This window comes from Elaeis guineensis, chromosome 15 (genome assembly GCF_000442705.2).
Source record: "Elaeis guineensis isolate ETL-2024a chromosome 15, EG11, whole genome shotgun sequence".
Classification (NCBI taxonomy): domain Eukaryota; kingdom Viridiplantae; phylum Streptophyta; class Magnoliopsida; order Arecales; family Arecaceae; genus Elaeis; species Elaeis guineensis.
Window position 1 is genome coordinate 67103497 of NC_026007.2, and position 71791 is coordinate 67175287.

The 71791-nt window shown below is 37.5% G+C and overlaps 5 protein-coding genes and 1 pseudogene across 6 annotated transcripts; 4 read left to right on the forward strand and 2 right to left on the reverse strand.

Annotated features, from left to right (window-relative positions):
• Positions 1–12010: 12010 nt before the first annotated feature.
• Positions 12011–22593, forward strand: LOC105058451 (uncharacterized). 2 transcript variants are annotated; one of them, XR_012137216.1, is made up of 9 exons: positions 12011–12640; positions 15526–15732; positions 15950–16192; positions 17683–17749; positions 17830–18012; positions 18152–18243; positions 20413–20586; positions 20655–20802; positions 21918–22593. XR_012137216.1 is itself a non-coding variant. In XM_010941394.4 (9 exons), the coding sequence occupies exons 1-9, from the start codon at positions 12098–12100 to the stop codon at positions 22129–22131; spliced, it is 1860 nt and encodes a 619-aa protein (XP_010939696.2). In that variant the 5' UTR covers positions 12011–12097; the 3' UTR covers positions 22132–22593. The 2 variants fall into 2 exon arrangements, 1 of the variants encoding a protein (XP_010939696.2); XM_010941394.4 differs by having other exon boundaries at positions 20666–20802.
• Positions 22594–26599: 4006 nt separating this feature from the next.
• Positions 26600–29309, forward strand: LOC140854079 (histone H3.3). The gene is made up of 5 exons (XM_073249487.1): positions 26600–26738; positions 28234–28305; positions 28421–28497; positions 28624–28714; positions 28816–29309. The coding sequence occupies exons 2-5, from the start codon at positions 28234–28236 to the stop codon at positions 28984–28986; spliced, it is 411 nt and encodes a 136-aa protein (XP_073105588.1). The 5' UTR covers positions 26600–26738; the 3' UTR covers positions 28987–29309.
• Positions 29310–36532: 7223 nt separating this feature from the next.
• Positions 36533–41876, forward strand: LOC105058449 (pentatricopeptide repeat-containing protein At3g02330, mitochondrial). The gene is made up of 4 exons (XM_029268470.2): positions 36533–37588; positions 38576–41313; positions 41406–41546; positions 41647–41876. The coding sequence occupies exons 1-2, from the start codon at positions 36808–36810 to the stop codon at positions 39517–39519; spliced, it is 1725 nt and encodes a 574-aa protein (XP_029124303.2). The 5' UTR covers positions 36533–36807; the 3' UTR covers positions 39520–41313; positions 41406–41546; positions 41647–41876.
• Positions 41877–42583: 707 nt separating this feature from the next.
• Positions 42584–45038, reverse strand: LOC140854026 (uncharacterized). The gene is made up of 4 exons (XM_073249279.1): positions 44867–45038; positions 44663–44747; positions 44356–44524; positions 42584–44259 (listed from the first exon to the last, which is right to left on the reverse strand). The coding sequence occupies exons 2-4, from the start codon at positions 44680–44682 to the stop codon at positions 42802–42804; spliced, it is 1647 nt and encodes a 548-aa protein (XP_073105380.1). The 5' UTR covers positions 44683–44747; positions 44867–45038; the 3' UTR covers positions 42584–42801.
• A 9266-nt stretch (positions 45039–54304) lies between these two features.
• LOC105058447 (14-3-3 protein 6) lies at positions 54305–57820 on the reverse strand. The gene is made up of 4 exons (XM_010941390.4): positions 57222–57820; positions 56966–57088; positions 54797–54913; positions 54305–54693 (listed from the first exon to the last, which is right to left on the reverse strand). Exons 1-4 carry the CDS (start codon positions 57699–57701, stop codon positions 54640–54642), a joined length of 774 nt encoding a protein of 257 aa, XP_010939692.1. The 5' UTR covers positions 57702–57820; the 3' UTR covers positions 54305–54639.
• A 9699-nt stretch (positions 57821–67519) lies between these two features.
• Positions 67520–71720, forward strand: LOC140854066 (plant cysteine oxidase 3-like; annotated as a pseudogene).
• The last annotated feature ends 71 nt before the right edge of the window (positions 71721–71791 follow it).

Sequence of the window (71791 nt, forward strand, 5' to 3'; positions counted from 1 at the left end):
CCAAGTAATGGTTGGCCAGGGCCGACGCTCCCTCAAGGACCTGAACGTCGGAGGATGCGACGTGGCCCGCCGACCTCGAGTCATCTGCCGGCGCCATCGGAGCCTTCCTCCGATCCGTCGCCCAGGCCCGAAGATCGAAAAGGAATAGAAAACTTGAACTCGACTGAGTTCCTCCCGAGGGCGCGACGGGAGCCGCCGCAGGTCGTTTGGGCTCACGTGCTTCGGTCCGAACCTCTTCCATGGGCGGGGGAGCTGACACTCCTTCGGCTGCCCCCTCAGCTGCCCCTTCCTTGGACGGTGCCGGGTGGCACCGCCGGCGCCAACAGGGCAATGACCGGCTCGAAGCCCGACATTCGTTTGGTGTCGGGCTGCACTGCCACCGTCGCAACGCTGGCCGGGGATGATGTCTGAGGCCTCTTGGGGGGCCGCGAAGGTCCGACCCCGGACACCGATCTCTTCCTCATCGCATGTTGCCGAATGTCGGTATCTGTCAATCTCACTCTCGACGGCATGCCTGTAATTTCAGCAAAAGGTTAGCACAAGTCCGAAGACGGATAAAAAAGAAAAACCAAAAGATGACTGATAGACCGAACTGTACCTAAACGGAGAACCGAACTCAGGCCGGCGTCGTACAGAGCTTGCTCGGTGACGAGCTCCCTCTGCTTCGGCACCGACATATTCTTCAGTCGGTGAAAGTCCTCTCGGTCTCCAGCCTCCACTCGACTATTTTCATTCGACTGAGTCTGAGGGTCGCCCCAGCGAGAAAGAAACCCCCAAGATAGCGGAGAAGAAGCAAAGAAAAATTGGTTCTTCCACCCGTGGATCGACGATGGAAGACTGATGATGAACGAAAGACCCTTTCGGGGATTGAAGAACCACCACCCTCGGGCTTTCGGGTGGGGTCGGAGGATGAAGAACGCCCGGAAGAGAGAGATGCGGGGAAAGATCGGTAAAAGCCGACATAATAAAGCAAAACTGATTATCAACCGGACTGAGTTCGGTGCCAGTTGCGTCGGGCAAAGCCCGTAATAATCCAAGACGTTTCGGACGAACTCCGAAATAGGAAAGCGAAGACCTGCCCGAAGGTCCTCGACATAAAAAGCCACCTGGCCCGGAGGTGGGTTGTTAACCCGACTCTCAGCCCCAGGGGCAAAGAGTTCGAACTGCTCCGAGATACCATACTGCTCCCTAAGCCATTCGACGTTCGACCCCGAAAGCGAAAAAGCCTCCACCTTCAGGGTCGATCGGGAATCGTCGGTCGGGTTCCCCGACTGACTTCTTCGAGGAGAGGGTCTAGCCATGATGCTAGCCCCAAAAAAGAGAACAAAAAGAAAAATGCCAAAGGAGAAAGGATGCAAGGAGACAAGAATGGAAAAAACTTCAAGAAGAGCTTTTAAAGGAAGAGGACGGAAACAACTACCTGAAACTGGGAGACAACTCGACGGGGCCTCAGCGTCAGGAACAGATTTACAGCAAAAAGTGAAGTTTTGGATGTAAGTGGCCACATATATATAAGGCCCTTCGACGGTCGAGATGAAAGTGCGTCGAACGAGGGTTTTCCGAATGTCAACACGTGGCAGCGCCTGGGCCCTTCCTCGGTCCGACGGTTCGATACACCTGCCCCCAGATCAAGCCACGTCGCCTCCATCCGCATGAGCGGTTCTGGCCCAATAGGCCCCTGACACGTGACGGAAGAACCGTGTCTCGGAATTAATTAACCGACGGTGGTTCGCATTCCCAAGGAGATGGCGGTTTGCGTTCTCAATGGGACGTCTGACATCAGATCGTTCATTGGTACGATCGCCAGAGTCGGAGCAAGATGTGATGGAAAATCACTCCTTTCGTCCGAAGCCGTCGCCCACGAGGAAATGCTGGCCAACACGACATCAGACTCAGGAGTGGGGGGGCAACTGTTGGAATATACTGACTGACCTCTGTACGCCGACTTACCTTCAGACTGGTCCGACCGATGCTCAACTCTATCGACCGGACCGACAGACAACTCCGACAATGACTTCGACAACGACTGCCGACAATGACTGCTGACAATATCCGACCGAAGGTATGCCGGTCGAACAGACCCATACTGTTCTTGACTAGTCGAGCGGCCGAACCCCTATCACCGACTCACTGTCGGGGGTGGCAGCCAACATCCGACTGGCCGAGCGATCGAACCCATATCATCGACTCACTGTCGGGGGTGGCAGCCGACGTCCGACTTCCACAAGGCACCAGATCAGCCGACGGTGTCTCCGAGTCACCACCCGACGACCTGACAGCCGAATACCGACATACAGTCGGCCAGGCCATCCAAATGCCGTACAACCGCTATGGGCTGTTCTCCTGCCAAAGACATGTCATACGATCGCCGTGGGATGTTGTCCTGCGAAGGACATGGGTTAATGACCTGACAATCCACGCCGATTTGATAGCCTCCGACGATTTGACAACTCTCCAGTTGTCTGCACCATTAATGGCGGGACCATACCGCATTCTACCATAAAACGGGGTAAGGCAATAGTCTTGGCAAGCTTTCTCAAGCATGGGTAAGCGCCTCTAAGCTCTTGAGCTCTCTAGCTCTCTTCCTCTCGCTGAGTTCCACTGTTGCCTAGTCTCCTCTTTGATTTGACCGTTAGAGGGTTCCCGTCGGAGGCATCTCCGGTCAGTGAGGACTTTTTTTGCAGGTGCGCGACCCCGACGATCGGACGACGAGGGGATTGGCCGCAACCGTCACCAATAAAATTTATTTCAACAAAAAATTATCTATTGAGGTGTTCTTTTTATTATAATTTATAACATTGCTCCATTATATTTCAAGAATAGAAAATAAATTTAAAAATAAGAAAAAAATATATTGCATGCATCATATGACTTATATCCTCATTGCTTCCATTATCATGACTCTCCATGCTTATTATAAAAAGTCCACAGTGGTGCAAACTCCTTAGGTAAAAAACCATTAATAATTGATAACCTTTTCTAAGGGAAGCCGATGTTTAGGTACATTGGAATTATTAGAACCTCAACGCGCATGGACCCGAATTTGGCCGTTCCCTCGCTCGTGGCTATCTAAAACTCAGCACATCACAGGATGGATGATGTCTTTAATTGAGAGCACGGTTCCATGATTGGCTTCAACTCGCATTTCCTCCATTCTCATTGTGCCCTTCCCAATTATTTGAATGGGTTTGGCGCTGGTGGGGTGGCCCCGAGACCCTTTGATGAGCACCTAAACCAACTATACCCTGCTTTCTTGGCTTTGATGAGATCATGAGCAATATGAGCAATAATACCACTTGTCTTTCTGCTTTACCTTTTGGCAGCCCCACGCTTTTGACTTCGAGAAAGAACAATGGAAGATCAGAGGCTGCCAAAATGCCATGGAAGCTTTCTTAGGTAGCGATGTCCGCTTTTGTTTCTTTACAGACATTCCATGGCCTCTTTGTGATGTGTCCACTCACTCTATTATCATCCATTACCTTAACTGAGCCATCATTAATCCATTTACAAAGCAAAACTCATGTAAAAAGATACCAAAATTGCATGCATCACTTCATTTTGACATCCCATTGAACAACCAACTTCATACCTTGGGTATCGATTATGTGAGGTTCATTCTGAAAGCTGATCATATTCATATCAAAGGTGACTCGAGAATCGTTCTCAAGTAAATTTTAAGATTAGTGGACATGCCATCTTTTTTTTGCTAAAACAAATGAAAGTTGGAAGAGGACGATCTAACGCATCTATCTTTTCTGAATGTGACTATAGGCCCCAACCCCCATTAAAGATTATTCGATTCGAGATCGAGTTTGGATGAATAGGCATCTTCTTCCCACCATATGGACGAACCCAACGGATGAATATGTCACCGAGGGCCAATAGAACAGATACCGTTTCCAGACACCATGCCCTCTTTGCTAGTGAATATCTTAAGGATAGCTACAGGTCACAGTGCATTCCAAGATATTCATATCTGTTGAAAGATGAATAATGTTGCTACAAGGCTTCAAGAGAAAAAGAATGAGGTCAGTATTGAACCAAGCTAGAGAGCTGCTGAGAGTCAAACCGATGTAGACTTCGAATGGATCTGCAAAAAAAATCCCAAAATCGATGGGGTACCCTCCGATTTAGAACTCTCCGATGCTTAAGTCAGTTGGAGCCTTGAGAACAGACAGTGGAAAATAGAGAATTGAAAGGCAAGAAGAGAAGTTTTGAGTGAAAAAAGTAAGAACTCGATTATATTCAGTGGAGAAAAGAGTTCAGCAGAGTCTCTGCTCTATGAGTTCTGACTTATCTTTCGGAGAGTATATTGTCTCTCTTTATATAGAGGGGATTCATTTAGGCTGTTAGATCATCAGAAGAGTTTGTTAGGCTATTAGAAATTTATTAGGCCGTTAGTTTGTTATAACAGAACAGCCAACCATGCAGAGATTGTGGGCTATTTGGCTACGTGGTGATTAATTATGGTATAGTTGGAAGATAGTTATCATAGAATTGGATGATAGCTGTAATAAAGCTATAGAGTAACTGTCTTTTTTCTAGATCAAATCGATTTTAGAATGATGTCACTGACGAAAGATCGGATAAAAGCTAAGCTAATCACAATACTCTGTTGAGACTCAATCCAAATCAATTCAGATCAGCACAAAATCGATCCAAGAGTTAAATCAGATTGGTATTCTACCGATTTGACTCGGAAGCCGATGTGATTTTCAGATGATTCTTTCTGCTTCTGCCACGTGGTTAGAAGTCGGTTAACTATACCAACAAATGATACCGTAGATTGGGTGACTTCTATATCACCGAGTATTCCGATAAGACTTTATAGATTGATTTTGTATCTATTTTTTTTTAATTTTATGATATTTTATTTTTTGATTTTGTACTGTGCATTGAAATGATATAATATTTTCATTATATATATCTATAAAGTGTAACGTTTCATGTTTAGTTCTTCAAATAAACTAAGTGCTTTGGCAAATTTTGATCTTGATTACAAGATGATTTTGCTGGGAATAATAAACATTACAATATTTTGCTATCATTACACGAAGGTTTTTGATATTGGTACATAGATGGTCCGGCCTTATGACTATTGCAATAATGCACAAGAGACGACACCCAAGTCGTGACAAACTGCATAATTTCTTTTAAGCTCTCGACGCGTCATTGAATGGTGACTTACGTCACTCGTACTACTTGCAATAAAACGGCTATCATGAAATATTCAAGAATATTTTATGGCATGGCAAAACCGGCAAAGGTATGCCATGGAGTTGTTTGACGGCTGGATAGCTTAGAAAAGGGGAGGATTTTTTTTTTTTTTTTGATAAGGGCGGAAGTGCAATTTCGAGTGAGAAGTGAGGCTGCATTCTCTACTCTCTAGTGAGAAATTTTAGAGAGGCGATATAAGATAACCCGCCGATCATGACCAACACTTAATTTTCAGGGATACATAAATTATTTTCAAGTGTAGTGTATTGTTCCTTTAGATGGAGACCAGTAAAATAGTGTCACAATGCATGAAAAATATAAAAAAATAAATTTATTGTAAAATAAAGATAGAATTATTCATACACAAAAAAAAAATATTATTAAAAAAAAAAAGAAACGTAAACAACAAAAGTGTGATTATCGTGAGAATATTATTGCTATGAAAATTAAGCTGCTTTCTTGATTCTTAACTACTTTGTAAAATTTATAATATTTTATATTATTTATTAGATTTTGTTTTAATTAGCCAGGGACTTGTTTAAGAATTCAAAGTTTTTATAAAATTGCATAAAGTGTGTTTTTTGATATATTTTTAACTAACCTAGGATTTTAATATGGGCTTTCTTTCTAACTTAAATCTCACTTAAGGCAACATAATTAAACACATCTAATACAACTTCGTCGAATTATATTTTTGTTCAAAAATTTAGATCAACCATGGTGAACCTAAGTTGAATCGATCCCAAGTTTCATCAAAATAATTAAAATAAGAATAGGCTCAAGTTCAATAGGAGGAATAATATTTTTATCTTTTTTTTGATATTTTAGTAGATGATATTCAGAACAGATAGGAAGGGATCCAGGTTCAAATAAGATGAATCATATTTCCTTCATTTTGAAAGAGGTTGGTTTCTATCTTCTATTTGTTTAATATATGCAAATAGATTAGTCAATTTGTTATTTTTCTTCTTTTAAATATTATTTCTCTTTAATCCTTCCAAATTTCCGACGAACAAGCAAACAATCATGATAATGATGAAAAGCATCCAAATAGATGACTTATTGATAATTTTTCTAGAGTTGTCTTGATTTTACTCGTGATGCACATAAAAACTCTTTTTTTTTCTAGGGTTGGATTGGTGGGGGTCTGTGTTGGGGCAGTGTCCAGACTTATCACGCTATTTTTGATGACATTCGAGAAATAAAATGCTTCCGAGCCCAAACCTGACAGTGACAAAGCCGGTACCGATTACACCATGATGCACAAGTCATGAGAATTGAACCTTATGAATTGAACCTATCCCCTCCATTATCCCTCTTGTGGATGAAAAATTTTAGTTTTTAATACTTTTCCTTCTACACTCTTTTTAGCTTTTACTACACAGTATATGAGGTATTATTCGTCTTGCAGTTTTGTTCCTTAGGATTATAATTCAAAATATGCTATATAAATAAGAGTTTTTCGTAACTCACAATCAATATGGGACTAATAATACCCTTCATTCTATACTATAATATAGTCTCCTAATCAATGGGAGGTCAGTTGAGTCTGTGTAGAGATGATTCTAAGAGCTCATGATCCAGCATATGAGGTATTATCCATTTCAGCTATGATTTTCACAATGTTGTCTCTTTAAATTTTAATTCAAAAAAAAAATCTCACGTAGGAAGGATGGTCCCTTCCTATACAAGCAAGAGTCCTTTCTGACTCATTATCAATGTGGAACTAATAATACTCTTCTTTCTGCACCATAATAATTATCATAACAAAAAGGATTCATATAGCCAGATCTCTCTCCACACCGGTCTCTAGCCGTTCATATAGCCAGTTCCCCCTCTTCCTACCATTCCAATTTATGTCCATGGGGCATGACTTTTTGCATAAAAAGATTCTAGAATTAGACTAGAATAAACATAATATATAATTTAATTTTTAAATTATTCTTTAAGAAGTTGATTATATATCATAATCTAGATCCAGTGCCATGAGGCGTAGGATGATGGGGATGGCATCAGAAAGGAGAGAGAGAAAAGAAATGATGCTTGCAACCTTTAAATCAATGCAAACAAAAATATCAACAGTGAATAAGTTATTTTCATAATGCTCATTATAAATTATCAGTTAGGTACATTTGGTTCGTAATTAAAATTAAAATCAGAAGTAAAATTTGAATGGAATTTAGACATCAGGGAAAATTAAAGTTGGAGGATTGAGCTTTCAGAGTCCAACATGCAACAATTAATAACTATGATCACGTATCCTTTCATTGTTTTGGTGGTGGGGGATGATGATGCAGTTACATGTCATAGCTGGTGCCATAATCCTCCAAACAGAATTCCACGAGCATACCGTCATTGTTGGGACCAAACACAACAATGTCCAATCTATCACAGCCTGACACGTTGAGAGTAAAACGTAAGTTTGCACAACTTTAGCTCCAGACACCGATATGGAGACTCTACACAACCCACCGTGGTCCCGATTTGGTGACCTCGATGGATCCTCTCCACCCAAACTGCGGTGCAGTGCTCCTCGTATATGAACTCATGTGAGCGACGTGTTGGCCACAAGACAAACGCTACGACTTTAGGCACGGGATTAGGTAGATTAGCATTAAAGATGTCCGTTGTTTTATTCCCGTCGTCGGGGCCGTCTGACCCTGATCGGATGGTAGGGCCTTTACTCATCTTTATCAAAAGCTTTATTCCAGGAGATTCGATCCAGACTGTCCAAATGATGTTTCTTAGCTGCCAGCTCCTTCTGCAGCTCTGGCTTATTAACTGCGGGGTACGTGGCAAGTGACGTTGTGGGCCACCAGTGAGCTGTCAAATGTCTCGCGATGGGAAGCTACATGAGGTCAAACGCTTCACATTTTGTTGTCGAATCAATTAATGACACGTGCATGTTGCAGCGCCTGCTGGTTCCTCAATGCTAAACTTATTTTAATCATATATATTTTTTCGATATGGACGATGATCATGTTACTCGAGTACAGCCCATCAAATCAAAATATAAAAAATTTTACAAAATCAACGAGCATATCTCATCCTATTTTTAACCCTAATCGTTAGAATACCCTATCATATAAGATAAGATGTAATTTAATTTATCATACTGTTTATTTTTCAAAAATCATATCAAATATGCATCACGGTTGAAAAATAAAAAACAGTTCAGATGTCATAGAAAAATGGATAAATTTCTAACTACTTTATATCGTTCTGGATCCATATGATAATGATGACAGAGTTTGTCTCTATGAAGATTTTTTTTTCTGATGAAAATAATACTTATCCAAATGACATAAAGTTTCACTTCCGGAATGGATGCATCTTTCAGTTTCCTCCAAGTTAAAAAAAAAATAATATAATTATATCTATTTCTATATACAAATATATTCATAAGTTAAAAATAGAAATAAAATGGTCACATAAATGAAAAAAAAGGTTAACCGATGCTTGCTGTTACATGCAATAAATCCTCTCATAAAGTAACTATCTTTAATAGTGAATCCAAAAATTTTACTTTATGAGATTAATATAATAAAAAAGAAAAAAAAATCATAAAGAAAAAATAATAATAATAATAAAATATTATTTTTTAAAAAATAATAAAATATATAAAAATGATAATATGTAAATCTTAAATATCTTTTATAATAAAATATAAATTGATGTAATTTTTTTAAGATATAAAAAATAAATTGATATGAGATTTAAATATAAGAGATGAATGGATGAGATTGGGATGGATATTAAAAGATAAATAAAAAATAGTTAATAAAGAGAGAGAGAGATGTCAAAGTGATGTGAGAAAAACAGAGAACGAAAGAAAGAAGATATGTGAGTCATTAAAGAGAAAAAATATAGATCATAATTATTTTTTTGATATAGTTTTTTTATTTTTTATTTTTTTCAAAATTTTATATGAAATATGGAGTCAATTCATAAAATTAGGAGGATTAATTTTGGCTTTTCCTTATGTTATGGGGTCAATTTTGATTTTTCTTATGTATTGTGCCAATTTTAGCTTTTTCTTGTGGCTTTTTTTATTAGTAATTTAGTGTATAAATATATGGATCAAATTTTTTTATAGGATGAATTGACCTTCACCGCCTTATCCCAGTTCTTAGGCTATTTGCAGGAAGCAAGGATGGGCATTATTTATCAAAGAAGATAGTATAGTTGCTGCTGCAGACCAACAGATTGACTAGCCTGCTGTGCGGTATGCAGCTTGTCACCATGTCGGATAAGTTTTGATTGAATCCAGTTAATAATCTGAAGATTGTGGTTTTGGCTTCAAACTATTGTTGTTTTGTAGTGGGATGTTAATTAGTGTCGATCGAATTTAGTATGCAACTCTGGGTTGTATTCTAATTTAACCAAGCCCTTTGTAATATGGAGAATCTTTGTGCTTGGTTGACTTACTTATCTATTTAAATGCTCAGTCAGGAGTAGAGAGCGAACTCCCTGTGTGCTCTGTTTCGTTGTTACCGTTTTGTGAAATGAAAACTGCGGATTCCAGTTCTTAATATATATATATATATATATATATATATTAAAAAAAGGGCAAAGAAATTAAGATGTTTATTTATTTGACGGTCTCCGTTCAGGATGTTCCTGTGGTTCTTTTGTGCATCCTACGTGGATGCTGGACAGCCGGAAGAGTTGTGGAATTCCCGAAGTCAAAACAGTAGGATCCACGTCGGAACATTCCACCTCTCCCGAGGCAGTCGAATCACGTCATTTTCTTGGGAAAATAAACAAAAAGAAAGAAGAAAAGCGCGAGGGACCAAAGTCAAAATAAAAGCCAAGCTTAGATCCAACGAAAAAAACAGGCCAACCAAGACCCGCTCCGATTGCCGATAACTTCCCGCACCTCACGAATTCAAATGACCACGTTTCGCGCGGCGAGCATCCTCACCGTCCATTCGCTGCATCCCGGCACCCCTCCTGGAATTCGCTTCCCTCCACCCCGCGGTGAAATAACCTCGGTCGTGTAATATGGAATAAAGTTGGAGTGCAGTTGGTTAGTGGTTGTTAATTAATCGATTAGTTTCTGGTGGGCTACCCAGATAAAGCGAGGAAGTTGCACTACCTGGACATTTTTAAAAGGAACTCCGTTTCATTACCACCTAACTGCCAAGGATCGTTCATTGGCTTCTGAAATTTCCCATCTTGGTGACATCATTGTAGACTTTTGATAAAGAATGGTGGGCGGTGGAAGATTAGCACCGGAGAGAGGTTTTCATTTTCTTCGTCTAACACCCCCAACAACCGGAGGACCTTTTGCTTTCAATTTTCTAACAATGGACCAGTTCAATATATGGGTAGCAGCTTCATGTGCTTGACCATTCCTATCAAATCTTTTATTTGTTTGTGTTAGGTGCTACTTTTATTTGGTTTGACCATTGACAACAAAGATGATGACCATGACCTTAAGTTCCAAAGATTTATACTTCTCAAGGAAAGATAATGATCTTGATGAAAATAGATAATATAGTGTTGTAATTTCTATCTTTGGAGTGCCATGTATTTAAAATGCTTGGTTGAACTATCTCATGATCTTAACTATCTTCTATCAAAATTATCTAATTTATCATAGTAAATTATTTGAATTCGATTAGCCTATCAAGATTTAAAATTTTATAAAATTTATGTAATTAAATTTAATGATCCATAAATTTTTTTTTTATAAAATTTAGATTGATCTATTTAGAGATATACAGATTTTTATCTAAATATATTTAATTTAAATTAATTTTTTTAAATTATATTGACCAATAAAATTTTCTACGCAGACGGTCAAATATACGTTAACTATAACATGTTGTCTAAGTAGCAGATATGCAATGATTAAATCATAAAAAGAAAAAGTAAAAAAAGAAAAAATAAGGCAGAAAATTGACTTGCACGGGTCCATTCTGACAATTTGGACGTCAAGTCAAGCTGTTTGAAAGTTCCAACAGGAAGTGATTTTTTTTTTTTTTTCCTCTTACCAGTTACGAAGATGATTCTCGTGAAAAAAACGGACAAAAGAATCACGTGTAGTTGGCGATGTTTCCGATGCTTATAACATTAATAATAATATATATTTTTAACTAAGTATACCGTACTTTATTCTAAAATCAAAAAATAATGGAACGCATGGATCTAGTACTTGATCTCAAACATCCTCACTGTCTCATTTCTTCTCAGGAGGTTCCCTTACCACAAGCATGTCTTACAACTGCATTGTATGATGTGGAGTTAAAACAAGGAGACAGTAAAGTAGCGGTACAATTAAATATCACAATGGGATGTAAAATATCAAAACATATATTAATTTAAGAGATGACATAATTTATTGTATTCCAGTCGCCAGAGTCAGGCAGTTAGATGTAACGCACACCGTCTAACATTCATTAACAATAAATATTAATCTTCCAATAGATACCTTGGAGTTGGTAACTCAGTACATAAAACAGCTATTAAATCAGCTCATTGTAATATAAAACTCTGGAAAAAAATATAGATTATACCCTGAGTTGGTACTATCAAAGGTGGCAATTGGGTCCCATGAGTCCAAACCCACCATCCACCATTCATCAGCAATCAGCAGCCTTTATAGAAACAATTATTGTTTATAGGAGTTGGTAATTACTCAAGTGCATGAATAAATTTAGCAAAAAAACGGAACATGAATAAATAAATATGAAGTGACAAGACCAAAAGGACTTTTCTATAAAAATAGAAATGCATGAGGGCCTTAAAAAAAGAAGCCAAGCCAAAGACTCGCCGCGGGACACCAGAACGCTCCCTTCTTCAAAAGGCCAGAGGACCAATCCACCCTCCTTCCTCCCGCGTGCGGAGAAAGCGCCCTGCCTTCCCCTCCGCTGCCATGGCCGCCGTCGCCTCTCCCTCCGACGACTCCGCGGGCTCCTTCCGCATCTTCCGATCGTTGGTGGAGAGGGCGGACCGGAAGTTCGCCCGCGTCCGCGACCTCCCCCCTTACGGCCGCGGACCGCAACTCCTGCAATATTACCGCAAGGTCTTCAAAGCCTACACCCGTCTTTGGAGGTTCCAGCAGGAGCACCGCCGGGAGCTCGTTGGTGCCGGCCTTCGCCGGTGGGAGATAGGAGAGATTGCTTCCCGCATCGGCCAGCTCTACTACACCCAATACCAGAGGACCAGCGAGGTACGGTACCTCCTCGAGGCTTACGTCTTCTACGAAGCGATTCTGAGCCGAGGGTACTTCGAGGCCGAGAAGGGGTCGTCGGCCTCGTCGTCGTTGGCTAGGCCCGATCTGGGGCTGAGGTACAAGGAACTCAGGTTCCATGCGAGGTTCTTGATCGTAGCCATGCTACTGAACCGGACGGATGCAGTGAAGCACCTTGCCGAAAGATTCAGGGCTCTGGTGGAGGAGTCGAAGGCCGCTTACCCGGTATGCCAAAATTGGCTCTTTTATTTTCGTTTCCGTTTATGTTTTTTTGACATATTGGGTATAGTTTTCTTTTAATTGCCTGTATACTTAATTTCCTGCAAAAGGTCCACTTGTTCATTCAGTAAAAAGAGTTTTTGTTCATAGATTATGTAATGACTGAGGACCTAACCCAAAAAAAATAGCTGGAAGGGATTATTTGGATTTATTAGCTCTGTATGAATAACCAAGATCTACCCGGTGCATAACATGGGACTAAATAAACGCCTGTGTTCTCACATATTCTCCCTTAAAACCTGTTTTCTTTGTGAGGTCCAACTCCAATCAAATCCAATCACAAACACTATGATCAGCTTGTGGTCATTAAGGAGTAGATGCTCCGATGACTACTTGGGACAAGGATTGATTCTTATCGTTAAATGTGAGAAGAAAAATCCGACCAAAGTTCTTATTTTCCTTTTGTAAAGAAACTAGTAAGATATTACACCTGTTGGTTAGTGATGGCATGCTGTTGGGAGGACTGAGTTGGTCATCTAATCATTTGCAGGCATTATCGTATTTTATCTTATTTTACTTTGATTTTTATTTTTTTAAATTTTTTTTATTCCAGTGCGGAAAAAAAATATGGATATCTTCTGTGTTGAGCACTTCGAAATTCTTAGATTTCTTTTTTTATAAAAAAAATGGATTTTATGGTTGGTGATTTCTGTAGCATGCTTCAGAGTTAGTTTACCTTATCAAAGATTTCTGCTTGATGAAACTGCTGCTCTCATGCCTTCAGTGATAATGACAACCCATTAGCAGAACAGAATGTCGCTTTTCATACACCAGATTTATGTTTTGTATTAGTTATTTCTTGAAAGATAATCCTGTCCTGGTCATGGAGGTTCTTTGCCCAGATGGAGGGCCTTTACATGCATAATCCATTCCATTGGAGCTTATGTAATATGCTTATATGTTGGTGGATGTTGATGACCAATTTACTACACTTCCTTTTAGAGGACTCTGACCGCCAATGAGCAGCTACTCAGCATGCTTGTGCCCTTCTCAGTTATACTAATGATAGTGTAGTTACGAGAGAGAATGCAATTGATGATTGAGTTCTCAAGCTTCTCATCTTGCAGTACTTTGTCTTATATGGTGATTTGCACTCTGCCTCTATTCACAGTTATTGTTTTAGAAGGCTGTAGGCTGAAGATGAGTGGGCCAGGGACTTAGCAAGTGCTGAGAGGTGAAAGCAGCCCAAAAGCAAAAAAGGTTTAAAAGCATACAAGAAGTTAAGATTAACTTACAATCCAAAAGATGAAACACGATTCATTAGCTAAGACATGGCACGTTAATGGGAATTACTGACTTGTCAGCTTTTCATACTAATCTACAAGTTATTTTCCTTCTCCCTAGTCAAACATAGAGAAAAACATGGAGGGGATCTTGTCTACGATGCTAAATTGGCAGCTACCTGAGCTGTGTTTGGAAACCTTGCTAAAAAGCGAGGTTCTATAATTGAGTCCAAACCAACTTATTATCCAATATGCAAGGATTCAGGTCCTAGTGGGATGTCCCATGGGATACCATCTCATGTGTCGGGATAGAACTGTCTTGCTAGTATCCCAGTATTCTGATCGGAACATCTTGGGACATCCTCTGTCCCAAGTGTTGGGATGAGGGGGACAGTGGTGCACCTCGTTCCATGAAAAAATCGGGACAGCCCTATCCTATAGGATCTAAAATTTTCCAATATATCCAATTAAATTAAAAAGTTAAGTGGTTCCACTCATTTCAATGTAATGGTTTAGTTGATGGAATCCTCTTATTATCCAACATGTCCAGTTAAGTTAAAAAGCCAAGTGGTTCCACTCATTTTGAAGTAATGGTGAGTTAAAGAATCCCAGCTCTGTTCAATTCAAGAGAGTCCCTTTGAAAGACCTAATTTATCTCTATCCACATCTTTATCTCCATTGCATATGATGAGGTTCACCACTTCTACTCTTTTTTTCATCAAAGGACAGATAGTTACATGCTAATAACCTATCGATTACATTTGAATTAGTGGAAGGTGAACTTAAAAGCCTGTGTGAAAATTGCCTCAGATAGACCTCATTCCTAGCAACATTCTGGATGTTAGCGCCTTGACAAATTTAATGCTCTCAATCCATGATAGATTCCTGTTTATTTAGTTCATTACATGTTGATATCCTCCCTGAATTGTAGATCAGACTACCAATTACATCTTAGCTTGTTATTCCAAAAATTCTAGTCATGATTTGATCAAATATCTTGCAGTTCTGCACAAAGGGTTGGCTAAAGTATGATGTTTCTCTCATGAGTGAGGATGAAATGAGCTTTGTTTAAAAGATTCACAAGACTAGGCCCCCTTTATTATAAAATCTTTCTTTTTCTTTCCTGTGTCAGTGGTGATGCATCATAATGTTTCATCATTATTATTTTTGGTAGTAATCTTTGTCATTATTAGCATAAAGATATGTTACCGTACTTCTAAAAGCTCTGTTTTTTTTTTTTACAAGTCATGGTGCCAGGCAAGTTCTGTAAGTTGCACTATGCCATGGGCAAATGGTGGTGCTTCTGTTTATATGCCTAAGAATTCTTTTCATTGGTATTTCGAGAATTCTTTTCATGGGTATTTTGTCTGTCTTTTGCTGCATGCTTTTTGTATTTTCTGATCATATTTGCAGAAGTTATCCACAGTGACCGTTTTAAACTGCTTGTTTATTGCTTGATTTGTCGTACATTCTTGTGTTATATATGCTGACAAATTATCCATATTATCCTTTATATAGTCTGATAGGGACTTCAACCTGTATATCTTTAATTTGAGCGCTGACCAATCAAATCTTCTTCTTCTTCTTGTTGTTATTGTTGCTACCCAGGAGACTAATTTCAAAGAATGGAAGCTAGTGCTGCAAGAAATAGACAGGTTTTTGAAAGCCGATACAGCTTTTACAAAGACCAGGACTTTGAGATTCAATGTACTATTTGATTCTCATTCATCTTCTGCTCCATATATTTCACGATTCCATACAAATAGGATTTTGAGGCTGCAAGATGCTTTGCTAACAAGCTATCGCCGTAATGAGGTTTGTTGATTCACATGCTTCTTCTTCTTCTTTTTTCTCCTTAAAGATGACTCACTGTTTTAAGGATCTCCAGTTAGATCCGATTGAAATTTTGGAATATTTAGATTCACAAGTACAATGCATCACTTGATGACCTATAAAACATTTGTGGATCATATTATTAGGCCATCATAAGGTAATTCTTCCTTAGTCTTCTTCATGTTATACACAATTTCAGGTCAAGTTCACAGAGCTTACTCTGGACACTTTCAGAATGCTTCAATGTTTGGAATGGGAACCCGGTGGATCCGTCTACCAGATTCCTGGAAAAGAGCCAACTGATAATGGTGCTTTTCATGGTCAGAATGGAGCCTCCGGACTGATTGACATTAACCTAGCATCAGATATAACAGATCCAAGACTGCCTCACAATCCACGGAAGGCTATTATTTATCATCCTTCTGTCTCTCATTTGATTGCGGTGAGTACTCAAGCTCTAGTAATTATTTTTGTTCTTTCCCAGTTTCAATTTGTTGGTTTTAATATGACAAATTGCATTTGTTCCGGGCTGCTGTATTGTGGTAAGTGGAACTAAGAGTATAAACTTGTCAGACTCAGATTGGACATACTGGTTCTGAATCTAAAGCTTTGCTGATCTGGACATTCGTGGAAAAAAATGAACCCAAAGAAAACCTGCTAACTAATCAGATGCAGAGATGATGATGGAATAGGCAAGGTTGATGAAGGTTGTAGCTGTATGGATAGGCATCTGAAGAAAATGAAATGATTTACACATGAGCAGAATAATGAATCATCACATGTGATTTTGTGTTACTCCAATGTTTTTGAACCCAATTTTCGAAATTATCACATGGATGTGACTAACCAAGACGCCAATTTACTTGCTGATTTATTTGGTGTGTTGGATTTTTCATGTCTATCTTATGGTGGATGAATACATGCATACTACAAATAACATGTACTCATGCTGACATGTGCTGATGCCATCGTCTAGGAGTATATTTCTTTCTTCACAAGAATCCTTGGAAGGACAAAAGAAAGAGATAAATAAAATAATTAAAGATATCTATTTTAGGAGAATAAAGAAGAAAATCATCTCCTAGTGTATGTGCCCTTTTACGAAAAGATGCAGTTCTTTCATGATATCATTCGAAGTAGTAATGTGACTGAAAGCTAGTGATGGCAGCCTATCTGAGTAGGAGAGTGAGTGGGTTGTGACACGGTGAAGGTCATGGTCTGCTGTACCATCCAGTGCCGGGCGATCGTACTATACCAGTCTCATATCGGTACACTATTGTTTATCGTACTGACACTCAATATGCTATCTCGTATCATACTGAACTGTATACCAATACTGTAATAGGATGGTACTAATACAGGGTCTATATCGAGACGGTGAACCTTGGTGAAGGTAAATATCAAGTATGCAAAATAGCCTACATCCTACTTTGTGACTTGATGGTCTAGATAGATGTTCCCTTGGATGAGATATCTTGCCATACGATACTGCAACATGTCCAGCCTCTCAGCATGACTTCCTTGTTCTGATCTCCAACTATCCACAGCATAACACTTTCAACCTCTCAAAAACCTCAGTGCAGCCTCATGGAAAAATTGGCACGTGGGCTGTGGTGTGCATGATGGAGAGAACTGGAGGGAGTTGATTGGGGGAGAAAGTGGATTGCTTGGTAATCTATCTAGAAGTCTCTTAGGTCAATCATGGATAGTGGCAGCTTTTTGTTTGATGCTCTAACATAGTAGTATTTATTGATTGTATTTTATCCATTGCACTATACATATACATGCATGCATCCAAGCATATATTTTATTAATGCATGTGTAGATATATGTCTGTACAGATATCTTCTTGTTTTAGGTGTGCCTTATTTTAAATTATTACGTATGGTGATGTTGTCTGGATTCTGACAAGGTCATATGATGTATCTGCAGGTAATTGCAACAATTTGTGAAGAGTTATCTTCAGATAACATTTTGCTATTATATATATCAGCTTCAGGTTGCTTTTTGCTGCAGTTACTGCTTTTATCATCTGCTCGTTACCATCTCTTTTTTATGACTTTAATGCTGTCTTTGCAGGGAAGACTGACCAGAATATTGCTTTGCAAAAAGATACATCTGGAAGTTCATGGAACTTCTCGAAGCAGAATCTTGTGTCCCAGACCTCTCGTAAACAGGATGGTTCACTGCCCCAACCTCCTGTTGGCAATAAGCCAGATTCAAGCTGCTGTTTAGGAAGTTATCTATGTTTAGGAAGTGGAGGTATGCTTCCGTTATGTCTGCATTATATTTAAGTTGACTTCTGTTAGAAACTCAACCTTGGTGAGATATAGTAAAAACCACAGGACAGGCATATATGCAGCATTCTATGGATATCCCTAATTGCATTTGCTTATATCAGGATTGAACACCCTTTATCCTGAAGATTTGCTTCCATTTACACGAAGACCACTTTTTCTCATCATCGACAGTGATAGTAGCCATGCATTCAAGGCAGGTTTGTCAAAACTTATTCTGCACTCACTGGTCAGTCAATTTGGATCAATAACAAGTAAAAACTAAGGTTTGCTGGTTGTATTGTTAATATAGTGATCCATGTTATCTTTCGGATGCCTCTCAAAACTAAAGTTTAGATGGATGACAGGGTGACTTTGAATGTTGGTTCTTGGGTAATATCGCCCCTTATTGATTAAATCCTTTTCGCATTCCGGACATAAAGACTGATGGTGAAAGTAACCATGTTCTAGTGAGATCACACCTTGTTTTGGTTGAAACACATCCGAATCCATTTTTCTAACTAAAAACTAGAAAGTTAAAAAAAACATTCAATAGACACTTGGAAATAATTAAAAATATTTATATATGTTAGAGGTCCATACACAATCCTAGTCATGCTTTCTTTTGATATAATGCTGAAAGCTAGATGCTAAATTGCAAGTTCTGACTGGATGGAGGCATCTTCATGTGAGGCTATGTGAGATGAAGAGAATAGATAATTATCAAACTCAGGGTGGTGGAAACCAATTTGTAGCATAGGTATATTCTGAGATAATAAAATTTCCAAGATATATAGCTTCTGAGATGATGTGACTTAGATTCTGTGATAGATCTGGGAGACACACCCAACGAACCAGAAAACAAACACAAACCAGTATCGTTTTTGCATGTTCACAGTTAACACATCAACAATAATGAATAAGGCTTTGTTGATGTTTATAACTTTCAAGCGATTACAGCATGCAACAACAATCTAACACATATAGCATAAATTATTTGATTTATTTGTTCTCCTTAGTGACTCAAAATTCTATTTATTTATTTATTTATTGATATCCTTTACACATCTTGTTTCCTTACACCAGAAGATCATCCCCTCGCTTCTTTTATTGTACTTAAACTCTTTGGCAATGCTTGGTTACAGAAGGGGAAAGAAGTCTTATCAATCAAAGTTTAAGGGAATATGTTGGTTGAATTAAATGTGGAGAGACAGTTGTATTGTTGCTTATTAGTGGCAAAAACAATGGGGGTGTGGTCTATAGTGGTGGTGATTGCATCATAAAATGGTGGTGGCTGTGGCTGTTGTGGTAGTGGTACTATTCGTATGATAATGGTGGTGGTAGCAATCATGAGTTTAGTACATAATGCGATGGTGGCAACAGTGGGGTGATGAAGATGCTGGTGTCAGCTTTACAAAAATATTGAAATCCAAAAAGAATTTTGAAGACCAAAGTTACTCTCTAGTTTTGCTTTTGTCCAAACTTATATCCTCTTTCTGGCATGTGAGGGCAACTAGCACCTCACATTTTCACTTTGTTTCCTTTGCTCAAGAATCCTCTTCCTAAATCAAACTTTTGAATATAATGGGGGGAAACAATCTAGCATATGAGGAGAAATTTATACAGAACAAACTTCAGTAATTACTCTTCTCTTTCTTACACCACAGCTTTGTTCTGTCACTTGTTTTTCTTAACTAGCCCTTTAGGCTGGGCTATATTTTTTGCAGAAAAAAGGGAAAAGGACCCTTTTTCTTAATTCGACATTGAAGAATAAAATTGTGTTTCTTCATTATATTAGTGATATCATTGGGAATGATGTGGTCTATAATTTTGATGTTGTGATGCCTGCTGGTGATCAAGGTGCTGGCGGTGGTGCAAGTGGTCAAGGTGGAGGCTGCAGTGGTAGTGATGATAGTGATGGTGATCAGTGGTTTTTATTGTGATGGTGTTTGCGGTTTTGAATACCTTTCAGGGCAATGGAAACTTATCTTTTTCTTTACCTCAAATTTGACATTCCCTCTAATCATTTATGGTTCATTATAGCAAATAGAGTGACATCAAGATATTTTATTGTTATATTTCATGCTTGTAGAGAATAGAAACTTGTTGCAGCTTCATCTGAAAGAAGACAGTTGCATTTATAACTATGTTGCAGTTTAAAGCTTCTTGCGACTTTGGCTGGTCTCTTGTTACTTGTTTTTGGCAATGATGCTGGCTCCTACCATGCTTGTTATATCAACATTAGAAATTTTAGTTAAGTCCTAAAACATAAGCAACCCTTTACTAATCTTACTATTTTTTTAATTTTTTTTTAAAAATGTTCTGTATATGCTATTTCATGTTCTCGAGTACAGCCTTGTCTGATGCTCATTTCTAAAATTTCCAGGCTATACATGGTGCAGAAAGGGGAGAAGCAGCAGCCCTGCTTCTTTCACATGAGAGACCATCCTCGGTATCTGCTGCTGATCTAGTGCCTAATGGATCCCAGTTTACATATTTTCTAACTGCTCCACTTCACGCCTTTTGCCAATTAGTTGGCCTTTCCTCTGATGTTGAAGCTGTAAGTTGACATGATGCTTCAGATTTCCATAAATAGGTTAGCAATTGTTTGATCTGATGTGTTCATAGGCATTTTGCAGGATGTTTACAACAATGCAGAGAGCATACTTTCCTCTGCCTTAGCTGAATGGGAGGTAATACTCTGCACATGCAATTGTCTGGATCAGGTATGGGCGCAGGTTTTACCTGATCCATTTCTACGGCGTCTGATTCTGAGGTATTTGCTTTTCTCTACCTGTAGATGCACAGTTTCATTCCTTTGTCACGGCATGAAATTTCACTGTCAAAATTTATCCTAGATAATAACAGGATGTCATCGTGGGAGCAAAGCATAGCTATCGCTTTGCTCCAGCACAAACTGGATCTTTCTAACATTTGCTGATGTAAATTATATTTCCAATCTGGTGAAGGGATACTCCAGGGGAATGCCTGTGATAAATATGTGATGTCCTGTGCTCTACTTGAAAATAATGGGTGGGTCCAAAGATTTTTTTAAGTTTGACTTGTCCTTTTTCAAACAAGGCTGGTACATCTCTTTCTTGAAAATTTTCGTCGGGATAAAATTGGGGGATCTGAATTGCTGTCTCATTCTTCTTGAGCTGTGATGACAACAGCTATTTGTCTGTGCATCAGCTGAGCTCATTAGTATGCCCTTACTGTTTTTACATCTAGAGAAGCATTATATCAAGTTAATATGATCATAGTGCTATAATCAGGCAGCTTTGTGAACAGAACATTACCAGGTTGTCAGTGTTATGTGAGTGTATGTACCTAAAAACTCACATTATTTTACCCTGCATCTTTATTCACCATCCAGTGTTCCTCGTCATTTAATATTGAAGCACTGCAGAATTACACCATGTTAACATTATTATCTATGACAGAAAAGCAATATACACTTATATGATGGAAACTATGCAATATTTAAACCATTTCATGTATATGAACCGTTGGAAAATTTTACTGCTTCTGCTGAAACCTGAGAAGCTAGAAACATGGAAGGCAGTAAATTGTTACAGCATTGGAGGGTTATTGCTGGAAAACAGGGATAAAGTGGTTGTTTGTGTCACAAAAATATGAAGGACTTGGGCAGAAGACAATGCACATGCACATGCATGCGCGTGCGCGCCCAGAGGGAGGTGGGTGGGTGGGGGGGGTGGATTTTATTGAGACTTTTGGGTATCTGTTAGTTCATATTTGCATTCATATTTGTATATAGACAACAGCTTATCTTTATTTCCTTTGGATTTCAGTCTTTTTTCCTCCCCGTATGTTTTATGTTACGCTTTCGCTCAGGCTGGTAGCTTCCTGCCATGTGATGTTTTTGACCAGGTTTATATTCTGCCGTGCCGTATTGTCTCTCTTCCATCCTCTAGAGAAGGGTAGTCAGCATCTACCTGATTGCCAACCTAAACTTCCTGAGCCTGTCTCTCCAAGCTCTGCAAAAGTACAAGTCCATATCCTCCGACTTGCAGAAAACTTTGGGGTTGTCGACCATTTTCACTTTTCATATTCCAGCAGGGACTTGGTGGTGCAGAATCGATAATTGCTGCCATAGTATATAACCTTCTGTAGATAAAATCTTGGTAAATAGAATCCAATCATTTTTTGATTGTTTTGTGTCGATACACCGGATCATCAACCCTGCAGGTGGTCTGCTGGTCAAGAGGCAAGGCACCTTACGAGACCGCCACTCAGTTGAGATGCTTTTGTTGCCAGAATGCCAAGGGTTGCACCCCTTCTGCTGGATATACGGCTAAGCTATTGTTGCTATCAGAGTGTGTATTGGCATGTACAACTCCAATGTTATTACTAGGAAAACAGTGAATAGGGTCAAAATGTTTCAATAATCTTGTACACAGGCTAGGTCTCCGTATAGAGGTGATTTCCAATTTTAGCAGTGAATTCATCAGTGGCTATGGAATGTCATGTATTAGATCATGCTTTGATTATTGATCATGTACCTAATTCTTGCCTGGTTATTAAATTTGGTTCTAGAATGCATGACTTTAGCTCATTGAACTGTTGCACGACGTGGGGTTGAGCACGTTCCATTGGTACCTCTCCTCTGTTCTAAAATAACCTCCTAGGTGTTCCGCGATTTTTAGAATACTGCATGTGGAATGCTTCTGCGGGTATTTAGATCTCGATGAGTACGATAGGGAGGCTTGTGAAGCTATTTGGACTGGGCTTCAGGATTGTGGAGCCCCGTGCTCAAAACAAACTTATCTTCACTGAAAACGTTCCATTTAGTTTAGGCTGGCTAAATCGGGCGGAATGAAAATATAAGTTGGCAGAAAGAGTTTAGGACAGGCATTCAAAAGATCACTTAGGAGTAAACAAATCACAGCCTTTTTATCTTTTTCTGACAGATATGCCATTTGGATATATATATATATATATATAAAATAAATGGAGCAAATGGGATTTGGTGGTCCAAAACTAAAGATCTTTCTCGGTCGATTCTAGAATGTTTATAAGCCATTGAGTCTATTTATGGGATGCAGTGGTCCAAACATCCTAAAACTTTGGATTGTTCAAAAGGAGGTAGCTTGTGGGAACAAAAATCATATGGGGCGGGCATTATAAAAGATTATATGGGTGGGTTTCACAATGTACCAATATGCCATGTATTTTTTAATATTAATATTAAAATATAAATTTAAAAGTCAAAAATTTTTTTACTAACAAAATTATTAGTCTTGTGATTAAAGTATTTTCTTTCTTTCTTATCTTCAGCACGTAGCGATACATGCTATATGACCATATGATACACATTAAATATATAACGAGATGATACATATTATAAACTTTTTTGATACACATCCAGCAATTATTTAATATACGCATACAGCTAAATTGATATATAGTTTATCGAATTTAGTTTCATCATGATAGAGTATATAATTAATTGATATACACCTAGCAAAGTATTCATCCAATGTCTCAATACATACCTCTAGATAAAGCGATATATAGTTTTCAAAACATAGCATTCATCAATACGCAGTGCATCAGTAAATGATACACATTAGAGGTTTATTGATATATATCGGAAGCTTTTTTTGATACACACCTAATAACAATCTAATACACATCTACAAATAAATTGATACATAGTTTATCAAACTTATTATTCACTAATGCAGAGTATATGATTAGTTGATACATATCCAGAATAATATTCATCTGACATCCCAATACCCACCTTTAAGTGAAATAATACACAGTTTTTGTAAATTTTTAGATGCAAAGATCTTAAAAAAGAAAAAAGATTCGGAAGAGAAGAAAGGACTTCAAGGTGTGTATTGGGTCATTGTTAGGTGTATATCAAAAAAGCTTACAATATATATCAATAAGCTTTCTATTGTGTATCATTTGTTCGTATATTATGTATTGATAAATATTATATTTTGAAAACTATGCATCATTCTATTTAAAAGTGTGTATTGAGATGTTGGATGAATATTTTGCTAGATGTGTATCAATCAGTCATATACTGTATACTTGTGAATACGAAGTTCGATAAACCATATATCAATTTAGCTGTATGTGTGTATTAAATCGTTGCTGGATGTATATTAAAAAAGCTTATAGTATAAATGATCTGATTATATATTTAGTGTGTATCATATGCTCATACAATATGTATCATTATGTGCTGAAAATAAGGAAGAAAGAAAATACCTTAATCACGGAATTAATAACTTCATCAATAAAAAAAATTTTTAACTCATATTTTAAGATTAGTATTAAGAAATACATAATAATTATGAAGCTCATCCCATATGATCTTTTATAGTGCCCGCCCCATATGATTTTTGTTCAATTTGTGGCACGTATGCCACCGCCTCTCCATTCCTATATCATGCAAATGGCGACAAGCAAGACATTAAGGGAGAACAAAGGCAGGAAGAATTAAAAACACAGAAGAAAAGGGAATGGCATTAACGGTTACTGCCTCACTGAGGTGTGGGCAAGCTTGTGAAACGTAGGAATTGGTTCAAGGAAGGACCCCCTTTAATAAGAATTCTCGTATCGTTACATGCATTGTGCATTTAGTAAATTTATTAATAAATTCAGTCTAATTGAGTTAAAATTATAATAATAATAGGGTGGGCTCAAGCTTTTAAGTAAGCAAAAAAAAGATATTGGATATATGATAAAAAAGAAAATTAAGATATGAAATAGAGAAATGCAGATTAGAGGATACGAATTAAAATGTAAGAAATCATAAAGTTTAAAAATATAAACCAGGATAAGATAGTTAATTAAACAGAGCATAAAAATAAAATATATAAAACTAAAAATTTAAAACATAAATAAAATATGGATTTTAAATGTAAATTTGAATATATGAAATAAAAATCTAAAGTAATTGAAAAATATTTTGTATCATTTTTTTAAATAAGCAAGATACGAAAGAAAGATATTCATTTCATAAAGGGGAGAGAGAATGTATTTACATACATAGATACACATGTATGTATGTGGATTTTAAATAAGTATTAAAATGATGAGTATAAATACTATAAATACTCAAAAAAATATAAAATTTATATAAAGTAAAATAATTATTACTGACTTGTGTGTTTTTGCCCTTTATAGGCCATTGCCAAGGAGAGAAATTCATGAATTTCACTTGAACAATTTTATTTTCTATTTAAGATCTTTAAATTTTACATTATTTTGAGAGAGAGAGAAAATTTTGAAAATGAAAAGTAGGTACTTCTTTCGTTTCTCTTCCTCTCCTTCATTATCTATTATTGATGCGAAAATCCTGTCTAACTATAGTAGCTTAGATAGTTCCAACCAATTTCTGAAGAGATGCTAATATGCATACAAGAAGAAGAGAAATGCTCATTAGATTGGCTCCTATTCGATCCACCAAATTATTATAGTCGGATGAAATTTTGGTATTAATAAAATATATTGTGTATGAAAAAATATTTTTTATTTTTTTATTAGATTGGAACATCTTTGGCAACAATATCACAGTTATCGCATCTACGAGCATCTTAGGTCAGCCAGCAATTTGACTACTTTTGTTTGAGTTAAGAGCAAACAACTCTGGCTCAAAAGTATAGGGCATGTAACATGGGGCAAAATTGACCTCCTTATTGTGGAAGGATATGTGGCAAATATTTCAAAAAAAAATGAATTCGAAAAAATTTTAATTCTAGATGGGATCCATATGAGGACGGAGGTTACAGCAATTCCTTCATTTTTGCCTTTAAATTGTAATGAATCCATGCTCCTTTTTCTATATAAAATATAAAAAAAATTCATCGGATTGACTATAGTTTGATGTTTAAGTAAGACGTAGTTTTAAAATAACTCCCATCACTGCCTTGCGCTTGAGAGGAGGAGAAAAAGTGGGCGAAGATGGGGAAACTAGCTGGTGGGACACAAGGTTGTCGACGACAAGTGTGAAGGGTCCAACCCACGGCGGCGAGGGGAGGAGTGCGCCCGTTTTGCGTGGGGGGTTTGCCCCGGTGGGACACGGGAGAGGAGGGCGGAGGGAAGAGAGGACCACAGCCACTTTCCTCAACCGATCAATCTATTAATTGGCTGCTAGCGTTGTGATTTAGAAAATTTCAAGAGACCGAAAATATGAAAAAAATTTTGAGGCCGACAAAGAGGGGGCCGAAACGAACTAGAGACAGGTGTCAGCAGCCTTGTTGTTTGGAAAAAGCCATGTGTTGCTCACGTGGCATAAAGTACAGTGTAATTCGGACGGTACCGTTAGCCCCCGGATCCTACGGACCGTATCCATCAATCTCGTATTGTCCAGGGGTGATTTGGTCAGATAAGCTAATATACCTTCCCCTAGCTTCACGGCAGGAACATAACCTCCACCCACCCTTATCCGTGGATCAACTCGCCAGCCAATAGGAAAACAGCTTCTTGGGCTAGCTATCCGCGACGCGCCCCAACTTCTCATCTCAGCCGTTGGCTCTCGCACTGAGAAAACACAATTGGAGAAGATCTCAACCGTCCATCGATTAATGTGGTCCACCTGTGCCGGTGGATCGTTCAGGAGAGGCCTATAAATAAGGCTCCAATAGCTAACGGGTATTAGTTTGGTTCTCTCGTCAACGGGCTTGGGGCTTTTAGGTTGCAAGCTTTTTCGAGAGGGACTGGGCGAGAGAGGTAAGAGCTCTAAGCGCTCGTCTTCTGCTTTTTTTTTTTTTTTTTTTTTTTTTTTTTTTGAAGGTTCGAAGATTTTTTTGGGTTCAACTAAGTTGTTGTTTTGTCAATGTAAACCTTGGGTTAGGATTCTATATATATATATTTTTTAATAAAAATTGTGATTTTATGTTGTGGGATTGGAGTCGCTAGGGCTTGTTTCAGGATTGATGCTGCGAGAGAATTTGGGGATGTCGTTTTATTCGTGGAAAGGTCGTTCTTTTCTTCTTCGTTTTTCATGGTTTAAGGTTTCCTTCCATTGATTTGGGGTGATTGTTGATGTGGTGCGGAAAATTGGGAGCTTTTTGTGGTGTCTTGCGGTGGATTTGATTGCAATCTTCGTTTTTTGGCCGTTGTTTTTCTGATGATTCTGGAGTGGCTATTGTTTTTATCTATTGTTGTTTCTGAAGGTTGCTCTGCGTTGTTTGAATTAGACAGTTTTGGAATAAATTTTTTGTCAGAATTGCTATATTGTGAATTGGGGCTTGCTTGCATACATTATAAAATTTTGACGCTCTTGTGATTTTGTGTGTTTTTAGGAGCCAAGGTTTTATACTTTCGAGTGTGCTTAGAAAATTAAAAACTAGAAAGCAAATTACCGTACTTGATTAAGGGATTTCCTTTTGTTGAACTCTTGAAGCCGCTGAGCCTCCTAATCTATTTACCTAACTTTAGCGACTAATTATTATTCTATATTATTCTGTAAATGAAGTTATAGTAAATCGATTGTTGTAGTGATTATGCTTGGTGGTGGTTGGTGTAATCCTACGAAACTTGGCACAGAACCATGATGACTTATGGAACTATACTGATTTGTTCCTAAGATTAATTTATAGTTGATGTAGGTATTATGCTGGCTGGTTATTGTGTATTTCCTTCTTTTATTTTGAATTGAACTCTGATGTTTCTGTCTTTGGCTGTGGTAAGAACATAACTTTTGGATTTTTTTTTTTTTTTTCTGAGTTGTGCTTTGTTCTGTAATAGGGGTCAATGTTGGTAGCTATGGTAGTGTTCTACTGGGATTACAGAAGGGTTATATTTATTGAATTTTTTTTCCTTCTTTTTGTCTTGCATTTTATGATTGGTAGCTATAGAGGCTGGAAAATTGTTGTTTTAGGTTCCTTGTTGTCTTATCTGTGTGATTATCATCTCTTAAATGAATGAAAATTATTGGAGTGGAGGGGAATGGAGGAGGTCATTTATGTTGCTTAACTAGGACTTTGGAGATGGCTGAATCAACTTGGAATGTGGGTAATGGTTCAGCTCCCTCCTTTCTTCTGCTTTATCTTTTTTTTTGTGTGCAGTGAATTTGTAGATCTTGTTCCCTGATTTTTGGATATAAGATTTATTTATTTATTTATTTATTTTTTTGTGTTTATGACTTCATTCAGTTGAAGCCTCTTTTTTTTTTTTTTTTTCTTTTCTTCTGCTTTATCTTTTCTTTGTTTTTTGTAAGCAGATGGCTCGTACGAAGCAAACTGCTCGCAAGTCTACTGGTGGGAAGGCTCCTAGGAAGCAGCTTGCTACCAAGGTCTAGTGATTACTTGATGTTGCATATGGTGTTCATTCCGTAGTTCACCTTCCCTTCGGCACACTTGCCATTTCAGTCATTTGCTTATGAAACTGTCTTTTGTTGTTGATTGTAGGCTGCTCGCAAGTCTGCCCCCACAACTGGTGGTGTGAAGAAGCCTCACCGTTACAGGCCTGGAACTGTCGCTCTTCGGTATGTGATGCAATCCTGTGGTTCATGGATGTTTGTGTTAGTGGTGTCTTCTTGGTTTAGGATTGGTGGTTGGAGTCATGTACTGGATGTGTTATTAATGTGTTGTTTGATGGTGGATGATGACAGTGAGATTCGCAAGTACCAGAAGAGCACGGAGCTTTTGATTAGGAAGTTGCCATTCCAGAGGCTTGTCAGGGAAATTGCCCAGGACTTCAAGGTGAGATTTCACGCTTGGCGGTCATGGCAGTTGATGTTGCGTTTCATTCAAGCCTTTTAATCGTGCTTCTGTTTTTACGTGGGCTTCCGTGGTTTTTGCAGACTGATCTGCGTTTCCAGAGCCATGCTGTGCTTGCGCTGCAAGAGGCAGCTGAGGCATATCTTGTGGGTCTGTTTGAGGACACCAACCTGTGCGCCATCCATGCCAAGCGTGTGACCATTATGCCCAAGGACATTCAGCTGGCTAGGAGGATCAGGGGTGAAAGGGCTTAAGATGGCTCTAGTTATGGAATTCAAACATTGTGACATCTGCATGCTATATTTCTAGCTTTTAGTAGTAACTGTGGGACCATTGTATTTGTTTGTTTGTTCAGTATTGCCATGGAACAAGAACAACCAATTCTAGTTTTAGTTGTTAGAACGATGTTGGTTGCTGCGCTGGTCTTTTATGGTGTCTTGGTATGGAAAAAACGGAGTCTGTGATTGGTGACTGCAATTTGTCGTTGGATCATCCATCGACTCATGGATGTGTATGTAATTGTTCTTATTTTTATGTAGTCTGTGTTATTAAAGGTTTAGTCTTGGATGTTTTTTTAGTCTTTGTGCGGAATGTCAGCTATTGCATTGTTGGTCAGCTTATATCTAGTTCATTTTTCCGTTATAGATGGGAATATTGATGCTGTTTGATCTGTATGGTGGGGGTGTTTCTTTCAATTCCTCTTTTCTGGATGTTGTTATTTCTACGGTAAAATTTTATCCAAGAACCATTCCGAAGCTGTAAGGTTGTGGGTATAGCCTGGGTGAAGAAATCTCTCTTATGTTTGTTTTCTGCCGAGGTTTGTCGACCGTTTGGTAGTGCGTGCTAATGTGGCTGGATGTCGTAACGTTATTCTTCCGGGAGATGGTTTCTCTATTTTTTCGTACCATCTGTGGGGATGATTTCAATCGAAGTTTTCTATTTGGTTTTTCCTTGTTAATGTTGGCAGCTTTTGTTTTGTGGTGGGATATTAATCTTGATGGTTGAGTTTAATGTCTGGAACGTGGATTATTTGTGAATTTTAACTGTCAGAAGGAAAGTTTGATGTGTTGGTGGTGGTCTTGTTCCATGCCTTTTGGTGGTGGCTGGTGGGATTTTTCTCTCTTTAGTAAGAGTTCAAAATTTTCGTTTCTGGTTTTGGAAGGAACGGTTATCTGGACTTCGAAGGCCTTCTTTTTTTTTTTTTCTCTTTTCTTCAAGTGTGAAGAATGATTTTTTGTTTTCTTTGTATTGTATTGTATTGCTATGTATTAGCTGATCCTTTATAAGGTATCGGTTGGTGCAACATACAATATATTTCAACATAGTTGTTCTTTCAGCCGTCGGATATCTAAATTGACCTTGTGTAAAGGTAATTAGGCTTGCTTGGTAGGAAGTTAATTAAGCTTGGTTAAGTTTTGGAGGTTCTTCGATAGAGAAGTTTTGGTTAAGTTTTTTCCTCTGAAATTGGTCTCATGTGAGGATCTCCATGGTGTCTCTTTTATATTGTGGTGGAGTTATTGTAGATGGTTAATCGGAATTGGTAGGTCATTAGGTTTGGATAATTTTTTTATTAATTATAAATTATGATTGTTAGTTATGAATATTAATTATAAATTGTATCCACATTTAGAAAGTTATTGGGAGATTTTAAAAATCATTCGTGTAGCTGAGCTGGTTGGCGTTTTGAGGAGCTCAGCCCGCAAAAGTTTGATTTTAGGAGTTTAATTTTTGGATGTCGGTTTGAGACGCTTGATCTTTAGGAGGCCGGCTTTAGGAGTTCGACTTTTTGATGTCTTCGATCTTAAAATGAGTTTGGTTTTTAGAAGTTTGATATTCAGATGTTGATTTTGGGAGTTCAATTTCAAGAGGCTTCGACTTTTAGAGTTTAGCTTTTGAAAGTTGTTTTCGAAGGTTGGCTTTCGAAGATTGATTTTTAGAGCTCAATTTTTGGAAGTCAGCTTTTGAAGGTTGATTTTTGAAAGCCGACTTCTGGAGTTTGATTTCTGATGAGCTCGGTCTTGATCTCAGATTTAAGTTATCACTTTGACCTCGGGTTTGAGTTATCACTTCCGTCTCAACCTTGGATGTTCACAAACTTATGGATTTGCAAGAAGAAAAAAAATTGAATGATGAATAAGGGTTCGAGAGCTTCTCATCATAAGCTTTGAATTGTGAGAGTTCTCGCTTTTAAAGCCCCTCCTCTCTTTGGGGTCTTTTGGTCCTATTTATATAGGTGTGGAGTAAGGATTCATTATAGTTATTTGTGAAAATCAAAAGATGAGATATAATTTTTTTTTATGAGTTATCGTCTCTTTTCTTTATTTGGATTTAAATTTGTCATAATAATTTTTTTATTTTTAGATTTTTTTTAATTGTAAAGTTGTAACTGTTCGAAATTCAAATTTTTACAAAATGCTGTAGCCCATCTTTTCCAGTGGAAGGAAGGAGCTATTATTGTGGGAGGATGGTATCTTTAGTCACACATCGGTTATCAGTTAAGAAAGATAATGCTTAAATGGGATCGAGGTATTCTCTTTTTTTTATCCAATGAAATACTTTTTAAAAGAGCAAAACTGTGAGGCCGCATGCCATGGACTGGTTGAAGTAGATAATATCTCGTGCCGATGGCCACAGAGGCCGATCCATCTGAGTCATCCGAGCTTTTGACCACAATATTGACATAATCTGTAAGAAATATCTTCTATCCATCTACACGTTTACCTTGATTGGGGAGTTACTATTATGGAAGGATGGTATTTTTAGTCCTACATTGGTTATAAATTAAGAGAGATTCTAACTTATATGAGATTGATGCCTTCTCTCCTTCCCGCGAAGTGCCTTTTAAAAGAGCAAAATCATGAGATTGTATGCCATGGATTGATTGAAGTGGATAATAGCTTGCGCATGTGGGCGCAGAGAATGACCCATTGGAGCTCTTGCCGTAACATTCTCTATCCCTGGTAGATAATTTTTCATTTAGAATATAGATAAACTAAGAGCCTTTTTTATGTGCCATGGTGCCTAACAAAGAGGCCCTGCTAATGGCTCTTTGCCTCTTTCTAAAGGCAACGTTCGAAGGATGGAGTCGAGGGTGATACTATCTGAGTTGAACATGCTAATTTGTGTAAACCCGTCTTAAAAGATTGTAGGCCCGAGACCTGGCCCATGACCAGCTCTAATAATACGGCTGACGTATTTGTGGATCTAACAGTGGTTGATGGGGGTGGCACATTGCTTGATTCAAATAAGTAGTATTCAATCTAATGCTATGCAATTCCTTCTAAGCAACTGATCTCCTGCAAAAGCAATCCTTCTAAGCAACTTACCTCTTATGGAAGCAAAAGATTAAGATGCATACTCTGTGGAAATATGATGAACAATTTGCACTATATTGAGTAAGATCATACAAAATGGAAGTCATTAGTGAGAATTGAGAAAAGCTTAATATTAACAAGAAAGATTGGCAAGGATTCATAAATGCAATCCTGATGGATGATGATGACAACAAAAACAAAAACGACTCCTCGTCTTTTAAGCAACTTTCAAGTCAAAGCAATGGAGCAGGACAGTTTAAAACAAGGTGGTGTTGGCTTTATTATGGGAAGTGAAAGACTCTGCGATACTCCCAGTTGAATGCACCTCTTCAACTTGGCTTGGCAGATTTAGCCTTTTGGGTTCATGGTACGTGTTATGTTTGCATAAACCATTACAAAAGCAGGTAGGCTGTTACATTAGTATATATATTGACCATAGTTTGAATAAATATGCAAAGTTTTTCCTGGACTGCACCTGATCGTGATGAACCACTCCAGAATCATTTGGATTGTTCCAAAATTTCCTTGCTAACCCCTGCTACCTTAACCATGTTATACTCCCTAGAGAGCTTTTCCGATGCTGCTCTAATTGTAACTGGCCAGTAGCAACATTATGGGGTGGGGAAGCCGTCCTCCATCCACCAAGAAGAAGCTAGCTGCATGGGTAGGACACAATCTAAGCCACATGTTAAGCTCGATATACATTGTTGATCTATGCATTTCTAGAGAACTAAAAGATTTTTGAGATCATGTAGTTAGTTAATCATACATGGTAGTAAAGCCAAAGTTCGACTCCATGGGTTCAAATCTTCTCCACATTAGTTATCTATTCCCTGAAAGCATATAGTGAACAACTTCATGCTATGTGTTCATATTACACCTCAAATCACGTTAAGACATGTAAGAAAGCATGTCGATAGGTTAATTGCATCTAGTGCATTTGGATTTTAGGTTTTAGTTAGCAAACATGACATGCTCGCTGTTTGCTTGATCCACACCCGATCTTGTGAAAACTACTGCACATTAGGTTGGTTGAACCTTGCGCATTTGGTTTTTGGGATCAAGTAGTGCTTAGCTAACACAACACACCAATATTTTTCTCAATCGACACCTAATTCCATGAAGCTACTTCAGGCGATCATGCCACATGTGCACGTTACGTCTCAAGTCATGCTGTCCATAGGTTAACTAATTGCACCACATGCATTTGATCATACTGCTATCCTTCCACACTTCTACTTGAATTGCACCATTGCCCTTCAGTCAGAATCCATGGCCAATTCTTTCGCTCCTTGGACCATTGCAACTCCTCCTCCACCCATCATAGAGACGCGTCTGCTACTACCATGCATCCAATTCAAGCTACCCTCGTTTTAAGCTCCCAACCCCTCACAAGACAATGATAACCTCCACAACCCCCTTTTAAATCTCCCATCAAACGCACAAGCAAGCACACACACACAAAAACTCCTAAAGCCAATCAAAGTCCAAGGATCCAAGAAAGACACAAAGCCATGGCTCCAAACAAGGCTGTTCTTGGTCTGGCGATGGTGGTGTCGACAGCCCCAGCTGCGGCAGACAAGGAAGCATGCTTTTGCCCCTGCATGAAGGACAGGTGCATGGTGCTCGCAGGCGCCACCCGCGAGGACTGCGCCAGAGCATGCACCGATGGTTGTCAACAAATAGGCGAGGAGGGCCAGCCTAATGAGTCCGAGTTCTGCGGTTTCTGATTAAAAGCACCAGCTAGCTCAAGTCTTGGCCTTCTCATCTGGCTTCCCTATGGATGCTTCAGTTTCCTAGTTTATTTCTAATAATATCGTAATACATGTTTCATTTGGTCCAAGAATCACCAGATGCTTTGGCGGGGTTTTCTGAATAAAACAATTTTGTTTGAGTTGTAGTAAATCTAATTTCTTTAATTTCTTTAAAGTAAATAGCTTGTATAACTTGCAATGGTCATGGCTTTTTTGAGCATGAGCACATGGCAAATGACTATGATTCTTGTTGGTGTATTAAACTAGCCCCAAGATACGTGGTATCATCATATGAGATCAAAAAGACATCAATCTCAAAGCATCAGATTCCAGCAGATCAATTTATCGGTTAGCAGATTCAGCTCGGTATTTTACCGACCTAAATGAAGGACACTCTTATATTCTATCCGGATGACGTCTTGGCTGACAAGAAAATATTCAGGTCGGATATTTACTGACCTAAATTTCGGTGCCTCTTCTATCCGGGATGATTATTATGATGTTTCTATCTCACTTCGGTCATATATCGATCATAGTGACAGACTCAGTCGTTCTGTGAATGCCTATCTATCATAATTTTTGCAATCCAGCCATAACTGATCACGATCTCATGTCCAGTTCATATGCATAGTTGCATGCCAGCTCACTTATAGCTGGCTTTCTAACCGCCTAACAAACTCTTCTAATGGCCTAACAAACTTTGGTATGGTTTCTTCATCTCCTCTAAAAATAGAGGGTCAGGGATCCTCTATAGATAAATCTACTCTCTGAAACTAGGGGAGACTTTGCTGGTAAAAAATTAGGCCAACATCTTGACTCCTACCCAGTTCTTTTATTGTTCTACTCAATCTTTTTTGCTCTTTCACTCTTTTTTATCCTTGTTCTCGAGGCTCGAACTGACTTAAGCATCGGAGGGTCAAAAACTGAAGGATCCTTACTCAGTTTCTTGACCGATTTTGCAAATTAGAGAAATTTTCACTAAATCGCAAGGATCACTTCAGCCCAGTCTCATGTGATTTGATTTGTCTTACTCCAGATTTTGAGTCTTGCAGCAATAATTCTATACATTAATATTTTTGGTAGCTTTGGTATATATATTCTTTGTTTTACTTAATATTGCTCATTTATCATAATTTGCAAGGAAGTAAACATGAGCTATTCTTTAAAAATGAGAAAGTTAAAAAAACAGTCCCCTAAAGGAACAGAGCTCTTACCGAAAAATGACTAAAACGATGCCTTGTTTAGAAAATGAAAATACTGAAAGGTAGAAAACAAAGCAATACTGGAGGGTGAGGAACCGTGCAATGCAGCTGGTGAAGGATTAAAACTCCTGAATCTAAGAAGATTTGGATGGGCTGTTTGTTTGTGCTTATTTTGATGCCTCCTTTCATGGACCTGATATAATTCTGACTTTTAAAATATTTAGAAGCGAGAAACTTCTTGTAGAAACTTGTTCCCAGGGAGTCATCAGTTTGCCGCTAGGTAGGAAAAAATATGCCTCCACTGTAGCCCTGCGCTTGATAACACACCTTCGGAGTCGTCTCGATATGATGTGGATGGATCCCAAGGTGCGGTGCCGCCCTTGTTGTAGGCCCATTTTTCTCAAAAAAACAAAAAGATTATTAGTGGTTGTGCAACTCTTTGGATTTTGTCAAGTTGGGTGATTCTAAGTCCGAAGATAGTCCGCACAGTTCCTTTCCTTTTCAATTAATTTTCCAAAATTCATTGCATAATAAAGCTGGAGAAATTTCTAACATTTCTAGAGGCCAGAGGCTGTGAGGATTGATTGTTAAGCGGAGGGATTCGTAGAAAAAATATATTTAAACTAAAATTTATCTTATCGATCAGTACCATTATGTACCAACTATGCTGGTATCGAACTAACAGTGATACGAAGGATGTACCGACACTCAATATGCCAAAGAAACATACCAACATTAAGATGGTGAAGCTTGATTTAAATTCTTAGACTATATTTGATTACCAATAAAAAAAATCCGGGATCATTTTCCAATTCCTAAAAGATATTTTTTTAAAAATTGTCGGAATAATTAGTTCTAACTCTTATATAAATTTCGATAAATTGATATAAATCTGTATGGAATGAAACAAACTTGATAACATGTAATGTATAAATAAGAGTAGACTCTCTTTGTATTTGCCTTTGATATTTTATTGTTATATTTAATCACTATTTTTAGTTATCACTGATCGGTATATGTTCTTACTTATTGTTTATGTTAATTTGTTGATGGTTATTTACTTTATTTCTTTAATTTTTTATAGATTTAATTTTTCATTTTATGTTATATTATTCATTGATCTTCCATCTCATGGTTATTAGGTAGTCCACGGAATTGAGGCAAATCAAAATATTTAGTCCAAACTCAATCAACCGGTTAGTGACGATCTAATCAATGATCAATCACTGATTCAATTGACTGATTCGTGATGAACTGTTAAGAGTCATTGGCAACCTCAATTAATTGATTGGTGATGACCTAATCAATAGTCAATCATTGATCAATGATCACCAATCAGATGAGCTTCCAACAATGATTGATCAAGGGTCCTCGCCATAGTTGATCATTTACTTTTTTGGTCCATTTGATCCATGAAATGATTAATCTAATCAGATCAAAACCGTGCAACGATCGACTAAGTGACACCTAGCATAATTGATCATTTATTTGATCACTATGTAAATGGGGAAGAGAGAGAGAGTCTCACCTTTCATTCTATTTAATCTCAATTAGTAACATAGTATAGATATGTGTCATAAGCATGAGAGTATAATGCCTAATGGATTTGTATTTAATGGGGTTCGGAGGAATGCATGCTAAAAAAAATATATTTGACGGGGTACCGATTTGGTTTGACAAAATTTTTTACCTATCCCGGATTGGATATATGAGACCATATCAGGGACATAGCCGTTGCCCCCTTGAAAAATTTCAAACCCCTAGACTCAACTGGATCGAAGTAACGAATCACAGAGCTAAAATTAATGCCAGCCTTCTCTAAAATCCGGACTCTCCTCCACTCTTTTAAGCCTTTCCCTCCACCCCTGGTTCGCCCACTCCGCGTCCACTCGCTCTCTCCCCGGGAGGTATTCAACCACAACCTCCGTATCGGAGCGCTGGGCCGTGCCGCGAGGCTCGAAGCTGCCCGGCAACTCTTCGACCAAATGCCCAACCGAGATGTTGTCTCATGGAATGCAATCCTCACTGCATACTGGCAGAACCACGACATGGAGGAGTCGAAGCGGCTATTCGATTCGATGCCCGAGAGGAACATCGTCTCCTGGAATTCCATGATTACCGGCTGCCTCGAGAATGGGAAGCCCGATGAGGCTTTCGGGTACTTCGTGAAGATGCCTGAGACGAACGTAGCTTCCTGGAATGCGATGATCTCTGGCTTCGTAAGGTATGATCGGTTCGAGGAAGCTGAGAGGTTGTTTCAGGAGATGCCCGTGAAGAATGTGATTTCTTATACCGCAATGCTTGATGGGTTTGCTCGGAAAGGGGAGATTGAGAAAGCTCGTGATCTGTTTGATAAGATGCCGAAGAAGAATGTAGTTTCCTGGGCTGCGATGATAAGTGGGTATGTGGAAAATGGAATGTTTGAGGAGGCGAGGAGTCTGTTTGACCTAATGCCTGAGAAGAATGTGGTGGCCTTCACAGCAATGATCACGGGGTACTGTAGGGAGGGGAATGTGGAGAAGGCGAGGAGTATTTTTGATGGGATTCAGCATAAGGATCTCATTTCGTGGAATGCCATGATAGCTGGTACACTTTAAAAGATTTTCTATTTGATCTTCTGACAATAATGTTATAGGGTAGACTGAAGAGAAATAACAAATCTAAGTTTGAAATATTTGCTAGAAAAAGATATAACCACTATCGGCATGACATTTTGCTTGATTTAATCTTTCTCATGAGGCTCAGAAACACTATCTTTTCAAGAGATGGCATTTTATTATGTATTTGTTTTTCTTTGGTCATTATTCTTTTTAAGAAAATCAAATATAGTCCTTTCGAATTCTAGGTGGGTTAAAGACTGTCATTTAGTTACTGGTGCTGCTGAGATGAACGAGCTATCAGATGTGTCAATTTCATTGGAACTGAGAAGTTTAGATACTTTTGGAGACCATGGTTATGACTGAAATATTAGAAATTCAACCAGTGATCATCATCATAAGTACTTTGAGCTGGCTTTGTGAGTTATTCTTCACATTTATACAGACATTGGGCTACTTGTGGCATTTTCTCCCTGAAAACTTTTTTGCATTATGTTGGTTCTTACCTTCCACACGAACTGAACTTCTCTCTGAAGATTGGTTTCCTCAATTTTGATTGTGCATGTGCACAACCATCTTATTTGATTCTCCACAGCTTTTGTCCTCACTGCAACTTTCATGCTTCCTCTAGAAAATGTTTTGAACTCCAGTGCCTAGCACACTGCATGCTTGCTCCAGCATTGTCTTCTCTACCAAACTTATATGCGAGATTGATTGTCTTCATGACCAAAATTTAAAGTATACTACATATGATGTTCTTATATTGTTTCCATTTTGTCTCCAAAGGATGCATGAATTAGTCATCTGCAGTAGTAAGTAATAGATGAAAGCATGCAAAATAAGCTTTATAGCAGAATTTCCCATACATTGTCATGACTCATTCAGAATATCAAGGTATCAACCATTTTGTCTTATTCAATTTGCTGTTATAGCTCATTTAGATGGATTTTCTTTTTCCTGTTTTAATATTCTGCAGGATATGTGCATAATGGGAATAGTGAGGAAGCACTGAAACTTCACATCACAATGCTGGAATTGGGCATGAAACCAGATCATGCAACGCTTATTGCTGTACTGACAGCATGTTCTGCTCTTGCATTGCTACAACGAGGAATGCAAATTCATGCAGTTGCCATCAAAACCAAGCTGGAATCTAACACATCACTGAGTAATGCTTTGATAACCATGTATAGTAAATGTGGTAGCATTGGGGAATCAGAGTTAGTCTTTCAAGAGTTCAAAAACCGAGACTTGGTCTCCTGGAACACCATGATTGCAGCATACGCACAGCATGGGCAGTATCAGAAAGTTCTTGCTTTATTCTTTGACATGGAATCAAATGGGTTTACACCAAATGGCATTTCATTTCTTAGTCTCTTGTCCGTGTGTGGGCATGTAGGCAAGGTGGATGAGAGTATAACTTGGTTCAATTTAATGGTTTCCAGATATGGAGTATGTCCAAGGGCTGAACATTATGCTTGCCTTGTGGATATACTAAGTCGAGGAGGACAATTAAAGAAAGCTTGTGATTACATCAGAGAGATGCCATTTGAAGCAGAGAGTACTGTTTGGGGTGCTTTGCTGGGGGCATGCCAAATGTATTCGAGTATAGAGTTAGGGGAATTGGCTGCTAAGAAACTTGTCCAATTGGATTCCCAAAACTCAGGGGCCTATGTGATGTTATCAAACATGTATGCTGCAGCTGGCATGTGGAAGGAAGTTACTAGGGTGAGGATTTTGATGAAGGAAAAAGGAGTAAAAAAACAACCAGGGTACAGTTGGACTGAGATTGGTGACAGAGTGCATGTGTTTTTGGTGGGTGATGCATCACATCCAGATATTGGTCAGATTCTTTCTGAGCTTGGAAGGATTTGCTTGCACATGAAATTTCTCGATGATGAAGCCGACATTGTATATTAGAGTTGATTCATTTATAAGGATATTAGCTTTTCCTCAAGTATAGGCATCCTCTTATGCTTCTTTGCTCCCGAGAGTTACCTTATAATACTTCAAGTTAAATTCCATACAGTGGTCACAGAATGATGCTAGCTTATATTGTCATATTTTTGCGATCTGACAGTGCAGCCAACAAAGTAAAATATTTCGTCAGGTATAAAGGTGTGCCATATCTTTCTTGTTGTTCTGACTGAAATAAGAGATTTCTTTTCCTGTTTGGACTGACATCTAGTCAGCAAAAATTTGAAGACCCAGTCTACAAAGAAAGATTAGCTCTTTAAAACTTCAGGCAGGGTCATTAAACTTCAAATGTTGGCTTTATAGCATGAAAGAGCTTCGAAGCTTAAGAGACTACGCCAAGAGCTACTTAGTTTTCAGTGTTGGAACATCAAGATGGTGCCATCGATTGAATGGTAAACTTTGTTGAAGTTGCATTTTAAGCCTAAAGAGCAGTTGTTATAGGAAAGATCAACAAATTGGATGATGGTCACAGGCTCAAGTTCAGCAGAAACAGAGACTAACAGAAAATGGTAAGCTTGGTTACTGAGCTCGATGCAAAAAAAACATACCCTCAAATTAAACACCAAGGAAAGCAGAAATTCTGGTAGGAAGCCCGATTTCATACGTTCAAACTTCAGCTATGCATTATTCCCATGAATTCTCTCTCCTTGTAAAAACTTACTATATGGAGACTGCTGATGCTAGTTTGAAGCTTGAGCAGAAAAGCAGATGAGTAAATTCTGGTAGGAAACCAGATTCCAAAGAATAGGAAACCGAGTAGTTTCATGATATGTATTTTAGTTTGAACATACTGCACATTGAAAGAAACAAATAATGAAGAAAGAGACCTGCAGTCAGCTCCAAATAGACGGGATAAAGCTTGTTGGTTAAGTTGACCCTATTATATACTAGAGAAAGAGTGGTATCAAGGATTCAGATCCTAGAAGGACGTTCCGTGGGATACCGGAATGGAGTATCATCTCATATGTTGGGACCGTGCATCTTGCTAATGTCTCAGCATCCCAATCAGGATATCTTGGGACATCCTCTATCTCAAGTATCAGAATGGGGCGGGACGATGGCGCATCTCATTCCATAGAAAAATCGGGACAGCCCTATCCCACGGGATGTAAAACCTTGAGAGGTATTATATTTGTTGCAACTTAACCATGAGGCTCATGGTACCAGAGCGGGGGAAATTGTAGTATAGCAAAATTCTTCCTCTCTTTCATTCTGTTTTTAAAGTTGCAGCATCCGATTTAGAACTTCATGCCATGGACAGTTCATAGAGTTTTTAGTAATTCTGTCATCATATTTTAAGGGAGGTAATTGAACTGATTTGTTTTGGCTATTATATACTAGGACTGATATTCTGTTATTTGCGCCACCACCACCACCACACACACATTCTTATTTTTCACAGGATATACTTGAAATATGCATTTCGCTGAGACTGTGGAACCATTGATTGGAATGATGTCACTGTTATTAAGGATGTCTAAAACTAACTTCATCAACAATGTTCCACACACATGCACCCGCACCCACACCCACACATTCTTATTTTTCACGGGATATATTCGTAATATGCATTTCAAGGACATGCTCAGACTGCAGCACCATTGATCGGACATGACATCATTGTTATTAAGGATGTTTAAAACTAACTTCGTCAACAATGTTCCCCACATTGATTTAGCAGAGGCGGAAAACCAATGCAAATATTAGAACCTCGGCCTGGACTTGCAACAGAGACAGGTGGAACTTCATAAACATACTGCTAGCTTAACATATAAGGAACATCCTTAATTTCAGGTTCACTCAGGGTCTCTGTGTTTGTGACAAAACAGATTAATCCTTCTTGCTTATACTTCAGTAGCTGTGGGGTAGATCAGGAAGAAATTCCATCAGGAGTATGTAAAGTTATCTAGTCTTTACACTTTTAAGGTACACCTTCATGAGGAGGCTCTGGATGTCCGGTTCATTCACAGGTAAATCCTTCTTGCTTATACTTCAGTTGCTGTTGCCTGGTAGATCAGGAAGAAATTCCATCAGGAGTATGTAAAGTTATCTAGTCTTTACACTTTTAAGGTACACCTCCATGAGGAGACTCTGGATGTCCAGTTCATTCACAGCTTGAAGCAGGCCAACTTTCCAGCTGCCATCTCTGCTTCATTGTAACTTACCTCGAAGATAAGAAAGCAAAATAGCTTATTTGCTTGATTATCAATTTTCCATCTCTTTCCTTTTGAACTTTGCATTAGGCTTCCATTTGGTATGTCCTTGTACATATCACAAGCTTCCAAGCCCCCTGAATCTTTTTGAGGTTCATATTGATACATAAATAACATGATGTTGTGCTTCTCCAACTGGATGTGATTCATCACACAACCTTGAAATCATGGGTTTTGTATGGTTTTGTCATCAAACAGTAAAAACCTTGTTTTCAGTTTAAAATAGTAAAAGTTGTTACCAGAACAACAAAGCTACATAAAAGTTCTTCCTTTCTTGAGAAACAATCCACCAAATCACAAAGGACAATCAAGGGTTGGTATAACAGTGAAGGTTCTGACTGCATATTAACTAACCATTACTATCCAAATCTTGTAATGTACTGCTATAAGTTATTAGCAAGCATCTCACATTTTTCTTCTAAAAAAAGGAAGAAGTTATTAGCAAGCATCAATAGCTTTCAGTGGCAGTTGTCCATTTGCATTACATTTGAATTCAATACAAGAAAAAAGGTCCACAATGACAATCACATCCAGATCAGCAGAAACAGCTCCTATTGGATTGCATCTGAAAACTTGTTAAGCCAGACAGCACGAGCGATTGCTTTTTTAAGTAATTACACATGTAGATGACTGAAAGGTAAAGCAAAACTTGACTTGTTTGAATGCACCGCATTATCAAGAAAAAACAAAAAGGGTAAAGCAATACTTTAGGAGAATTAGAAAAATATAATGCTGTGTGTCTTGCATAACATTTAGACTGATGATTATTGACTATGGATCATGTACAATCAACATGACACAAAGATAATAAATTCACACTGCATATCAAAAAAGATCTCTTTGCTGATTCTGTTCAAACCATGTATACTACAGCCGTGGTTTCTTGCAACACTGAAGAACTAACTGCTGGCTATACTTTTGTCTTATTTTCAAAACTTAATTAAAACAAAGGACCCACAGAAACAAGATCCAAAGAGGATAAATTTATGAGAATACCAAGAAAAAATAAATTCTACTTGTGGGAGGTCTTTATCCTCAGCAGGTCTCCAAATCTTCTAAGAATAGCCTTTTTCTTTTTCTGCTTCACAGAGGGATGCTCCATGCCATCTAATTGAATCCCATCTAGATGATCAGAATCATCAGAGTTAAGTGTATCATCCATGACAATTGAGGAAGCAACCCTCATGTCAGAAACATTGCTAAGTGATGCGAACATCCGATCCTTCTGCTCTGGTGACCCTGCCATATGAAATACAGATCCCTTGAACTTTGCTGGCTCTCCAATTGAATGCCTACGACTATTTTGAAATCGTGAACTCTCACCCTTCCATCTACCAGATGGAAATCTGAAAATTCCTTTCATGCTTTTACTATCATTAATGGATTCCTTCGGCTGTGCGAATGATCCAGTCTCAGGCAAAGTGATAGTTTTGCTCGAGTCCAGAGTTGATGTTGCAGCAAGCAAAGCCTTCAGTACCTTAACACTATCTAGGGCTGCAGCTTCGCTAACCTTAAGGCATTCATATTCTTGCCTTATGCTCTGAAAGGCAGTTTCCTTCTCCAACAAGAGGTCCTTAAGCTGGGAATTCTCATTCCTGGCAATCTCTAGTGCTTCTTTGACAACAGTAGCTTCACTAACTGATTGTTTTAGTATATCCCTCAACTTAAAATTTTCTTCTCTCACAACTCTCTGTGAATCACTTAATTTACTGTTTTCCTGCTGCAGTTTAGTAATCTCCTCTTCAGACATCTTCATGCAACCGACAAACCCATTCTCTTTCACATTCCAAGCAGCAGTTGACTCCTCCAATTCCAGCTTCAACCTTTCAGATTCTTCTGATGCCAGTCGATACTTCTCTTCCATACTCTCCAACAAAGGTTTCAAGCGTTCAGCTTCTGCTCTCACATCCTCTAACTCCGACTTGGTTTTTGAGAACCTCTCCTTCACCTGATTAGCCTCCAAAGTTACTTCTTTTAGGGCAATAGCTAAATCATCCATGGCCCTCTTGCTCTTCTCTTCTGCTTCCATGGCTAACTTAAGCTCATTCCTGAGCTTCCCAATCTCCTCTTCGGCACGAACGACATCCGATGGACCATTCTTCTCCAGATGCTTCCCTAAATGCCTACTACTTCGGCGAGCCGAGACCGCAGAACCCTCCAAGCTTTTGATGCTCTCTTGAAGGGACCTTATCTCAAGCTTGGCTTCCTCAAGCGATATCTTCGTCTGTTCAAGCTGCTTTGTTTGGGACACAAGTGATTCGAGCATCTTCCTTTCTGAAGCCTTCGCTTTCTCCACTTCTTTCTCTAACATCTCCACTCTACTCTCATCTCCATTCATTTGAGATGGCATCCTCTTCTTCATTTCAGCAAGCGCTTGGACTGCCCGGGACTTCTCCTCCTTCTCCTTCTTCAGTTCCTCCTGCAGCCGACTCAGTTGCTGCGGCATCTCTGAAACTTTAACGTTTCGTTTCTACGTAGAATCAAATAAAATCACAAACAGCCAGTATCATCAGTATCCAATCGGTTTCGATAAATGGAGAGAGCAGAACGCAATAGAAATCTGTACCTCCGGCAAAGATGCGGCCTTGGTCGACGGCTTTCGATCTAAAACCTTGGACGACTTCGAGACCGAGGAATCCAATGAAGCAGGCCCTCCGTTGCTTGATTTGGATGGAGAAGTCTTGGAATTGGGGCTAGAAGGGGAGTTCTTTTGCGCCATTCCAGAGGACGCAGATCTTAAACGACCAATAATCAAACAAGAACAGATAACACGGAGCCATAAAACATCCGTAAAAGATCAAAAACCATGAAACCCGATTCTCGAACCCGGGAATTCGATCCAAACAAGATCAAAGGTGGGATTTTTATAGTACCTGGACCTCAAAGATTGCATCTTGGGAGAAGTCAGATGCAACAACCTCTTAAACCGCTCTCTTTTCTTTCCAGAAACTCAATAATCTAGGGAGGAGAAAAACGAAGAAAAATCAGAAAAAATCAGGGGAGAAAATCTCAAACAGCCGTTGCGAGAGAACTGATAGGCAGAAAGAGAGATCGAAGGAGGTCTCGTTGTACGTTACCTGGAATCGGGATTCGCGGGATCATCGATCCATCTCACGAGGTCTTCTATATTTTTTTTTTTAGCGGAGGAAGGGCGCTTTGGAAGTACGAGATGGAAGTTAAAAAAGAATGCGTTTTCTTGGTGCTCTGCTCTCTGCTTTAGCCTTTAGTCGTTGGGGAATTCACGATGACGAGTGGAAGAAGTCGGCATATGGCGTTCTAAGAGTCGTCCCCGAAGAGGAAGCCGGACGGGTTCTTCGGTCAACCGTTGATTGGATGGGCCCCACACGTTTGACGGACATGATATCTTAGAAGCACTAAATGCGGCCACATTCCAACTCAAAGAGGGTTGAGGATTAGGTTGTTTCGTCGGCTATTATTCAACCTCCATGGTGTTATTATCGTACATGTATCGTTTGGTATGGTGGCCGTGCTACATGGTTGGCTCCAATGATGGTAGAGAAATGATGATGGTGGTGAGGCCAAGTTGCAAGGATCAATATTATTTTCTGAAAGAGGAGGGGTTTTGATTGAATTGCTTGATATTTAAGTAGATAATTATCTTTCTAAAAAGGATCTTTATTGGAAGATTTTCTTCTAACTTAATGAATTCAGTAAACTAAGGACGGATTAGGTGTAAGAACTCAAGTAGTAGCATGATGTTGCCATCTTGGTTAAAATCCAGGGCATTCATGTGTGAATTTTGGTGTCAATGCTGATAAGCCATTATGGCAGAATAGGTTTGATCTTTTTAAAAGTTGTCACCCTTGGTGATAATGTCTCTGGACTGCACCTTGTGTGACAAATTCTAGCAGGGCTACAACCAGATATGTTGTATCTTCGGCCTCTCATTCACAAATTTTAAATCAAACGGCATAGAGTGCAATCTAATGGGCTTTTTTTTGAATCTAAAGAAAATTAGTGTTGTTTCTTGTCAGCCTTTTCTTTAAAAAAATAATTATTAATCGGATATAAAAGTTGGATGGTAGCATATAGTCTTTGATCTTATCATGTTTGATCAACAATGGATCTCGTTCATCAATTTGAGGATTAGATTCAGTGTCGCCCCCCCTCCTCCCACTGGATGCGATTGATATTGCATGGATCTCAAACCCCATGCAGGACTACTATGGCTTGTGATTTGTGCTTACATGTACCACAAGACTGATCGGATTGCATCCGTTGATCTCACAGGTTTATGCAATTACAAAAACTTGCGAGGCAAATCATATATATTTTGTTCTTTGAATGGAAAGAGCCATGTAGGTAATAAATTACAGAGCAGTAGTAGCCCTTTCTCAAATTCTCACAATCTCTAAAGACCTAATAAAAATGAGATTTGAACTCAAGTTTTTAGTACAATTATTAAAATTATCAAAAAAAAAAAAAACTTTATGGCAGGATAAGCTGCCATATTTGTGATCAGATGGAATCTTGGTTGCAAGAATTTTGAGTGTAAATAAAATATGTACAAAAATTTAAATAGGTCAATCATGATGATCGACTTGAAATAAAAATGAAATTAGGCTCCCAATCTCTCATTGATCGGGAGTAGAGTGAACGGGTTGAATATCATCCAACCATATCCATTTCCGGTTTGATTTAGACAGAAATCATTGAATCCGATTGGATATGGTTATGGATCTAGGTACATACTTATAGATTTAGGATATATGGTTTAAAAAAAAAAAAAAAAAACTAAAAACCACCTATGTCAATTAGACTCCCTATCTTTTTTTTGGTTGAGAGAAGGTTGAAAACAGGTTGGATATATAATCCAACCACATCAATTTTTGATGGAGCACGCATAGAAATTCTTGTATCCGATCGGATCTATATGTAGATCCAGATACCTGCTTAGGGATGTTATCCAACCATATCCACTTCTGATCGGGTTTGAATAGGAATCCTTGTATCCAATTGGATTAGGATATGGTTCTGAATACTTGATTACAAATTTTGGGTATCTGGCAAGGAAAAAAAAAATCTAAAAACCATCTGTATCCTTCAATCAGATTGGATATAGATAAGGATTGAAAATACATTTATATACCACTTGTACAAGGGTTCAAACCATTGGCTAGCCATAGCCACTTAGCTACTATAACAGCATTCCATTTTGTTATGTAATCATAATTCATACTTATACAAACTTAAAGGCATGATAATATATAATTGAAATATATTATGATTTTATATCAAAATTTTAATAATTAATTCTTTTCAAGAAATCAATCCTTTTCCCTTTGATTAAAAAAAAGAAAATGAATAGCTTCATTTGATACTTTTTTTTAAATTTTAAAATTATGATTAATTCCACAAAGTCCTATATTTGTGTATTTTTTATGAGTTCTTTGAAAATGGACAATCCATGATTTCTTTTATTTATGCTGCAATTATAAAGTAAGAGTGTTATTTAATATATAAAATTTTTAATATTTTTAATATTATATATTATATATAGATAATTTTAATATTTAATATTTTTTTAATAAAAAATTGGTAGGTCCCACGACTTGGATCTCAGAACAAATCATGCTTCGTGCAAATGTAATAACTAGCCTTAGACCATTATCTGGTTATTGTGCATGTGTGCAATCTTGGCAATAGATTTCTTCCCTAAAGGTCCATTTGATAAGAATATATTAGATTATAGGATAATTTGATAATTTTTGAGAATCATTTATCTGAAAAAATAATTACGGAAGAAAATAATTTTTGCTATACTTGGTTGGTGAAAAAATTACTCCAAAAAATGACATTGAAAAAATGTTATTACATTTGGTTAAAGATAAATTTACATAGAAATATGATCAGATTTATAAATATATTTTTAAATATAAAATAATTTTTTAATATTAGGATAGCATTGCCATCTCTAATTAGTTTTTATGTAATGATTATAATCATATAATCCTTTACATAATACCATCTCTATCTTAATTTTTTTATCAAAATTTTTTATTAAATGAATTTGAAAAGATATCAGAACAAATTTAATAATTACATATACAGCTTTATTAGGGATATTTTTGTTAAGTATGGATTACTGTCACTCAAAAATTTATCAAATACCAAAACTTTCATGGTATTTATTTTATCTTCTATCTCTAAAAAATAAGCATGGAGCCCATCAATTTTTTTACTATCTCTTTATTTTTTTTATACCAAACATAGTAATCTGATATATAAATTAGTTTTTCATGTCAGATTACCTCTAACCAAATGGCTTCTAAGATAAAGCTTAATAGTAGATTTCATTTCTATCCTTTATGATTATATCATTTATGTTAATTTTTATTATTAAATTACATTCAAAATCTTATTTATATATGAATAGTATCTCATTTATATTCATATTGAGATAAAGAAACTATAAATATAACTAATATATGACTTGTACAAATATAAATATGTCTAATATGTGAATATAACTAATATATGAGTTATATCCATATTAGTTTAGAACACATGAATACTAATTTCAATGTCCATTATATACAAACACACATATACATACATACATACATACATATATAATGTATATATATATATATATATGTATATATATTATTAAAAAAATATAGATACAAATATGAATATCCTCTATCTCCCTATCTTTTTATTATTTATGTTGATGTCCTTTCGCAAGCTCTTCGTGTGGCATTCCAAGGGCCAGTACATATCTCATAATAAGATTTTAAGCTTCTCTCTCTTTGCACAACACATATGTGATGATTTGTCAGGTGAGTCAGCTAAATGACTCGGAAAAATCAATTTTTAATAAAAAACCAAATCAAAGCATGTAATATATTGAAGTAGAAATAATATAAATATAAAAAGGGAATTGAATCAAGAAAATACTTATTCAAAACAAAAAAAAAACATTATAAATTATTCATAACTTATGATAATTATTTTGATATTTAGTAATATCTAATTTAACAACTTAGAGATCATTAAGGCATGCTGATTCAGGGAAAAAAATGCCTAGATCAATCACCTAAACTTTAGTAATATAATTAAATCTTCCAAACATTTATAGTGTTCAAAAAATAAAAATATGGAAAATATACATTACTATACTTAAGATAACAAAATAAGCCATAATCTGCCATGGAGATCTACATGATGAGTATCAAAGATTATGCACTACTAGTTTACCCAAAGAAAAGAAAGGATTATGCAGTATTATTCAATTTAACGAATAAATATGGTTTAGAGATTTCAAGTAATAATGGAGCTTAGAGTCATTAAATATGTAATCAAATCAGAACTCTCATTCTTTGTGTGTGTAATGCGGACCCTCGCTTGTCCATACACATACAATCGTAATCTTTTCATTGCTCAAATCAATACGGAAGCTCAATTACAGCATATATTTATAAATATCATTTGATAGTTGAATGCAAGGGAGAAGCCAGGAGAGATGATCCTGGTTGCAGCTGCTTCCTCGACTCGGCTTACGGTCTAAGATCCTCGAGAACCTTAATTTCCTTTTTAACGAGCGGTCCTAACGAAGGCCATAGTTTCCATGCGGCATACCAAGCACATCTGAATTGATTGACATCTCATCCGAGAGAAAATTCAAGCAAGCCTCATTCAAACCTGTTACAACCACACTAGTCAACAAGTGACCAATCCCTTCACCAGGCCTTCAGATCATGATCAATTTCATAAGCCTCTTAGCAAGTTAGGTATTTCATGACATTTATTCGCCAACTTGAGGAGGACTATCATGCATATCACTTATTGCCAAACGACAAAATCTCTTGATTTCATCATTACATTTCATACTCTTTCCTTTTATCTAAGTTGACCAACAAAATCACAATTTCAGCATTGCATTTTCATACTCTTTCCTTTTATCCTAGTTGTATATATCCATCTTGTACATTTTAAAAAATAAATTAAAAAAGGAATGGAAAAAGTTGGTTCTCCAATTTTTAACATAACTTGGTTGATAACTACTATAAGAATACAAGTGGGACACAAAATAATATTTAAATTTAATTTTTTATATTACTTGGAAATTTTGTTTTGTTTAGGAATTGGACACTAATATCTAGAGGATTGTCATTGTGCTAACAATTAATCATATAATTTGATCTTCTTTCTATGGAGCCTCCTTAATTGATAGTTGTGACCAGCACTTCGACGATGATCATCATCTATGACCTAAGCTAGACCTCAATGGTCAACCCCATCATCACTTGGAAGCAATGGGTCAAGTGTTCGAGTCTTGAATGGCATCTATGGAGTTCGATGATAAGGATCCAATATGGTCCTTGGCTTATGGATGAGGAGATCCGAGCCAGTCGAAGTAGCTCTTTCATCTAGAAGGAGATTTGTCAGTGAGCCTCCGATGTGTTTGCTCAGATAAGGTGGCTTGTGGGATATGGTAAGTCTGTGGATCTTCTTTGGGATCCATGGGTGGCCAACCTGTCGTTGAGCCACTGGCCGACTTTTTCTTACCTCGAGGCTGCTGTATCCTTGAGGGTTTGTGACCTTCTTCAACTTGACGGCACCGGATGGAATCAGGGAGCTCTCACTTGCATTTGCGACAAATAGATGGGGAAGCAACTACATTCCATTGTGATTCCTATGCATAGATATCGTGATGTCAGAGTCTAGAGATCCTCTTGTATCCTAAGAGCAATGACGACTAATTTATGTTGCCTATTCTGGTAAGAGCCCACTAGGCATCTGGACGTTGGTTTGATTTGGAGGATAGGAGTGCATCCAGAGGATAAGTCTATTCCTATGGATGGTGGCTTGGGGTCAGCTTCCAACCAGAGCTATCCTAAGAGATAGAGGCTTGGATCTTCTAACTGGGTGCCCATCTTGTAATGTTGGGAATGAGACGATGGAGGATGTCATTTTTCAGTGTCAGAGGGCCAGATAGGTGTGGTACCTCATAGGCTAGTATCATTGATTTGTTCATGTGGGGCTTCGATCTAGACTTTCCTAGAGTTTTTGAGGTAGAGTGCTGCGAGTGAGGCAATCAGAGCAACTATGATTTAGGTTGCTTACATTGCTTACTACATCTAGCTGCCAAGGAATGGAGTGGTCTTCGAGTCTAGATGATGCCCGACGAGACTTAGTTGGAGCAAACTCTCATCTCAGCCATGGAGCTGACTGAAGTAAACTTGAGGCCTCTAGAGTTTTAGGACTCCCATCCTGCTCATGCAGTGAACCATCTCCTAGGAGTTTCCACCTTCGATTTACCTCAAAGTCAACTTCGATGACAGTGTTAAAGAGGCGGGGTGGTATTGGTTTTGTGATCCAGGGATTTGGCTCAGACCTTATTATGGCTGGAGGAAGCAGGTTGGATGAGCTTACTGTCCCCGAGGCAAAGCTCCATGTGGCCTACATCGAGATCGTTTATGCTTGCCTAATCTTGCATGTTGACCATCTTATCATTGAGAGAGACAGCCACTGTAGTAACCTAGCAACATAACTGTAGATAGGGAGCTATTTCCCATCCTCTCATGCAGGACATTTCAATCTAGCTGTGGGACTGCATTGACCTCACCATACAGCATATTTTTAGGGAGGCCAATACGTCGGCTGACTGGATGGTCGTCTGTGTTGTTGAGTGTACTGGAGATGTTCTTTGGACTTGTCTGGAGTCGGCCCCTTGGTCTTTTTAGGAATGTTTTGTTTTTTGACTCTTCTGAATGTATTCGCACAAGAATTGTATGAATGCTCTATTTTCAGCAAAAAAAAGCACTACTTTATTGTAAAGCCCAAAGTTATGTGCATCATACAAGGACTATATAAAAGTCACATGCAATAATAGTAACCAAGTTTCTAACCATTTCATCTTATCCAAACGATTTGAGACTGGTGTTAGAAACCCCCTTTCACCAAGCAATTATATTGAGGAATACCTCCTATGACATTTCAAGTATTTTTTTAAAGCTTTTATCAGATTTTCATATGTTATCTTAGATCTTTTCTTTCTTTTTTTAATATCCTTTGGCACAAACTAAATACCTTAGTTATTGGAGCTTTTTTGAATTTTCTGGTATGTAAAAATTTTCTTATACATGCCTATTAATTTTCTCCATCATTGTGTTCTTCATTGTCCAGCTTCTACAACTCTGAAAATTCATTTCTCAATTTATCATTCTAAATTTTACCATACATCCTATTTTAACATTCTTACTTTTTCCCGGCTTAAATTGATTCTCTAAGCCATTTTATTAAGGATAAACTAGAGAAAACTATCAACTTAAATTTAAACTTAAAAGTAACTATCCACTTGAGTTTCAAGTAAAAGCAGCTCACTATTTGAAACATAACTTAAAAGTAACACCCCAATGAGGATGAAATGACTCAATTACTCTCACAGTTATAAAGCAACACTACACTATTATAAAATAATATAATATTATTATAAAATTATATTGCACTATTATAAAGCAATACTACATTATTGTAAAGTAATATTATAATAAAGAAATACTACACTATGATAATGTAATACTATCTTATTGTAAAGAAATACTATACTATTATAATATAATAAAGCAATACTGTGTTATTATAAAAGAATACTATACTAACATAATATAATACTACCTTATTGTAAAGGAATACTACACTAATATAATACAATAAAGTAATACTGTATTATTATAAAATAATACTACACTAATATAATATAATACTATCTTATTGTAAAGAAATACTACACTATAATAATATAATACTGCAGTATTTTAAAGGATATAAGAGTATAAAAATTATTTCAGCCAAAATGGATAGTTATTTTGACTTATGTTTCAAATGGATAGTTACTTTTAAATTGAACGTATAGATAGAGATTTATCTCTAGTTTTCTATTCTATCAATCCAATATTTCTAATTCTTATAATTTCGCATCTTATTATTGTTCTATAATTTTTGTTCCACTTTATTAGTACATATAGAATGAAAAATAAAAATAGCTAGAACCACATTTAGATTTGAAAGTTGCATACTTATCAGAAGATAATACTCAGTGTTTGGTGCATTATATAGGTAATATTGCTATGGTAATGTAATTGCAGAGGGATTGTGATCATCTGATAAAATTACAGAAAATTCTATATTGCAGTTTGGTATGTGTAGTAATGTTATTGTAAAATTACAGAATTCTACATTGCAGCATTTGGTATACAATTTAGATTATATGGAATATAAGTTAATTTTTTCAAAGCACTCCCACCCTTATTGATTATTGTTTATTTTTTAGAGAGATAACTTAATTTCGGGACCAACTATTTTCTATAACATCATCCATTATATTTTTTTTTCTATTTTCATCAACTGAGACTACCTATAATTTATTTTGATTTATTTTGATGGAGGTATTTTAGTCGGATTGCCATATTATATGTAATCACATAGCCACCTCCTCCTAAATAATCAGATTACCTCTTTTTGAGGTAATGCACTATTATCTGTGAAAGTGATGAAACAAACAATGTAATCTAATTACCTGTTACAAAATATGTTGCATTATTTGTGAAAGTGACGAAAAAAATAATATAATCTGATTATCTATAGTAAAATTACAAATAATTTACATGCTACGAAACACCCCCTTAGCTACCCAAAAACAAAAAAAAAAAAAAAGATCATGTTTGATGAAAACGGGAATAAATGTAAGTCAGATACTAGCAGATAGAAAAGAAAAAGGTTATTACCAAAATGGTTCAGTAAAATCCCTAAATAACTTTACATATCTGCATAGATTTCATTAATTTCTGAAAGCTGGACTACTGTTTCCAATAAGCTTTATTGTCTACGTTCTATTGAGAAGATTAGTCAGGTTCTTCCAGATTAGAATACAGTGCTCAAAGCGGACCATTTGTCGACTGACCTTTGCCAAGACTGCCAAATTTGCTGGTTGGCCTTCCTCAGACAGAAAAACATGAGTAAAAAATAAATATGAAAAATGTGAGAATAGAACTACCGTGCTCTAAGAAATGTCTCATATTTGCCAGCCACTAGGATTTGCTACTTAACCTAATCATGTCCGTACTATCATCCATGTCCTGAATCCAAAATATTACTTAATCAAGATATGTAACTTAAATCATGTCTATGAAACACAGACAAAACACAGTAACCGATACAATACATCCAGCACTATTTACCTTGCTTGTTAAAAACATGGCAAAGCTAACCGGGATAGTCCATCCATACCATTTATTGATCAGATACATGCTAGCTCACGAATGCTCTATTGATAAGATGAGCATGAATCGATATTCAGAATAAGCATACCAATGGAGCTTTCTTAGACATAACTGAAGGACCCCATTTCATTGCCATTTCAAGTTCACAAATGGGGAGACAAATCCAATGTTTTGGACAACTATCATCCTATCAATTGACATTCGTCAGGAACATGCACCTCAGTACCAGTAACAGAATAATATAGCAAAAAGCTGAACACTGTAGAATTTTCAAAGCATCCAAGATAAGGCTCCCCATTTCATAAGAAATAGAACCATTAGATCCACTATAAGACAGGAACTTTTAACGTCAAACACTCAACAGCAGATTTGTAGCATTAAAACATAACTGCAGCAGACCTTCTAATTGGAAGAAGAAAATAAAAAAGAAAAAAGAAAAGGAGAAAAGACGCCAACAAGAAAAGTCACATAAAATAAACGATTTTCTAGATCACAAGCCAGGAAATAAAACAGACTTGGTAATGAAGATGAGAGTCAATCTGCAAGCTGACACACCATAAAAATCACCAAAAGCAGCTGAGAACTAGAATTATTTTTCTCAGCTACTTCTCATCCTCATGTTTGGTTGCTTCTTTGATATCATCTGCCCCATCATCCTACAGATAATACACAAATAACATTAATCTTGATTCTGCACAAGACCAGATTAAGATATGGCAGGTAGAATTTTGAGAATGCCTATCAGCACATGTGAAACACCTGCATATCAGAAGTCCACAAGGTGAGGTTGTCACGGAGAAGCTGCATGATTAGAGTGCTATCCTTGTACGATTCCTCTCCAAGAGTATCCAGCTCAGAAATTGCTTCATCAAAAGCCTGAAAACAGGATGCGAAACCGAGCTGAATAATTTTAATACATAGAAAAGCCAACAGTATACACTGTAATCATCCCCCAAATGTATAGGTTTCTTGGTGCAAGAGTAAGTCAGATAAAGTACAAGCAATGACAGAAACTCTAACAATGGGAAGGTCCTTTCTTTCTGAGCCTAATAAAAAATAACAGCAAAAAGGAAGACCCTTAGAACAATATGTAGAATTACAAAAGCAAAACAACACAAGAACCCATAGCCACACGAGGTCATTTGGAACTCAGATCAGATGCATGGGCCAACAGAAAGCTGATATGCTGCATAACACCTCAATCACAAAAGAGCAGTTCATCTGTCAAATTTTTGGACAAAATGAAATCTCTAGAAGTATAATAAAAGGCACAGGACACAATCACAGCCAAGATCACATTTAACTTAGCCATTTACTATCCAAAATGCACATGAATAAGAATGTACAGAATGTACATCCTTTAGAGAAGAAAAAAAAGGAAAAAAGAAATTCGGTGATAAACCATCATATAAAAATTGTTGCACCAGGGGTTATCCCAACAGTTAGCACCATTGGTGGGTCGGTGACCTGAATTAATGGAGGGATCCTCCATATTCTAATTCAATAGAAACAGACAATTAGATAGATCAGAAAAGTAGTACTGTCTTCTAACAGAAAACACAGAACAGGAATCAACTGGAAACTTCATATTTTGGAATAGCTGAAACTTAGAAAACAGCAACCCTAAAGCATAGGAAATGTAACAAGACTGTATGTACACTACATCACACTTACATATATGTTCAAGGGGTGTCTGGGCATCCAGGAATGACATACACATAACGCACAAAAGTAACAGGTTCCTGCAGTTTTAGCTAAGCTATTGAAAAGCATTGAGAAAGGGAAGAAACATGATAGATTTGGAATGACCACAGATAAGCAAAAATTAGGATAGCATGACAACATCTCCGAAAGGGAGGTTGGAGACTTGCACCACAACTAAAAAGAAGATGATGACTATCTCCATCACCTGATCTTCTGGTAAAAATCTAGTGGCTTGGACAACCTACCTATGTGCTGCATTGGCCCACTCAAACAACCTCAAAAGAAAAATTGCAGAAGACTTTTAGGCAGTTAGATAATCGTAGAATGGCTGGTGGCACATTTTGGAAATAAGCAACTCCAAGTAAATTTCCATGAAATTTAGTAAAGCAAAGAAACTGAAACAAACATAGTCCTTACATAAACTCCTACCAGATATCCCTACCATAGTATTGTATCGAGTAATGAATTTTAAATGGCCAACCCTATCAACCCTTTACAACAAGAGAGAAAAAAAAACTGCACTGCCGGCAAGCCAGGTGGGACTAGGGGGTCAATTCTTTATAGCACAACACCACTGCGAATCGCATCAATCCCCTAGTGCATTCCAATCATGCAGAGGTTTTATATGGTAATAGTTCGGGCCTTATAGCAATTTTCAATATTATCTACTAAGCATTCATTAATAATGATTCCCCACTAATTGATATTATATCCTGAAAAACATGTGACTGATAATTCTTCTATCGATTGCACAAATTTTGGCATCACAAGTAGTATATCCCTAAAAGAATGCCTCCAAGTTCTGTGTATTACTTAGCATACTTCAAAATAAACAATCTAGAATATCATGCAATAATAAATAACCTCAAAATTCATAGATGTCCTACAGATAACTCCGAGATTTCACCACTTTTCAAATTTTTTTTTTTTACCTCCTAATTTTTCTCTATTTAAGTACAAATAAGCTCATGTAATGCTAAATATCAGTTTTCTGGTTGATTAATCTCAGCTAAATTGGAAAAATTATATATAAATAAGTTGTAATCATGAAGCTATACATAACAGCTTAGAAGTTTAGAATCAAATGGAGCCTAAACCAAAGAAACAAAAAGCTCCCAATTCCGATCAGCCGAACAACTAATCAAATCAAAGGGGAAAAAAGAACCCTAAAATATAATTCATTTCTACGAATCGAAATCTAAACACCAGGAGCTATCTGCTCACCTGCTTGGCGAGAGTGCAAGCCCTGTCGGGCGAATTCAAGATCTCGTAATAGAAGACTGAGAAGTTGAGCGCCAGCCCCAGCCGGATCGGATGCGTCGGTGCCAGTTCCGACAACGCCATATCCTGCCATATTCAACATCCAGATCAACATCCCAAACCCTAATGAAATCCACCATCAATTCCGAAAAGAACCAAAATTTCTCGATCCATTCTGAAAGTAAGATCAGATCTGATCGGATCGAAATGGGATGGGGACCTGAGCGGCCTTGTAGGCGTTAAGGGTGCTCTCGGCGGCGTCCTTGCGGTCGGATCCGGTCTTGAACTCGGCTAGGTAGCGGTAATAGTCACCCTTCATCTTGAGGTAGAAGACCTTGGAGTCGACGACAGCGGCGGATGGGACGAGGCGAGAATCCAAAAGCTTAAGGATCCCGTCGCAGATTTTGGTGAGCTCGGTTTCGATCCGGGCCCGATAATCGTGGATGGCGGCGACGTGGTCCTGGTTGCCGCGGCTCTCCTCCTTCTGCTCAATGGACGAGACGATACGCCACGAGGCCCGGCGCGCGCCGATGACGTTCTTGTAAGCGACGGAGAGGAGGTTGCGCTCCTCCACCGTGAGCTCCTCCCCCTCCACCGTCGCCGCCGTGACCTTCTCCATGAACTCCACCATCTCCTCGTATCGCTCCGCCTGCTCTGCCAGTTTCGCCATGTACACGTTCTCCTCCCTCGTCGCCGCCATCGCCGTCGTCACCTCCGCCGGAGCTCGATGCCAAGAGAGAGAAGAATCGGAGTGGAAATGGAGGAAGCAGCGGAGAAAAAATGGAAGAAAGAAAGCCGGGGGAACGGAAGGGGAGAAGCGGAGGTGGCGGCTTTAATTTATTAAGAATTAATTAAGGGTGATTATTGATTTAATTAAATTAATAATTCTCATTCTAATTGGTCTTTTCGTTGGTAAACTAATTGGTTTTAATTTAATACAGGGTATAGACTAAACAGAGCCAAAGGCGAGCGACGGCGGGGAGACGTTATCCCAACGGACGGAGATGATGTACAGAAGTACGCGGACGCGCGAACAGGTTGTTCAAATAGTTCTACTTAGACATGTGGGTACAAATTGTTCACTAGTTTTGAGTTGGACGGGATGGTCATGGAACAGAGATGTGATTGAATTTTGAACTTTTGGCGATTTTTTCATCATTTATTTTTCAAATAAAATTGAATTTAGATATTCGTGACATTAGCATGAATTAATTTTAAAGGAACACTAATGCAAGAGTTCAAGCAAGCTAAAAAAAAACTATGGAAATTTAAGAAAGGTTTCATGGCATGTTTACCTGAGAATCCAACTGAAGGCCTATTTGAATGGTTAGGCTTAAAATTTTATAAAATTTATGGATTTAATCAATACAACCAGTAAAATTAGATAGGGCTAGATTTATGTTGATAAATACCTAGAACATATTTTCAATAAGCTGGTTTGAATCTTTTTTTCTTCCTATATAATTTGGATAGGCTCATCCCAATAATATTTTGGATATTTATGAATATAGATCTAACCCAATCTTATATCATTAATTGTACCGGTCGAACCTACAAATCCTATAAAATGTTGGGTCAATCATCCAAACATATCCTAAAATAATATAAACCTGATTTTTAATGCCATATATAATAGATGGGTGGTTAGTTAGGGGCACAAATGCTAACTTTGTTCTTTATAACTTAGAAAATATCTTCAGTTGAACCTTGGAAAAAAAAAAAAAAAAATCTTTGAAGAGTTGGAGCATTTTTCATGGAAGTATTTGTTAAATAGGAGATAAAGGAATGATATGCTTACATTTGTGCATGTATATCTATGTCATAAATATTTTTTGTAGAACAAATAAACTCTTTTCAACTTGGACGATGATTCAAGGAGAAATAAGAAAATTATATTAATTTTGGTAATTGATATTGCTATTGTGAGTATGGCTGCTTTCATTTTTAATTGTATATTGAGATCATATCTTTATAAGACAATTCTTTGAAAACTCAAGGTTGAACAAAATTTCTAGTAAACTTAAGATTGAACAAAATTTCTAGCAATCTTTAAACTTTTAGCATTCTTTTTACCTCTAACAAGTTCCATCCCATGGACTACCCTACATCAGGAGGAGGGGGTGGACTATCTTTTTTGCTTCTTTTAAAGAGAAAAAGATCTATAATTGTACAAATCTTCTTGATCACTACTTGATTGCCAACCGAGTCTAGTATGGTTTTAAAATTGGACCGACTCAATATGACTTGAATGCACTCAATTTTATTGACAAATATTTATTCAAAAAAATAGCCTGGCCCTTTTAAATTTAGACAGGACCTAAATTTAATCCTATAAGAGATGGGAACAGACTTATTTTCATATTAAGCATTTTTTTAAAGGTATCAAATCCATGCTGAATTTCTATAGAGCTACACTTAAAATATAAAAAATAATAAATACAACATTTTCAATATTGCTAATGGTTTAAAACCAAGTTAAGATAAAGAAGCAAAAAATCCAACATTGCAATATTTAAATATTTTAAGATTAAATTAAAGAGCATATGAGCACATAAAAAGTAAAAACATTTGGCGTAGAGGGCAAAAAATATGTAGGTAATATGAACTAGAGTTATATTTTGAAATTTGAAAAGAATACACCAGAAAAATATGTAGATAATGCTTGGGGGCAAAAAATGACTTGGACACACAAATGATAGGTCAACGGTCAGTTAATTTTAGAGCTAAAAACAATCCTTATTACATTTCTTCAAGCTAGCTCAATGTCAATGCAATATACCTGCAATCATAACCAATTCCTTAAAGCCAGGTTCAGTCACTTGTAAACTATACTTGACCCAACCACAAAGCTTGTCTGAATGCTTCACTAATTAATGCAGAACTAGGTTGTTACTAGTAAGATAAAAAAAATATAAAACATAAGATATGATCTACTATCTCAAACTACTTGCATACTAAAAATCATATGATTTGAAGACTTTTAGTCTACGCATCAAGTGATTAAAAAATATATTTAATTAAATTTTATTTAAACTATTCAATTTTTAACTACTTGATGCATAGGTTAACGATCTCTAAATCATATGATTTTTTATGTGCAAGCAGTTTTAAAGTAGTATATTACATTCAACGGTTTGGATCATTGATATAGGATCTCTATTATAGAGTTTTGATCGGATTGGATCTGAGTTTAAATCCGATCAATCTGATTCTAACCTGAATATATATATATAACATGGGAAAAAAAAATGTAGCATGAAAAATTTAAAGAAGTCAAGAGGAAATATAAAAGCTGATGTAAAATATATAATAACTATGAATGTAGATAATACGAGTCAAGTGAGAAAGACTCAACGTGACTCATCTGCACCTATATTCTCAATGATCAAATGACTAATTAGGCACTTCATGTGAATCTAGATTTCTTTAAGAGAGTCTAGTTTTTTCTCTTGTAGATAGATTAAACATGGAAGACAAGGGTTCTTGTGACTCCGTGAGCTGGAACCTTTATCTAGTTGAAGTAAGCCAGTGCAATCCATTATTCGGACTTTCTAGGGAGAACAAGCTGCAGACAATTTGTGCGAGTTTTCCTATGGGCGTAACAGCCAGCGCCATGCCATCCAATCCCATAGGAAATATGGCAACTATTTATCACCCTCCTTGCCCTTCTTTTTAAAACTTTGGGCACGCCATATGTTGGTCTATCTGAAGTCACCTCATGAATGGCACCAGCTTAGATAACCTGCCTTGTAAATTTTGTAATGTGTGATTGTTTTTTTTGTAAATTTCATGTCATCCTAAAGCTACAACTAATTAGGCCATCATCATCGTCATTAAAGCTACAAGCTATTGCCTTTGGTTTGACTTATCGCTACCAAAGAATGTTAGGTTTCCAAGATTTGAGCCATGAAATCGTTGGTGGGCATCAACTGGGTGCCTTCCAACTAATCAATGGCTTCACATTGGCCCAGCAAATCGAGAGGAGATCCAAGGGGGAGATCTTTAGCATTGTCCTATTCGATTAATTCCAAATCAAATTGATGTTTTGCTAACCTAATCTTGACCTTGTCGAGTAGTATATAGGTCTAGCCTAATTGATATCGGTTTAACTAGCCTAAGTGACACCACCTACTGGTTGGTTGAATGGGTTAAACTTTTTCGGTAGAATAGCTTCTGTAATGAGTTAGGTACTTGTTCAATTGGAGTTACACCTTCGGTTAACAACTGGGGTTGATATAGGCTGAGATGATGGAATTGGCATTGTTAATGTTGTATTATTCTGTTTGTGACGAATGGGCCATGTTTCTTTAATCTATGTAGTCCACTAGCTTAATTGGCTAAATTATCAAAGAAAAATCAAAATTTATGCCTCCTACTTAGTTTTTTAGAATTATCCGCAGATAATATCCAAGAAAATAAAAGTTACACCTCCTAATTGGCTAAAATATCAAATACTATAAGTTGAAATTTTTTTTATCCTAAGATCGTATTGATGTGTGTGTGTGTGTGAAGAAATTAGCTAAGATATGCATAACAGCTTGATTAGCTTTTCCTCAACTTTTTGTTTAACATATGCTTATATTAAATTCCTCTTTATCTTTATCTATTCCCTTACATCCCCTTATGTCATGATGGATTCTGGTCCAACACTAAGATGGCATCCATTAATCATCATTCAATAATTTCATAACTATTTCCAGTCAAATTTATCTCGCCTTCTCAACAAGATGCCTTCATTCAATCTTTCTTTTCACATTTTTGCTCCTCCAAGCAATTATCTTTCTCTTGTCTAGCTATGATGGTGCAACCATCTATTATCACAACTGACTATATGTTTTTGATCAAGTTAACCTTGTTAGTGGCTTTAACTGTTTGATTTTTAGCACCAGGGCTTTCTTGCAATCAGATGAAGAGGGCATCAGGCAATTGCTTCTGATCAAAACATTGGTCTCCTGGCTTAATTACAAAATCTCGAGTAACGAAGGAAGAGACTTTACTTCGGCCAATATATTGTCACTAAATTTGTCAATATTTAAAAAAGAAATCTCCAGGAAAGTGAAAGATAAATAAGGAAAAGTAACTAGCAAGAATATTAGCATGCGTATATATATAGAGAGAGAGTGAGAGAGAGCCTATTAATCAAGCCACGCTCTAAGGCATCGCCCTTGGAGAAAGATTCGCCCCCACAAGATGCAGCTTGGCAGCTTTCTCTCAAATACAACAATCTTCCTGTGAACTGTGCATTCAATGGTGGCACTAAAACTTGAACTATATCACATCAGTCACCCAAAATTTAATTTGAAGATGGTGTTAGAGAAGAGAAGGCTCAAAGCTTCAAAAATCTCATAAAGACAACCATATTCATATAGCAAAGCTCTCACAATCATTCCTTGATTTGGGCCATCCGAATTAGAAATAATTAGACCTTAATGGAATAAAAACCAGTTGATTGAACCAACCAAGTTATCGCTCAAATAGGGTAATCTACTTTGAATAAAATAAATAAAACCACGTGATAAACAAGGTCAATTCTCACGGATAAATGTGCTTAAAGTCATAAATGATAGGATTGGCTAAACAAGGCATACAATAACCAGGGAATGGAAAGAGTACGTGCCTAAATTTGCCATGACGTGGTATTCTCATGTCCACATGTGGCTAACCCCAACAAGTTATGACAAACACGGCAGCAAATATAATGGTGACTTTTATTACTGGGCAATCTGATGTTCGGTTACGGAGGCAGGGCGAGGTTTGCTCGTAGGCTCTGTGAGATTTTCTGTATCTGAATTTATTGGACTGCTCTTGCATTAGATTAGTATGACCGTCCGTTTATACCAAAAAATAATACAAAAATAATAAAAAATTTAATAAATTATGCCAATCATGTACCATACATCAAGTTCGGACGTGATGGCTCCACAAAATCCAAACTTTCTAAAATATAAATAGTAATTTAAAATATACTGAAGTTAATAATGATTTCTAACAATATCAACTAATAATTACAAGGATAGTATATACTGTGCTTTGCAGGGTATCATTCATTGAATGCCTAGTATTTATAATTTCAACCAATATTCCCATGGGCGTTACTAACTCATACTAACAATATCAACTCATAATTACACAGAAAATGTGGAATATATTTTGCATATATATGACATCCATGAGTGCATAATACTGACTTCATCCAATAGTGTGGCCAAGAAGAGAACCTTGATCCGGTTGAGAAATAGAGGTTACATTCCTAAGAGTCCCATGGATGTTACTAAATCTGCCAATATTTCAAAATATATCATCTAACAATAACAGGGATAATATGGAATCTGTTTTGTGTGTACCACATCAATGAATGTGTTATAGCCCAAGCCCATCTAGCAAGACCCAAGCCCAGGAAAAAAAAAAAAAAAGGAGAAAACAGGGGATCGGGAAGAAGACCCCGTAGGAGTCTTCTTCTCCGATCAAACCTCGGATCTCAGAGTCCTAGGACCCTCTATAAAAAGACCTCCCCTTTCCTTAGAAATCGATCATCGGCCCTCTTCCCCTCTCCTTCTCCCTGATTTTTCGATTCGGAGCCGCGGACACCGTTTTGTTCTTGCCGTGATTGTTCGCCGGTGGGGTCATCGGAGGCCGAAGTAAGTCTTCCTCCCTTTCCTCTCTTCCTTCCCTTCCTCCCGTACCTTTGCACGTGACTGCCGGCGACGGGTGTCGCCGATTTTTGGTCAGAAAAGAGACCCCTGTTTTGGCTCTTTTCCCTTAGATTTTTCGGCGCCGGCGATCGCAATCGACCACCGGCCATGCTTCTCCGTAACCGGGAGAGTGGCCCCCCTCTGCCGCCGGTCTCCGCTGTGGCGGCCGCGGCCTGAATGGCCCGGCAAAAGGAGGGGACCGCCGGTCCTCTGTTCCGGCGTGGAAGGAGCCGAGAAGAAGAACAGAAAAAAAGAAGAAAAAGAAGAAAAAAAAAAAAAAAAAAGAAAAGAGAAAGAAGAAAAAGAAAAAAAAAAAAAAAGAAAAGAAAAGAAAAAGAAGAAAAAGAAAGAAAAAAAAGGAGAGAGAAACTTTCTCTCTCTGCTCTCTCTCTCTTAGATTTTTAAGATTTATGAAATTAATTAAAATAAAAATAAAAAATAATAAAAATAAATAAATATAATAATAATAATTAAAAGAAATATAAGTAGGGTTTTCATGGATTAGTCCGAAAATCCTGAATGCTGTCGTCAAGTTGATCCATGTGGGGACATTAGATTTTAATAATTTTAATTATTTTTAATTCGATGAAATTTTGATTAAAAATATGATATTTGACGTATCAGGTTCAGAGAAGGATTTTCGAGATTTTTAGAATTCCTAGTTTGGATTTTCTTTTGAGGTAAGTAGTGTTTACTTTTATTGAATTTATCTGATAAATTATAAATTCTGAATTAAATAAATTTATGCATGCTTGTGATTGAAATTATTTATTGAAATAATTGTTGAAATTATTTATGATTAAAATTAATTGTAGAAATTATTTATGATTGAATTATTTGTTGAACAATTATTATGATGATGTATGATCACAAAGAATGATATGATTGATTTGACTCGAATATCATTTATATTATTTTTAAAAATAATATATAAATTGGAAGATAATATGAAATTGACAACCTGACTATGTTAAGGATCCCGCCAATGGGGGCATATACGTTGGTATTGATTGTCCTGAGGATTTATGTCGCCAGCGAGACCAGCGACATATCGTCAGAGAGACCAGCGACAAACTGCCAGCGAGACCAGCGGTTCCAAAGGACTTGGCTGCCAGATGATTCGCAGCCCACCGCAAGTAGATACGCGGTATTATGACCCTGCCACAGAGATAATGTGTCATAGTCATGGTTGGTAAGAAGAACTTAAGAAAATGATGAATTTAAGATGATAAGCATAATTTAAAATTATGATGAGTTGAATTTTATATATGATTGATAGTATGATTATGATTTCATAAAATTACATATTGATTTTGTTATTATCAGTAAATCGATATGTATAGTATTATTTGCTTGATTTATTCAGTTAAAGGTATACACTGCTTACTGGACTATTTAGCTCACGATGAGTTTTATGTTTTTCTTACAGATTAAAAAATTAGCGTGATGCGGGATTTCGGTTGGAAGAGCGATTAGAGATGGAGTTAACTCATTGATTTAGGATTTTCTCAGAATTGATTCAAGACTTTTATTTTCTTTAGTGTTGACTTTGTCAGACAATTATTTTTTTTTGGATACTGAGTTTTGATTTGTTATTTAAACTAAGGTTTGATTTTTAGAAATTTAAAAAAATGATTTAACTTTATGTGTAAGATATCATGATGAGATGCCTTGCATGTTATGGAAAAATTTTCTATGAGTATGCGGCGGTTGCCACGACCTTCGATTCAAATTTCGGATCGGAGAGCGTGACAGAATGTATAATTACGGTTTCAACCAATGTTATGGCCCACAAGAGAGATTGAGAAATGGAGGTTAAGTGCATTCCTCGCACTCTCATGGGTGAACCATTCAATGCCTATCCAAATAGACTGATACCACTATGCTTAGCCCTCAGAAAACTTCAACTTAACTATGAGTCATTAGGAGCATAAAGGTTTACATATATGAGTACGTCCATATTTTGTCATTGCCAGATCCAACCTAGAAACACATGAGAGATGTATGAGCAGAAGCTGAAGTGAACTTGACTTTTTTTTTTTTTTTTTGAAAGATATTTTTTATTAATATTTAAAAAAAAAATTATCAAAACATCCAGTACTAATGCATCGAATCGCATCAGTATTTAAGCCTGCTTGATAGGGTTATTACTACGATAGGTGGGCACCAATCATTAGTCAACTCCACGATTGATCAGGCAACCAAAATTTGGTTCTTAACTAAATTCTATTGATACCAAGTCAAGCGCATGCTTGTTGAATTAAAACCAGAAAAGCCCTCCCCATGGATTTTTTTTTAAATTAAAACATCGACAGAGTGTAAGGTTGGAACCATCGTTTTCTTTGACATTTTCCACCAGTAGTCCGACATCCAGTCACACGTGGCAATTTCTCATTTGGCAATCAAGTTCAGATGCCGAACGCCACATCTCCTACGACGCCGACCCAAGATTCATGCCAATGGATCCCGGACGTCTGGCGCGAACGGACACGGTACGCCATAAATCTATGGGTGTACACGTAATATATAATTGGAAATATCTCGGCCGTCTAAAAAAGAGACCGGTATACGTTCCCGATCTAGTGGATACGGATGAAACAACCGTAGCGGCCGCGGGACACCCGCGTCTGGGGGATGACAGTGTTAGTGATCCATCGAATGGACGGTGGCGATTTTGAGGCGGGACGCGGGCCCCACCGTACCGGAAATCCCCGGGGCCGCTGAAATAAGCCAGGTGGATTCCCGGACGCCGACTGTTGGTATTCCTAGCCGCTGTTTCAACCCACCAACGGGCTTACGGTCACGCGAATTCTTTGTGCACAGCAGACGTAAAATATAGTTATTATTTTTTTAATATATATTTAATATTTATAAATTAATTTTTTATTTAAAAATTTTATATGATAAAAATATTTATTTTTTTAAAAAAATTATAATATTTTATATTCATAATATGACATTCTGCGTCTATAATGTACACACGATGTGATAATTTTTTTTTAAAATTTGAGATATTTTTGTTATTCAAAATTTTCAAACGAAAAAATCGACCTGCAGATATTAGATATGCGTTGAAAAATAGTTAGATAAAAATGATTCTCTTATATTATAATATTCGAGACCATATTATGACATTCTGGACTAAATTACGTCACAGGATATCATAATTTTTTTTCAAAAAATAATAATATTTTCATCATATAAAATTTTTAAATAAAAAAATCGATCAGTAGATATTAAATACGTATTGAAAAGCGATAACTACGTGGATCAAATAGGTAAAGCGATGCACTCTATGTCAGATTTTTTATACCGCCGATGGTGCACAAAGAATCTCTCTTATGGTCGCCGAATAGTGATGGTTTTCCGTTCCGATCCAACCTATTCCATTTGTTGGTCAGGATTCAATTTTAAGTTATCGAGACCGACTAATTCCACAAAGAGGTCGGGCTTCAACACTTAGACCAGCATTGTGGCTCATAATTTTGGGGTAGCTTGGGTCGGCTTAAGGGATTGAGCTAGCCCATTGTTCCAACAACTTTGAGAGGAGTAAAGGAGGTGGATGCCAAGGGGTAGAAGCCTAGACTATTGCAAATTTGAGGTTTGCGTAATAACCAAGGAATATTTGTTGCGCGACCGTAATAAAACGGTATGAATACGGGAGCGGTTGGACTGAGGAAGCCCCTGGTTAAGTTGGAGCGAGCCCACGGTTTTGAACTTTCCTTAGGTGCCAAAGGTGGTAATACCTTCTACATTTAAAGACTTTCTAGTTCAAGACCAATCATATCTATAAATCCATTCACATGGATGCCATTAGAGTTGATGAATGGTGCCATTTATCCAAGACAGATCCAGCCATGGCTGTCCACTTTAAGGAAAGGAGCAAAGTTCAATGGCTTTACGACGCCTGCAGCGTGGTTTTCTCCTCCGAGAAGAAAGGGTCTCCCAGCCGCAAGCAGATCGGATGGCTACGAGGGATCCTTGGTAACAAAAACTTCACCATATCAAGCTTCCTTTATATGCTTGCAGCGATGTTCTTAAATCTTTTTTTTTCTTGCTGTTTTGATTCATGGATTCTAGACAACATCGAACCGGTCGACGTTGGAATTGATGGGTCAAGCGATGGAAGATCGCGGGTGGATGAGTCGAGTATAGTGAGTCGAGATGGGTTGATCGTAGGGCAGGTCTTGACGCAGATTACGTATGTACACATCTATGAATCTGATGATTTTTCGGTACGTAACTCTTCGATCCATCTTCTAATGCACATGCTTGTTCATTTGAAGCTGAATGTTGTATGATCATGAGTACTTTTATGAAGTTTTAAAAATTAGTGTCATAGATCGAATCCTCTAAGAGGCATGTTTTGTATCAGTATCACGTAGAGTTGTACAATTTGAAATGGCCACCATGTCATTTGATATGGCTATCAAACAAGATATGGTGGATTGCGTGCTATGCATGACAGCTATCCTTATCCAAGGACATGACATCATCTACAGTTGCATAGCTCTCTGTGATGCAAAAAAAACATGCACCAAATCCCCACTTGTAGTTTGCTTGCTAACAACAAAGTATGGATCGAGTCGCCATCATGGTTCAAATGGAACAAATTAAGTTGATCTCCATCAAATCTTCTAGAAGTGTGGCGTTCAATGTGATATTGGATTCCATGTTTTAGTTTGTCAAGACACATTTAATAGTTTCTTTAGTTCGACGTCGGATTAAATGAATCATTGACAATAGATTTGGCATGGCAGATGGGAGTGTTCTGCTTCCCAGCTGGAGCAAAACTACCGCTCCATGATCACCCAGGGATGGTGGTCCTTAGCAAAGTATTGTATGGTTCAGCCTCGGTGAAGTCCTATGATTGGGTTGACACCCCGAGTTCACGACGAAGGGAGGGTAAGCAAATCTTAAAACGAGCTAAGCCCTTCATCTAGCATGCTGGTCTTTTAAAACTCTGTTGCAGTGACTTTGATCAAGGAGTACTTGTATAATATTGATCAAATTAAATCTTGATTTGGTCCTATGTATAATATTTATAACAATTTCCTATTAAAGCTATGCTTAATCTCTTGGCAATATTTCTCCATCTATGTACTTGAATGTAGATCACAGTGGACATATGATTAGTTGAATTAAATTTAAAATCGATGTGCCCATAAAAGTTTGAGACAACAATAAATTTGGTTCACTTGATAAGCATGACAATATAAATAGCATTCATAACTAGGTGAACCAACAAAAACAGCATAATTTCCTATAGATTATATCATGTAATAATCTATTTAGCACAGAGCAGTCGCATGAATTCAAATAATCATTAATTGATAAATTATGAGAAATACCAAACACACCATCCTAGTGTTAGGCATGTGTGCCTGCTTAACAAATTATAATTGTGGTCTTTGGATATTATTCTTAGCTAATGGGTCCTTACAATCAAAATATATTGAGGCATCTATCGTTGAATTCAAAGTAAATTAAAATATAGTTTACAGAATTCCTTTATAGTTGATTTTATACCATTGCGATATTGATTATTCTTACTTTAGTAATTGTACATAATTTTCATGTTTTTCTTGTTAAAGTCGAAAAAAAAAACATTATGTGACTTTATAAAGGAAGGTCATGATGGCTATGTAACCCAAAAAAAAGTTTATTATGCTTAAGTCCTAACAATTTTTGTTATATGCAAAATCTATATTTTGTTAATATTTAAAGTAAGGCATTCATTCATGATTTATCCATTTGGAGATTGTTTAGTTGATATTCTAGAAGGCAAAAGATTGAGTAGTTGGATGCCACCTAATGTGGCAAGTTGACAGGGAATTTCTTGTTTTATTTCCTGTTTGCGATGAAGAGACGACTCCTGGCTACGGGGCCCATTAGCAAGAAGGTGGTTGTGGTTATGATTGGTAGGACAATCATGTCACGCTAAGATTTCAAAATATCTGATGAAAGGGAGCATCATACAAAAGGATGTAATATACCATGTTTGGATGCATGACTACCGTGGGTTTTGTCGCGGTGGTTTAAAATTTTTTTTTTTTTATTATTTATCTATTTTTGTCACTGGATTAAATTTGAACGATTCGGATTCCAACCAATTCAACTGTCTATATACATGATGATACGATAAATATTTTAAAAATTAAAATTATTTTATATCATAATTAAATTATTTTTTTTTAAAAAAAAATTTGTGACCACTGAAAGTGGAGGAGCCGGCTCGAACTACAAGCATATGTAGGGTCAGGGGGTTGGGGGGCGTAGAAGTCGTCAGCATCTCAGGACCGAAGAAAGGGGGGAGGGGTGCGGCGGGTGGGAACCGCGAGTGTCCTATAGGGGGGTATGCAAATACAGAGTGGGGTGGTGCAGAAGTCGCCAGTAGGGATGCTGGGGGTGGGGAGAATGGAAGCCGCAGGCGCATGGGGCAGAGGGGAGGTCGTGGGGGGTGGGGTGGCGCAGAAACCACCAACATTCGGGGGGTGGGGGGTTGGGAGACGGGTGGGGAGAGTGGGAACCATATGTGCCCCATGGGTTGGGGGGGTGTGGGAGGTGGCAGTGCAGAAGCTGTCGGCACTGAGGCCAAGGGTGGAGAGGGTGGGGATTGCAAGTGTGTGGGGCTAGGGGAGAGGGGGTGTTTAGGGTAGGAATCGCTAGTGCCGGAGTTCGGGGGTGGGGAGGGTGAGAACCGTAGAGGAAACAAGATGCAGAAGCTATTGCTGAAGAGGGGGGGCAGGGGATGAGGGCGGAGGAGCCGTGAATGTCGGAGAAGGATGGGAACAAGGGTGGAGAAACTGCAAGCAAGCGGTGGGACGGAGGAGCAAAGAGCAGGGGGCCGGAGAGCGTGGAAGAGCTACGAAAGGAGTCATTATTTTTTAAAAAATAATAAAATATATAAAATAATAATACATAATATATTAAATATTTTTATAATAAAATATTATAATGGAGCATCATAATAAAATTTTAGATCGAGATCGAGATAAAGAGACTCGTGATACCAACGTCTACCTATTCTGATATGTCTCCTTCAGCCTGCATGCCAGTGATCTCCCTCCGTAATCTAAGAAATCTGAAACTGAAAAATACTTACTCTTATAGTGGTCTACTAAGGCCTCGTCACTAATTGATTTTGAGTTTTCTAGCCCTTTGATATGTTTGATATAGCAATGTCAAAGTTGTTTGCCTTTTATAAGATTCTAGTCCATATACATATAGAAGGTAAACAGTAGCTTGATAAACTTGAACAAGAGACGGTGTTGGTTATAGTGCACTTGGGCCAATGTGGCAGGCGGGCTAGCAAAAGTTGTAGCGAATGACCAGGTCCTAGAAGCTCCATGCAAGGCATCCGTGTTGTTCCCAAGCGCGGTGGAAACATCCACTCCTTTACTGCCCTGACTCCTTGTGCTATCTTGGATGTCCTAGCTCCACCATATGCTGAGAAGCGAGGAAGGCCATCCAACTACTACTCCGAGACACCCATCCCTTCTCGTCCTGGGTGAGTCTTTCAATCTCTTGACGGCTATCAAGTGAATTTGCAACAGAAGAGTACGAGTCTTTCAATCTCTCGACTTCTTGAAATATATAGGACATTCCATACTTGAAAGAAGAGGTTTGCCTGAAGATTTGGTTGTCGTTGGAGCTCGATACCGCGGCCCTGAACTCATCGTGGATGCAGACTTTTAGTGACTTGACTAACTTTGTGTCATCTTGCTTGTACATCCCTTTTTTTTTTTTCCCTCTTTTTTGAGTATAAATACGGAAGAGTTTCAGAACTTATCATCAAAAAAAAGAAATGAAAAGAAGTGATGATAAGTTCAGAACTTCAATATCTGAGGGTAGTTCCCTTCATTGTTTGGAGTTAAATCTTTTCATGTTCGACAGAATGATAGTTGCATATAAACTCATTCAGCGAGCCGGCATTACATTTTAGACAATGTGTTGTTATGTAGAAAGAATATGTTTGTAGCCTTAGAATAGAGGTGCAGCTAAATCTCGCAGTTCTCAAGTGCCTATGTTTCAACAAACACCATATAAAGAAATTAATAGCATTTATACTCTGTTTAAGTAATGTACGCTGAATGTT

Excerpts from the sequence above, each read along its gene's own strand:
- LOC140854079 (XM_073249487.1), top strand. The coding sequence starts at position 28,234 with ATGGCTCGTACGAAGCAAACTGCTCGCAAGTCTACTGGTGGGAAGGCT. Across the intron at positions 28,306-28,420 it reads GGAAGCAGCTTGCTACCAAG|GCTGCTCGCAAGTCTGCCCC; the intron begins GTCTAGTGATTA and ends TGTTGATTGTAG. Across the intron at positions 28,498-28,623 it reads CCTGGAACTGTCGCTCTTCG|TGAGATTCGCAAGTACCAGA; the intron begins GTATGTGATGCA and ends GGATGATGACAG.
- LOC105058447 (XM_010941390.4), bottom strand. The coding sequence starts at position 57,701 with ATGGCGGCGACGAGGGAGGAGAACGTGTACATGGCGAAACTGGCAGAG. Across the intron at positions 57,089-57,221 it reads ACGCCTACAAGGCCGCTCAG|GATATGGCGTTGTCGGAACT; the intron begins GTCCCCATCCCA and ends TGAATATGGCAG. Across the intron at positions 54,694-54,796 it reads TGTGGACTTCTGATATGCAG|GATGATGGGGCAGATGATAT; the intron begins GTGTTTCACATG and ends TATTATCTGTAG.
- LOC105058449 (XM_029268470.2), top strand. The coding sequence starts at position 36,808 with ATGCCAGCCTTCTCTAAAATCCGGACTCTCCTCCACTCTTTTAAGCCT. Across the intron at positions 37,589-38,575 it reads GTGGAATGCCATGATAGCTG|GATATGTGCATAATGGGAAT; the intron begins GTACACTTTAAA and ends AATATTCTGCAG.
- LOC105058451 (XM_010941394.4), top strand. The coding sequence starts at position 12,098 with ATGGCCGCCGTCGCCTCTCCCTCCGACGACTCCGCGGGCTCCTTCCGC. Across the intron at positions 18,013-18,151 it reads TCTATGTTTAGGAAGTGGAG|GATTGAACACCCTTTATCCT; the intron begins GTATGCTTCCGT and ends TGCTTATATCAG. Across the intron at positions 20,587-20,665 it reads TTTCCTCTGATGTTGAAGCT|GATGTTTACAACAATGCAGA; the intron begins GTAAGTTGACAT and ends GGCATTTTGCAG.
- LOC140854026 (XM_073249279.1), bottom strand. The coding sequence starts at position 44,682 with ATGCAATCTTTGAGGTCCAG. Across the intron at positions 44,525-44,662 it reads ATGCAATCTTTGAGGTCCAG|ATCTGCGTCCTCTGGAATGG; the intron begins GTACTATAAAAA and ends TGGTCGTTTAAG. Across the intron at positions 44,260-44,355 it reads AGGCCGCATCTTTGCCGGAG|AAACGAAACGTTAAAGTTTC; the intron begins GTACAGATTTCT and ends GATTCTACGTAG.